The sequence below is a fragment of the Halichoerus grypus genome, chromosome 14, assembly GCF_964656455.1.
Source record: "Halichoerus grypus chromosome 14, mHalGry1.hap1.1, whole genome shotgun sequence".
NCBI lineage: Eukaryota > Metazoa > Chordata > Mammalia > Carnivora > Phocidae > Halichoerus > Halichoerus grypus.
Window position 1 is genome coordinate 82,181,898 of NC_135725.1, and position 64,872 is coordinate 82,246,769.

General features: G+C 44.2%; 6 protein-coding genes across 6 annotated transcripts in view; 5 read left to right on the plus strand and 1 right to left on the minus strand.

Annotated features, from left to right (window-relative positions):
* Positions 1–363, plus strand: part of LOC118545463 (olfactory receptor 1L6-like) — a 914-nt gene extending 551 nt beyond the window's left edge. The window contains 1 exon segment of the mRNA XM_036107739.1: positions 1–363. This exon segment is cut by the window's left edge and continues 185 nt beyond it. Coding sequence (XP_035963632.1) covers positions 1–363 — 363 coding nt within the window.
* Positions 364–5,932: 5,569 nt separating this feature from the next.
* On the plus strand, positions 5,933–6,874 carry LOC118545559 (olfactory receptor 1G1-like). Its single transcript, XM_036107911.2, has one exon. The coding sequence runs from the start codon at positions 5,933–5,935 to the stop codon at positions 6,872–6,874; it is 942 nt and encodes a 313-aa protein (XP_035963804.1).
* A 9,280-nt stretch (positions 6,875–16,154) lies between these two features.
* On the plus strand, positions 16,155–17,449 carry LOC118545560 (olfactory receptor 1G1-like). The gene is made up of 2 exons (XM_036107912.2): positions 16,155–16,250; positions 16,511–17,449. Exons 1-2 carry the CDS (start codon positions 16,155–16,157, stop codon positions 17,447–17,449), a joined length of 1,035 nt encoding a protein of 344 aa, XP_035963805.1.
* Positions 17,450–32,268: 14,819 nt separating this feature from the next.
* Positions 32,269–33,216, plus strand: OR5C1 (olfactory receptor family 5 subfamily C member 1). The gene is given in 3 exon segments (XM_036107853.2): positions 32,269–32,818; positions 32,821–32,977; positions 32,979–33,216. Coding segments are annotated over 3 exon segments (945 nt in total).
* A 5,904-nt stretch (positions 33,217–39,120) lies between these two features.
* LOC118545525 (olfactory receptor 1K1) lies at positions 39,121–40,029 on the plus strand. The gene has a single exon (XM_036107854.2). It carries the CDS (start codon positions 39,121–39,123, stop codon positions 40,027–40,029), a length of 909 nt encoding a protein of 302 aa, XP_035963747.2.
* Positions 40,030–50,311: 10,282 nt separating this feature from the next.
* PDCL (phosducin like) lies at positions 50,312–59,479 on the minus strand. Its single transcript, XM_036107855.2, has 4 exons — positions 59,277–59,479; positions 57,650–57,826; positions 54,051–54,232; positions 50,312–52,303 (listed from the first exon to the last, which is right to left on the minus strand). Exons 2-4 carry the CDS (start codon positions 57,819–57,821, stop codon positions 51,752–51,754), a joined length of 906 nt encoding a protein of 301 aa, XP_035963748.1. The 5' UTR covers positions 57,822–57,826; positions 59,277–59,479; the 3' UTR covers positions 50,312–51,751.
* Between the last annotated feature and the right edge of the window lie 5,393 nt (positions 59,480–64,872).

Sequence of the window (64,872 nt, forward strand, 5' to 3'; positions counted from 1 at the left end):
TCTGAGACTTCCGTCAATGAGCTTTTGGCCTTCACAGAGGGCTCCGTGGTGACCATGAGTCCCTTCATCTTGATCATTGTCTCTTATGTTTTTATCACCCGTGCCATTCTGAGGGTCCCTTCCGGGGGAGGGAGGTACAAGGTCTTCTCCACCTGTGGATCCCACCTCATGATTGTGGCGCTATTCTATGGAACCATAATATTTGTGTACATTCGCCCCCCATCCACCTACTCAGTGACAAAGGACCGTGTGGTCACTGTCATCTATACAGTAGTTATCCCCATGCTGAACCCTTTTATCTACAGTCTTAGGAATAAGGACATGAAACAGGCCTTGAAAAAGCTGATCAGAAGGGTAGAATAGCAAAACCCATTCATTCATTCAACAAGAACCCATGAAACACCTGCTATGTGCCAGGAACTGTACAGAATTATGAAAATATTGCAAAGATACATCAATCATAGCTCCGTCTTCAAAATTAATTACAGTCCAATAAGTGGAGATGAGACAATTGCAATAGGTTATTATACTTTTTGGTAAAAATAAATAAAATGAGACACAGATATTGATGTCTTACTGTATCAGACACACGGTTTCCTTTTTTTTCATTTGCAATCTCTGGCTCATGTCACAGACATAACCAGTATTGTGTAAAAAGTATGATGAAAAGCCAGAAAAACTTCTGTAGTGATTTTTTTTTAACCTGTTGGGATATGGGTCAGCTCATACGAAGCCTCAGTTAAGTCAATGTTCTCATCATATGAGTTATTCATCTTATGCGCAAACTCCTGGGGTCTGGCTAGTGGATCTTCTTACTACCTTTAGATCAGCTCATAACATCTCCAAAGCTGTTCACATATTTGTCAGAGAAGGCAGCTTCACTGGCATAGTAATAAGATCCTAAGATTCTGAGTGAAAACTTAAGTTACAACTTGATCTCACAAACTGTGTGACCATAATCAAGCCACTAAGTGTCCTGAACTCTCATTTTCCTCATCTACATAATGGATACAATAAATAATCCCACTACATGGTTGTGGGTGTCAAAGGAAAAATTCTGAATTTGATGACTTTGAATCATTTACTTAACCCCTCTGAGCTTCTGTTTCCTAGTTCTGAAATTATACGACTTGGCCTGGAAGCCCAATCCACCATTACCAACCCCATGATCTTGGGCAAGTACATTAACCTCTCTGTGCCTCAATTTTCATATGAAAAGTGGATTGTTGTGGGGATTAAATGATGTAACAAGTGTCCTAAGACATATATTATTTATGTTTTAAGTATTTGGAACAGTGTCTTGCATATAACAAGCCCCAGAAAATTTCAGCCACTACATCAAAATTATATGAAAGTGTGTCTATGGACCCTTCCCAAATAACATTTGAAGATTTGTAATGAGGTGGGAAATAGTCATAATGTCATACATCCTCTAAGTGAGTTCAGTCCAAGTGTCTCCTGAAATTATTTCAGTGTTTCCAAGTGTTTCACTATAAATGATCTGGTCTTTAGGACCTTACCACTACGTTGTCAACTTTCTTAGGAATTCCAGTGAGTACAGAGAAGGTCTCCCCAATATCCATAATAACAAAATGCCCCCCAGCCTCTTTTCTCCATCCATCCTCCCTCCATCCCAGAATTTCACTATCAAAGAGAATCTTCATGAGGAATGCTGTTCAGGGGCTCCTGGGTGGCTCATTCATTAAGCGTCTGCCTTTGGCTCAGGTCATGATCTCAGGGTCCTGGGATGGAGCCCCGCATCGGGCTCCCTGCTCGGTGGGGGGCCTGCTTCTCCCTCTCCCACTCCCCCTGCTTGTGTTCACTCTCTCGCTGTGTCTCTCTCTGTCAAATAAATAAATAAAATCTTTAAAAAAAAAAAAAAGGAATGCTGTTCAGCACTTCAAACTTCTGAAATACAATCTAAAGCTGTGGGATGTGAAGGAACAAGTGAAGAAAAGTTGAGGGAAAAAATAAAACTTTACCCAGGAGGAACTAAGGGGACTGGATATAAAAGAGGGAGGGAAAAAATGTAGTCACCTTCCTGGAGAGGAAAAGAAAAGGTATGGCGGATGATTAAATGGACCTTCAAAGAGTACAAGCTTTCATCTATAAGATGAATAAGTTCTGGGATCTAATGTACAGCATGGTGACGATAGTTAACAATACTGTATTATACACTTGCAATTTGCCAGGAGAGTAAATAATCTTGAGCATTCTCACCACAAAACAAAAATGGTAACTCTGTGAAGTCATCATTCCACAAAATATATGCATATCAAATCATCATAAATATGTACACTCTTATATATCTAAAATTAGAAAGATTCTGAATTCCAAAATGAAAAGCCCTAAAGATATTAGGTAGGACAATGTGAACCTTTCTTATGCATCGGTGAAAAAGAATGACCTGTAGATGGGTATTAAAGAGGGCACATTCTGCATGGAGCACTGGGTGTTATACGCAAACAATGAATCATGGAACACTACATCAAAAACTAATGATGTAATGTATGGTGATTAACATAATAAAAAAAATGACCTGTAGATACAAGTATCAATATGAATGAATGTCAAAAACATAAACTTGAACATGGATGGAGCTAGAGGGTATCACACTAAGTGAAATAAGTCAGACAAAGACAAATACCATATAATTTCACTTACATGTGGAATCTAAAAAAACAAAACAAATGAATAAACAAACAAAAAGCAGAATCAGGCTATAAATACAGAACAAACTAAAGGTTGCCAGAGGGGAGAGAGGTGGGGAGCAGACAAAATGGGCGAAGGGGAGTGGGAGGTACAGGCTTCCAGTTATGAAATGAAGAAGTCACAGGAACAAAAGGTACAGCACAGGGAACGCAGTCAATGCTACTGTAACAGTGTTGTTGGTGAGAGAAGGCAGCTTACCTGTGGTGAGCACAGCATGACCTACAGAGTTGTTGAACCGCTATGTTGTACACCTGAAACTAATGTAACATTGTGTGTCAACTATACTCAAATTTTTAAATTTTTTATTTAAATTCAACTTAATTAACATATAGCGCATTATTAGTTTCAGAGGCAGAATTTAGTGATTCACCAGTTGTGTGTGACACCCAGTGTTCACTGCATCACGTGCCCTCCTTAATGCCCATCACCCAGTTACCCCATCCCCCACACACCTCCCCTCCAGCAACCCTCAGTTTGTTCCCTAGAGTTAAGGGTCTCTCATGGGTTGTCTCCCTCTCTGATTTCGTCTTATTTTATTTTTCCTTCCCTTCCCCTACATTCATCTGTTTTGTTTCTTAAATTCCACATATGAGTGAAATCATACGATATTTGTCTTTCTCTGACTGACTTATTTCACTTAGCATAATACCCTCTAGTTCCATCCACACCACTGCAAATGGCAAGAATCCATCCTTTTTGATGGCTGAGTAATATTCCATTGTGTGTGTGGGTATGTGTGTGGGTGGGTGTGTGTGTGTGTGTGTATACACACCACCTCTTCTTTATCCATTCATCTGTTGATGGACATCTTGGTTCTTTCCACAGTTTGGCTATTGTGGACATTGCTGCTATGAACACTGGGGTGCAGGTGTCCCTTCAGATGACTATTTTTATACTCTCAGGAGTCACAGACTTGGTCACTCTGAGACAAAGGTGCTCCTGACACTGCTGGGACTCACAAATCCAGGGCCCAAAGGGCCAACTGGGAGGTTGGACATTTGCCCCATCTTGTCTCTAACTAGGAGATTGGGGATTAGGTCCCAGGAGATACTCCATGTGAAAAGAGGAGCCAGGAGATCCTCCTCCTGGCTCCTACTCCTGAGGATGGGTTGCTCCAGCTCCAACTCTTCAGTCCATGCTGCTGCTACAGGGGAGGAAGAACACTGAGGTTGTAGCAAGACCTCTTTTTATTTTTAAGATTTATTTATTTGTTTTAGAGGTTGGGGGAGGGGCAGAGGGAGAGAGAGAGAGAGAGAGTCCCAGGCAGACTCCACCTCGAGCACAGAGCCCGATGTGGGGCTCAATCCCACGACCCTGAGATCCCGACCTGAGCCGAGTCAGATACTTAACCAACCGCATCACCCAGGTGCCCCATAGCAAGTCCTCTTGAGGAGAAGAAGGGAAAGCAAACCAAATAGGCAAGACAGACCCAACACCTAGTGATGGTGGCAAAATGTGAGGATGGTCAGAATTTCCAGGTAAGATCTGAGGTGGGTAGAGATGGGAGGCACTAGTCACACACACACACACACACACACCCTTCCTTCTCCTCCTCCCCTATTCCTTCCTCCTTTCCCGTCCCTTCCTTGGTCTCAGGCAAATACAACTTGGCTCGCTTAACCACCACAAGGAGAGCCTTGACTTGATATCCATGAATTCCCTGAGAGTCCAGCCTGGTCAGTCCAGATCAGGGGTCCCCAAGTCCCTGGCAGTGGCCAAGACATTGGAGCTGTGCGATAACAGTGCTCAAGACCCCTGGACTATGCATGGACCACTCCCTCTCAGCCCACTGGATGACGGGAGTGGCTTCCAGAATCAGTCTATACCACCACCCAAGGAGCGAAACAGTCTCCACAACAATGAATAGGTCAGCACGCCCTAGCTCATTTTTTTTTTTAAGTATCAGAAGTATTTGCAATAGATTTATTTAGGCTCATTTTCCAATCAAGGTTCTGAGAAGGCAAATGATGTGGCCATGATGGTACACCTGGGACTCACCCCTGGGCCCGCACATGTCACATGTCTGAGTGCAAGCTTTCCACGGTACTACTAGGTCAGAGCCAATGCCACCCAAGAGCATGATGGTGACATTGGTGACAATGGCACTTACAACTCTATATATGAAACTTTACAGTTTTCAAAACTCAGCTTCCCACAGACAGGGACCAAGAAAAAGTCCAATTTGCTCAGGACTGAGGGTGTTTCCCGGAAGTGAGATGTTTAGTTTTGAAAGCAGAAAAGTCCTGGGCAAACATGAAGGACTAGCTGGTCACTCCAGAAGGCAGCCTCCTTTTGTTACCTCTGTCAAGAGAAAACAATCATATCAGGGAAAGCTACTATTTGACGAGCACTAGATATAAGCCAGTCACTGTTCTAGTTCTGTACAATCCTCATCTAGTTTAATCCTCAACCACCTTCTGATTTTGGCATTATTATCCTCTTTAAGCAGATGCAGAAACTCAGGCCAGACACACTGAGCAGACTTGTTCAACATCACAGCCCACAAGGAGGCTGGGGCCCAAGGAAGCCTTGTCACACCCAGAGAGAATGTATCTTATCGCCACATCAGAGAGCATGGCTGCCACTGCGTGTTTGTGACTTCATCCTTCCATACATCCAAATGCATGAGATAAAATCTCTCAATTTGGATTTTACATCACAGGTCCTGAAAAAACCTTTAAGTGATTCTGGTATTTTGATGCATTCAACAGTCCCATATGGTAGGTTTATGTCTACATCTTACAGGTAAAGAAAATGAGGCTCAAAGGATGTAAATAATTTACCCAAAATATAAATAGTAATGGTTTAGACAGAGAGGACTCCCCCTAATAGTTGTCTAGTAAATGCCCCTCCCCGAGATATCTTATTCAGACCTCTAAGCCTATGAAATTGAGATTTTCGTTTTTAAAAAAGTGGAGAGTGGACTAAGACCTGGGAAGTTTCTTCCTAGCTAAGCTCCAGTTCAGCCTCATCCAGGAGGTCTATAGAACAATTTATGAGACACCTAAAATGCAAACTTCACCCCCAATAAGATCTCCTGTTGCTACTGTCCATAGTTCTCAGCTCTGTACACGCTTATGTGCTCACCAATGAGAGACAGGAGTGCATTTTAGTGACATTTAAAAAGAACATAGAAAACAGAGGAAAAGCGTTGAACGGTATAACCTGTTGGAGTCTATGTACATTTAAGCAAGATTTTCCTGCAATTTGGCTACTATAAATGGCAATCAGAAACCACACCAGCATCACTGACTTCCTGCTCCTGGGCTTCTCTGAACACCCAGAGCAGCTGCCTCTCCTGTCTGGGCTCTTCCTAGGCATGTACCTGGTGACCGTGTTGGGGAACCTGCTCATCATCCTGGCCATAGTTGCTGACCAGCACCTCCACACCCCCATGTACTTCTTCCTGGCCAACCTGTCCCTCATCGATACCTGCCTCTCCTGCACCATTGTCCCCAAGGTGCTGGTGAACATCCTCACACAACACCACACCATCTCCCACACTGGGTGCCTCGTGCAGATGTACTTCTTCATGGCACTGGCCCTGCTGGACGACTTCCTGCTGGCCGTGATGGCATATGACCGCTACGTGGCCATCTGTCTTCCTCTCCACTACACCACGATCATGTGTCCCCAACGCTGCCTGCTGCTGGTCGCCGCATCCTGGCTCTGCGCCCACCTCCTGGCCTTCTCCCTCACCCTCCTCATGTCTCAGTTCTCCTTCTGTGCCTCCCATTCCATCCCACACTTTTTCTGTGACCTTCTCCCTCTCCTCAAACTTGCCTGCTCAGACACCCAGATCTTTCAGGTCATGATGTTTGCTGAAGCAGCCCTCTCGGGCGTGGTCCCTCTCACCTGTGTCCTGGTCTCTTATGCCCACATCATGCACACCATCCTCAGGGTCCCCTCGGCTGGGGGGAAGCACAAAGTCTTCTCGACCTGTGGCTCTCACCTGACAGTGGTCACTCTCTTCTATGGAACTGTCTTTCTGGTGTATTTCCAGCCCTCATCCTCCTACTCAGCAGACACTGGAATGGTGGCATCTGTGGTATATACGATGGTCACCCCCATGCTGAACCCCTTCATCTATAGCCTGAGGAACAGGGACATAAAGGGGGCTCTGTGGAGGCTCTCAGGCTGGAGAAGATGCTCTATTCTGTAAAGGGTCCTACCCCAGACTGGAAGCTCAGGCTCTCTGAAATGCCTTCTCCCTGCACTTCTCCACTGCAATTTTGAAAACTCAAGCTCAAGGTAGGATGGATGCTCGGCATAACGAGCAGGTTCAATAAACAGAGAATGCCTGACTGCACAGAAGTAGAATAAGATCAACTGGCCAAGGATACAGCTCAACATGGAAGAAGGAATGGCCAGCAATGGCCAGCAATCCCTACAGGGTGACTTGATTAGTGGGTATAAGCATCCAAGCAGATTCAAACCACAAAGTGGGAATCTCCAAAAGAACATCAGACAGAACTCGGGTTCTGGGATGAAGCCAGGTATCAGCTCGGTCTATGACTAACAGGTCCCCCTCACCTATAAGCAATGCTCACAAGAGATGGAAGGGTCAAGTGCTCCGAGTTTCAGGGACCATTTCCAAGCCCAGCTTTGGAAGCAACTCACTGAGAGGGGCTAACCTACACACAGAGAAGGCTGAACCAAGAAGACACAGTCTTTGCTGGGACTGAGAGAACAAGAAGAATTCTAGGGGAAAAACTAGGCACAGAGAGTTCAGAAGACCAGCCCCAAAACACACTACAGGGATCAGATCTTAGATTGTGACAAAGAGTGATTATTAGTTATGGACAAGTCCTTGATTCTTTGGTTTTTAAACTCTGGGTTATTTCATTTGTCTCAACTGCAGAATAATACATGCTCATTATAGTAAATTTGTAAAACATAGACAAATAGGAAAAAAGAAAACATGCACTATCCCTCCTTATAAAGAAAATTATTGATAAGACTTTACAGTATTTCCCACTTATCTTTTTCTAATGACTTTTTGTCTTACTATGTCGAGAAAACACTGCTGGTACAATTATATATACTTTTTTTGCTTAATCTTATAACATGAGTTGTCTCCATATTATTATCTCTTCCTGAACATTTGGCTCTCTGAGATTACATCACAAAAAACGTCCATGATATATATGGCGTTTCACCATGGCTGGATGATTAGGGGGTTCCGAAGCTTTCACTATTACAAATAATGATGCAGTCAGAAAGGATGAATACCCAACTTTTACATGAACATGGATGGGACTGGAGGAGATTATGCTAAGTGAAATAAGTCAAGCAGAGAAAGTCAATTACCATATGGTTTCACTTATTTGTGGAACATAAGGACTAGCATGGAGGACATTAGGAGAAGGAAGGGAAAAATGAAGGTGGGGGAATCGGAGGGAGAGATGAACCATGAGAGACTATGGACTCTGAGAAACAAACTGAGGGTTTTAGAGGGGAGGGGGGTGGGAAGATGGGTTAGCCTGGTGATGGGTATTAAGGAGGGCACGTGACGTACTGCATGGCGCACTGGGTGTTTTACGAAAACAATGAATCGTGGATCACTACATCAAAAACCAATGATGTATTATATGGTGACTAATATAATAAAGTAAAATTAAAAAAAACAAATAATGATGCAAATAAATTTGCAAATGCAAAAAAAGAAATGATTTTCATATATTCATAGTCTGTTACATTTAATATTTTCAAAAGTAGAATATTGAAGTAGTACCTTTTTAGGGCCCTTTATCCATTCTGCCAAGATGCTCAAATGAGAGTGCCCATTAGACTACATCCTCTCCATATTTTGATGTTCACATTTTCCCCTTAATTATAACTGATATGATAGCCAAAATAGTATCTCTTGACTTAGTTTTAATTTCTTTGATTCTTGGTGAAGGAACTGTTTTCCTGAGTCTGTTAACTATTTTTTTTTCATTTCATTCTTTTTTAAGTTTTTTCTTTTTTTATTATTATAATTCCAGTGTAATTAACATACAGTGCTATATCATTTTTAAATTGAACTGTGGTTGGCAAATAGTATGTAGTATAATAATATTAGTTTCAGATGTATGGCATAGTAATTGGACAACCATATACACCACAAAATGCTCCCCACAATAAATTTATATTTGGGAGTTGGGAAACTCAGCTAGAAATAATCTTAGGAGGAAAAGAAATCATAATGGCTATTAGAAAATATTGTTATCTGAATGAAAACCAATTATGAAAAATTATTTACAAGAAATTCTTCACAGGACAATTAGTTATATGCAAATGTTAGAAAAGCAAAGAAAAAGCTATAAAATACTAAGCCTAGAATCCATCTGAAAAAGAATATCAATCCAAGCAAGAAAACAGATGAGAACAAAATATGATAAAATAGAATAAAACATACAATAGAGAAGACCTACAAAGCTAAAAGATATTTTGAAAAGATAACTTATATTCCTCTAATGAAAATGGTTATATGGGGAAAATACCAATCATCAATAAGAAGAAAGAAAAGAGTGACATTACCTCTGATATTAAAATAAAGAGGATATTATGAACAATGTTATATACATTTTAAAATTTAGATTAAATAGACAAACTTCTAGGAAAACATAATTCATCAAAACTAATATAGTAAGAAAAAGAAAACCTAAATAAATCTATAACCATTGGGAAAGCTTCATTAGCAGCCCTTCCTTAAAGAAATATTCAGGCCCAAATGGCTGCAAGAGTGAGTTTCTATACACAATTCAAGAAAGAAAACTTTTCAGGCTTGCAAACCCTTTCAAAAAAATAGAGAATGAAGGAACACTCACCCAATTCCCTTTATGAGATTAACACAAACTTCATACCAAAAGCTGACAAGAACATTGCAAACAACTACAATAAGAAGTTGATCTCCATGAAGATTAATGCATCAAAGAAATTTATAAAATACATGCACCAATTCAAAGTAAAATATTAGCAATACAATCACACCAATGCAGAAGAAAATAAGATGCATCATTACCAAGTTGAGTTTTCCCAGGAAAGAAAGGTGGATTTCAAATTCAAAACTCAACCAAAGTAAGTCACCATATTTATACAGCAAAGGACAAAAATCATCTGATGCAAGAAAAACATCTCAACAGATGGAAGAAAAAACATGTCATAAACTTCAACATCCACTCACTGAAAAGTCCTCTTGGCAAAATGGGGATGGAAGAAAACTTTCTTAATCTGAAAAAGTTGCCTTTTTTTTAAACATATGGCATATATAATACATAGGGTTATACATTTAAATCTCTGCTATCTAAACAGGGAACAAGACAGAATACCAGCTCTCATCACAGCTCTCCCACACTCTCCGTGAGGTCTCTTCAGGGCAGTCAGAGGAGAGAAAAGAAAGGAAGGATGTAAATTCTGTACAGGAAGAAACAAGGCTGCATTTTGTTTACAGATAACATTTCCATACAACTGCAATTCAAAAGAGTCCATGTAGGAACCACTGGAATAATTAGTTATCATCCTGCAAAAACAAATACAACATAGACACACACCCCCACTTCCCTACATAAAAGAAAAATAATTCCAGGTGCACTAAAGAACTGATTGGGAAAAGCAAAATTATAAAGTTTTTAAAGGTGAATGTTGGAAAATATCTTCCTGAACTCACGAAAGAAAGGACCTCTTCAACCAGACACAAATAAAGCACTCGGGAAAAAAAAAAAAAAACTGATGTATTCAATCAGTTAAAATAAAAATACTGATGTCGCAAACAGCTCTATAAACAGTGAAATGACAAACCGGAGATAGAGGAAATGTTTATCATGTATATAAATCAACAAAGGACTAGGATCTAGAATAAATAGTTCTACAGAGCTCTATAAATAAATCAGAATATTTAACTGATACAGATAACTAAATGGAAAAATGAAAAAAAATTGAAACAAGCAGTTTCAAAATAAGGAAATAAAAATACTAATGAGTGGCACCTGGGTGGCTCACTCCAGCCTCCCACTCTTGATTTCCCCTCAAGTCAGGATCTCTGGCCGGTGAGAGCAAGCCCTGTGTCAGGGTCCATCCACAACCCCGAGTCAGCTTCTCTCCTCCCTCTCCCTCTAGTCCTCCCTCTGCTCCCTTCTCTCTTGCTCTTTCACTCTCTCTCTCTTTCTCTCTCTCTCTAAGATAAATAAATAAATCTTTTTTTTTTTTAATGCTAAGGAGTATTTATAAGGAACTCAATCTCATAATTAATCACTGAAATATAAAAATCAAACCATCAGGAGATGAGCCCCAAACCACACACAAAGCAACATGACCACAATAGAAAAGGCTGAAACCACCAAGAGTCACCCAGGATGTGGTCCAACGAGCACTCTCACACATTGCTGGTACAAGTGCAATTTGGGACAATCTCCTTGGAGGTCAGTTTCACAATGTGTACCAAACTGAAGGACATGGACATCTTGGAACCCAGCGTATGGGTATGTGCACAACAGAAAGGAATGCATGTGCGCACCAAGACTCAGGTGCCAGAATGATCACCCCAGTATTATTCCTAATAGCCAAAGAGCCAGCTATGCCTTCCACAGCAGACTGCACGAGTAATCTGTGGTGTTGTCCTACAATGAAGCAACTCACAGCAATGGTAATGGACACATTGCCACTATGCACACCTATCTAGATTAATCTCACATAAGTAAAAATAGCAAACAAAAGGAGCCAGAGAAAAGAATACACAGTGGATGAGTGCATTTACTTAAAGTTCAGAAACAGGCAAAGCTAAAAGAAACTGTTAAAAGAAGATAGGGATTATTTCACTTCCAGAAGGAGAGAAAAGTCATGATTAGCAGGACACACAAAACGAGCTTCAGACGTGCTGGCCATGTTTGACTTCTAAATCTGGGAAGTCATGCAGAGGTGATTGGTTTCTAATATTTCCTTGAGGGGTAGTATTGTGTTTTGCACAGTTTTCTGTATGTCTTACCCTGCAAGGATTAATTTTTTAAAATACACACCTTGATTACTACTACATAGGCACCAGGATATCTATCTACATTTCTAACATACAAAAATCTCTCATGAGAGAAGGATTTGCTGTACGTTACCAGTGAACTCATTGAACAGCGAACCATGATCTGAATTTACACAAGGGTATTGAGCAATGTGCCTTTGTATGTACTCAGTGTGAACACACATTCCTTCTGTTGTGGAAATAGTATGTGTTTGTGTCCCCAGGACCCTCCGAGAGAATCACAGATAACATACATACACAGTAATACCAAACCCACAATGTCTGAAATCAGAACTTTGGGAGGCTATAGGGGTACATAAGGAGGGGTTGTGACCTGTATAAGACAATACTAAACATGAACACCCTTCGGTTACATGCATCCACCCACATGACTAAGTGTGAAAGAAAAATGCTGAACAATACAAGCAATTCACAGAAGAACATAAAAAGCATAATTCCGTTCACATAAAGAAAACAGGCACATTTAGAGTAAACTATACAGTGTATCATCTATGCATGGGGGTTATCAAACTGAACACTGATACAGAGGGCAGGGAGCCAGCAAGGAAAGAGACAGGCCACTCCCATTGGTAGGCAGCAGTGTTAATAAGCAAGGGAACTCACCCACAGGGCATGTCTTGTCTTGGGCACCCCAGGACAAGAAGATAGGCACACCTGCCCAGCAGAATCATAGAAGTTTAGCTACAGAGAGGCCTCATAGGGGTTCAGTCACTTTGTCTTCCAGAGGGTCTCGAAGGCACATCGCTCAATCAGGGCTGCGTGCTTGAAAATGGCGCCCACTGTGGGAACAGTGGGCAGAGCTACATTCTGAAGACAGGGGAGGGGGTGGGGAGTCTCCCATTGCCTGGGGCCAATTCATGGATCAACTGGTGGTCACATCTTCTCCAGGACCTCCCCCACCGTGCATATGTGGCAAAACTACAAAGAACAGCAAGAAATGATACACAATGTTCACAACGGTGATTTCCTCAAAAAGGGGGAGGAAAGGATATGAGTGAAAATAGGTCCACACAGGGCTTCTACAGGATTCAACTATTTAAGCTGAGTGCTGGGAGAATGGGCATTCATTATATTATCATTCCTTCAATAGCAAATGTATGTTTTATAAACTTTTTTGTATGTAAGACACAATTACAACAAAAAATAAATAAATTCAGAGATTGGGGCACCTGTGGCACCTGCAGTTGGGGGTCCAACTGTTGGATTTGGTTCTGGTCCTGATCTCAGGGTTATGAGATTCAGCCCAGCATGGGACTCAGTGCGTAACATAGAGTCAGCTTGGGATTCTTTCTCCCTCTCCCTCTGTTCCTCCCACCCATGCTCTCTCCCACTAAAAATGAATAAATAAATCTTTAAAAAGAAATTCAGAGATTGCACCCCGAGCGTTATACAGAGTCTACATTGGTTCGTATCTCTGGTCACTGGGGTCATAGAAAATAGGAATATTCCCTCTATTACATGATATTTGAACTGTTGGTCATATTCTCGATCTATAATTTTTTGAAGATTTTATTTATTTATTTGAGAGAGACCACGAGTGGGTGGATGAGCAGAGGAAGAGGGTCAAGCAAACTCTGTGCCAAGCTCAGACCCCAATAATGGGCCGATACCAGGACCCCAAGGTCATGACCTGGGCCAAAATCAAGAGTCAGACACTCAACCACCTGAGCCACCCAGGCACCCCTGCTCCTGATCTGTTTTATCTTCAATTTTTTTCCTTTATTCTAGGATTGACTGTATTTCATCCATGGGGATTGGGCTCTAATTAGAAAGGGTGACTCTATGATAGAGACAGGCCCTGTTCAGGAGCAGGCCAGGAGGATGCATCCAAGCAGCACCTCACCCAGGGGAAAACCGGGAGTCCCCGCAGGGATCCCAGTCATGGTCATGGTATTATCACTGACACTTCTGGGACCCAGGGGGCCCTGAGGCAGAGGGGCGAGCTGGGAGGTTGGACAATTGCCCCATCTGGGCTCTCACTAGGAGATTTGGGAACGGGTCCCAGGAGACACTGCCTGTGAAAAGTCAGCAGCGCCTGTGCCTGAGATACCACCAAAGACCCGAGTCTTTAGTCTGTGCTGCTCCTACAGACAGGGAAGGGCTCTGGGACTCTAGCCATGTCTTCTCTAGCAAACCCGATCTCCTTCCTGGAAGTGTCAGAGACTGAGGCTGGCCAACTTGTCCAGGTAAGAACTGAGGCGTACGGATGGGGAGAGAGCAGTCTACCTTAACCCCTTATAAGAACGCTTGCGCGCATGCACATGCACACACACACACACACACACACACACACAGCAACTGACCTTCTCCTTTTGCTTTTTCCCTTTCTATCCTACATCCCCATCTGCCAATCAATTTCTGGCTCTTCAGATCACTAGGAGGGCCACCTACCGCTGGGGTTCTTCATGTGCCTGACAGTCCAGGCTGAAGGCACTGAAGAGAATGGGCTTCAGACTACCCTTCCCACAGCCCCATCTGTGTCCTGGACTAAGCACACCTCCCTCTCAGTTCACTTGGGCAGGTGTGGTTCCAGAATCTCTCTCAGCCACCACACCAAGTCAGTACCAGTAACTGAGTCCTCTACATCCAGTTAGAGTTTACCAAACTTGTCCATACCCTCTCTTCTTCTAAAAACTTGAGCCAGCAAATAACTATTCCAGATAGACTCACGGGTTCCCATTCTTCCATTAATAACCGGGGACTGGGGGGGCCCTGATGATTCTGTGATTTGACCAAGTTTATGCCAAAACACCAAAGGCTCTGCCATTGACAGTTCTGAGCAGAGACAGAACCCTGCAGAGGCGGTGCTGCTGACGGTGAAGATGGTGGTGGCGGCTTCTGTGGTTCACACCTCACAACTGACAAGCCCAAGCTGCAGGCACAGCCCAGAACACCACAACCACCAAGCACCGCCACTTGATCAAAAACAGCAATAACATGGGGGCGCCTGGGTGGCTCAGTCGTTAAGCGTCTGCCTTCGGCTCAGGTCATGATCCCAGAGTCCTGGGATCGAGCCCTGCATCAGGCTCCCTGCTCCGTGGGAAGCCTTCTTCTCCCTCTCCCACTCCCCCTGCTTGTGTTCCTCCTCTCGCTGTGTCTCTCTCTGTCAAATAAATAAAATCTTAAAAAAAAAAACAAACAGTAATAACAATACTAGACCCTATTTATTGAGCACTTACTGGGTGCCAGCCTTGGTCTAAATATTATACAGTCATTTTTTAACCCAGTGTAATCTTCATAACCACTGGATTTGGTAAACTCGGGTAGTATTCCATTTGAAAAGATGTTGACGCTAAAGCCAAAAAGCGTTCAGCAACTTTCCAAAATCACATCAAGATTAAGAGGGGGAATGCTTGGAGGCTCAGTCTGTTGGGCATCCGACTCTTGATTTTGCTTCGGGTCTGATCTCCGGTCCTCAGAGAGAGCCCTGCATTGGGCTCCTCCTCTGCGGGGAGTCTGCTGGAGATTCGCCTTCTCCCTCTGTCTCCCTCACTCCCCACTCGCTCACTCATTCTCTCTCTCGCTCTCTAAAATAAATAAATCTTAAAAAAAAAAAAAACAAGTAAAGAGTGGGGAGATTCTGTCTGACTCCCAAAGGTATATTATGTTTTTATAACAACCCTAAACAAACATGACATGAAGCCACTGACCATTCATCATAATCACCTTTGCTTCTCCACACCATCAAACGGGATCATGGGAACTTCTCATCTTGATTGCACATCATGGTTGATAAAGAAACTTCAAGAGTTTCCAGCCTTTGGTCCCCTCAATACACCTATCAGATAAGGCTAATATCTGTATCTTACAGAGAAGAAAAGATACAGGGAGAAAGGGAGAAAACCTGTCCCCGAGTTTAAAAGGCATGTGAGGAACAGAGCTGTAAAGCAGGGCATCTGATGTTTTTCCACTGTATCGTGTGTCCCTGCTTCACACTTCAGCAACTGTGACCAACAATGACAGGAGCGTCACCACCCTTGAGAGTAGCCGGCCCTCCATACGTGTTATATCAGTCATAACGCCCATGACTCCATGAAGGTGCTGCTCATGGTCCAAATGAGGAAACACACATTCAGAGTTAAGTAGCTGACCAAGGTCAGACCGAGAAAAGAAGCAGAGAGAAGCTTCCCATCATGTCTCCAGGACGCCAAAGCCCAGAAAATAAAAAGATGTTGGTGGTGAGTTTGATGATGACAACGAAAATGATGTGCCCTTAATGATAGAGCACATCTCAGTTTCCAACGTTCTCATGTCCACACTGACTCAGTGGAGTGGTCCTCTAAGGCAAAGGGCACCAGAAACCCCACTACACCTAGAGACCCCTGGTCTGCACTGGCTCCTCTCTGGAAAAACTTCTCCTCCTCCATCTCCCTCAGGATGCACTCACACACTCACACACATACACACGGTGCCCACGAAATCCTAGTAGATGTATGACCCCAAAATGACCTCCAAAAGAGAGGAGACTAAACCTGCTGTTCTAAGTCTTTTAGAAAGGGAACTAAATTTGAAGAAGTCCTTTCAGGTGAATCCCAGTTCAGTGTCACTCAGACAACCCATGCCAAAACCTTGCTACATGACAGGAATCTAGAACCCAAACTACAGCTCACCCTGATGTCTCATTATCACAGTCCACATGTTTACAAACCCACAGTTTCAACTGCTAGTGAATCTCAGTGACTTTTTCAAGGAATAGAGAAAAACAGACCAAAGCCCTCGCAGTCTCTACTATTCAGAGCCTACCTTTACTTAAGCAAAATTCTCCTCCAATTTCTCTACTTTAAGGCAATCAGAAACCACACCAGCATCGCTGATTTCCTGCTCCTGGGCTTCTCTGAACACCCAGAGCAGCTGCCTCTCCTGTCTGGGCTCTTCCTGGGCATGTACCTGGTGACCGTGTTGGGGAACCTGCTCATCATCCTGGCCATAGTTGCTGACCAGCACCTCCACACCCCCATGTACTTCTTCCTGGCCAACCTGTCCCTCATCGATACCTGCCTCTCCTGCACCATTGTCCCCAAGGTGCTGGTGAACATCCTCACACAACACCACACCATCTCCCACACTGGGTGCCTCGTGCAGATGTACTTCTTCACGGCACTGGCCCTGCTAGACGACCTCCTGCTGGTCGTGATGGCATATGACCGCTACGTGGCCATCTGTCTTCCTCTCCACTACACCACGATCATGTGTCCCCAACGCTGCCTGCTGCTGGTCGCCGCATCCTGGCTCTGCGCCCACCTCCTGGCCTTCTCCCTCACCCTCCTCATGTCTCAGTTCTCCTTCTGTGCCTCCCATTCCATCCCACACTTTTTCTGTGACCTTCTCCCTCTCCTCAAACTTGCCTGCTCAGACACCCAGATCTTTCAGGTCATGATGTTTGCTGAAGCAGCCCTCTCGGGCGTGGTCCCACTCGCCTGTGTCCTGGTCTCTTATGCCCACATCATGCACACCATCCTCAGGGTCCCCTCGGCTGGGGGGAAGCACAAAGTCTTCTCGACCTGTGGCTCTCACCTGACAGTGATCACTCTCTTCTATGGGACGCTTTTTCTGGTGTATTTTCAGCCCTCATCCTCCTACTCAGCAGACACTGGAATGGTGGCATCTGTGGTATATACGATGGTCACCCCCATGCTGAACCCCTTCATCTACAGCCTGAGGAACAGGGACATGAAAGGGGCTCCGTGGAGGCTCTCAGGCTGGGGAAGATGTTCCCCCCCATGAAGAGTCCTTCCCCAGAGTAGAAGACGAGGCTTTTTGAAATACCTTCCTCATTGGAATTCCCTATTACAATTTTGAAAAGCTCAAGCTAATGCTTAGCATCACAAGCAGGTTTAAGAAATAAAGGTTGCCTGACCTGGCAGGCCTGGAATAAAACCGACTGGCCAAGGACAGCACTGCAGCGTGGAAAGAAGGAGTGGCCAAAAATCCCTACAGGATTTCACAGCAAAAATGGCACCAAAGTTAAACAGGCAAAGAAGACTTTATTCAAGACTCTTGAAATAGGAGGAGTGAGCAGAGCTCAATCTGAGCTCAAGCCTGTTGAGATAAATGCTAAGAGGACTCTTTTTTTTTGTTTTGTTTTGTTTATTTGAGAGAGAGCATGTGCAAACAAGTGAAGGAAGGGCAGAGGGACAGAGAATCTCAAGCAGACTCCCCACTGAGCATGAAGCCAAAGCACAGGGCTAGATCTCAGAACCCTGAGATCATGACCTGAGCTAAAACCAAGAGTCAGACACTTAAACAACTGAGCCATTTAGGTGCCCCCGGTAAGAGGATTCTTAAGTGCTGGGGTGGGTGGTGAGTGAAAAAACACAGGCCATCTGTGTTCCTTAATTGTATTTACCCAAAGGAAAAATAAACTTCTCACCTCTCTATGATAGGAGGTAGTTTTGTAACTTGAAACAAGCATTGTCCATAGGAGTGAGACTTCCACAGTCACACAAAGAAAGGGAGATGGGGGCTTCCTTCCTTGTTCATTGCATTTCATAGGCAATACCCCCATCTGTTGAGTTGGGACGTTCCTGCGTTGTGAAACCGGCAAGAGGCTTTTTAAAAGATTTACATCTCAGGGGCGCCTGGGTGGCTCAGTCGTTAAGCGTCTGCCTTCAGCTCAGGTCATGGTCCCAGGGTCCTGGGATCGAGCCCCGCATCGGGCTTCCTGCTCAGCGGGAAGCCTGCTTCTCCCTCTCCCGCTCCCCCTGCTTGTGTTCCCTCTCTCTCTCTCTAATAAATAAATAAAATCTTTAAAAAAAAAAAAGATTTACATCTCAAAGAAGCAGAGAAAGAATTTATAATTAAAAGTTTTCTAAAGTGAATATTCTAAGAAAATGAGGTCAAAAGCCTAAAGTCAGGAAGAAGCTTGTCAAAAATTTCATCAACCTGAAGAAAAGGTAAAGGCCATCTTGGTTGTGACTTAATTAGTAGGTATAGGTGTGCAAGCCGATTCAAACCAGAGAGTGGGAATCAACAAAAGAATGACATCAAATAGAATTCAGGTTCTAGGAGGAAGCCCAGTTAGTAGCTCTATGACAAACACGCCCCCACTCAACTATAAAAAATGCTCACAAGAGTTGGAAGGGTCAAATGCTCCGAGTTTCAGGGACCATTTCCAAGCCCAGCTTTGCAGCAATTCATTGATAGGGACTAACGTACCCACAGAGAAAGCTGAACCAAGAAGACATACTATTTGCTGGAACTAAGAGAACAAGAATATTTCTGGAAGAAGCTATGCACATACAGATCACAGGACTGGCCCGAAATCACACAACAGGGATTGGATCTAAGTCTCTGCCAGTGAGTGGTTATTAGTTAATGGGACAAGTCCTTGATTCTTCGGGTTTTAATCTCGAGTTTATTTTGTTTGCCTCCAAGCAAAATAATATTTTTTGCAGTAATCATTATAATAAGAATATAAAACGTAAAGAAGTAGGAAAAAGGATGACATCACCCACCATCCCTCCATTTAAAGACAATCAATGTTGGGGCTCAGTCAGTTGAGCAACTGACTCTTGGCTTTGGCTCAGGTCATGATCTCTGGGTCGTGGGATTAGGTCCCGCACTCAGCAGGGAGTCTACTTGAAGATTCTCTCCCTTTGCCCTCCCCCCGCCCCGCACTCTCTCTCTCAAATGAATAAATAAATCTTTAAAAAAAATAAAGACAATCAATGTTAATATTGTACATCGTTACTTTCTGTCTTTTGCAAAATGTTCTTGCTTGTGCTTTCATGAGGAAATGCTGTACACACAATTATATATTCTTTTTACTTAATCTGTAACAGGAGTTGTCTCCCTTTGACTTCTGTATATCTTTCTTTTTGTGTAGTAATATTGAGGGCACACTGTGCAACATGATTGCTCTTTTCCTGAGAAAAACTCTGAGGACGGGAATCTTATTTTGGCAGGAAAGTAAAGCATCATAAAAAAGACGTGGTATAAGTGGGAGAGAAATTGAGAAGAAAGCCGGGCGGAGCAGAACAGGATCTGGTCTTCCTCCATGAGAGTCCTGGCAGCCCGAGAAGAAGGGAGCACAGGTAGATGTGTTTCCCTGGGAGAAAATGTGCTGCTCACGGGACGATGGTACTTGTGACAGCTGGAGCAGGGGACACGCAGCAACAAGTGCCCCTTATGAGAATCAAGCAGTATCCATAGAGCATCTTCTTGTACATTAAAAATTGTATATCTTTTTGGGGCGCCTGGGTGGCTCAGTCGTTAAGCGTCTGCCTTCGGCTCAGGTCATGATCCCAGGGTCCTGGGATCGAGTCCCACATCGGGCTCCCTGCTCCGCGGGGAGCCTGCTTCTCCCTCTCCCACTCCCCCTGCTTGTGTTCCCTCTCTCGCTGTGTCTCTCTCTCTCAAACAAATAAATAAAATCTTAAAAAAAAAAAAAATGTATATCTTTGTCTACTCTGATGTTCTGATATTCCCAGTTAATTCTTCATCTTTCAGAAGTTCATGATCTTTTTTATGTAAAGAAGTTTTGAATCTGTATATTATGTCAGACAGTTTTCCCTTTGTGGCTCTTCTGCTGGTCACAGAATAGAAAAATCTTCTCTGTGGGCGCCTGGGTGGCTCAGTTGGTTAAGCGACTGCCTTCAGCTCAGGTCATGATCCTGGAGTCCCGGGATCGAGTCCCGCATCGGGCTCCCTGCTTGGCAGGGAGTCTGCTTCTCCCTCTGATCCTCCCCCCTCTCATGCTCTCTGTCTCTCATTCTCTCTCTCTCTCAAATAAATAAATAAAATCTTTAAAAAAAAAAAAAAAAAGAAAAATCTTCTCTGTGCAGAGTTCATATGGATAGGCAAACTTCTCATTTTCCCGTGGTGCATGATTTTTTACAAATTATTTTAGAAGGAAATCAAATGGTTCAAGTCTTCCTTCTGAACATGTTCCCTTCGCTTCCTGCAAGAGTTTTCTCTCCTTTTTTTGTTTTGTTTTTTGTTCCATGCACTTATTAACACATAGAAGAAATGCTAAGTGTCTCTCAGCTTGGTTCTGTCACATACACCTGGTACATTCCTCTGCCTGGTTTTTCCTCTCCGTGGTGCCTGCTCTTTCTCCAGCCCAACTAAGACCCCTCCTCTCCAACCTGTATCTGGTCCTGCTGCCACAGGGATCAGGAGGGAGAGATCAGTCCGGTAATTTGCATCTTCTTATTAACGTGTGTTAAAGCTGCTGAGACATTCAAAAGGAGTTTAACTAGGTAGGCAGGAACATTTTGAAATTCTCTTTAGTAGATTAACCAATGCTCAGTCCTTCCTGAATAGAATGATAGAGTTTGAAACAAACGGATATCTCAGATACTGTGGCAAAGCTAGGTCGGCGGTGAGTATTTTGTTCCTGGTCACCAAAGACAGCAACTATGAAAGCAAGGAAGGAAATGCAGAATCCAACACGGAATATATTCAGAGCCCCGCCTTGAGTAGTCCTCTAATTTCAACTGGGACCACCAGAACACTGCAATGACTCCTTGGATGGTGCCTACACAGCCAACCAAGGCTCGGTGCCAACTTCACAGACAACTCCAAGCATGAGAGACTTTAGCTGAACACAGAGTGTTGCAAGTAGGTCTTTCTAACTCAAAGCTCACCCTCCTTTTGCTATCTTGTGCTGCCTCCCAGCTCCCCAAAACTACATACACAAAAAGGCGGCTCATAATGAGATGGACAAGAGGCTAGACTAGATGTGCCATCAAAAAGATGTATAGATGAAGGGTCAATAAACATAAAAAAGCTCTCAATATGATCAATCATCAGGGAAATGCCCATTAAAGCCACAGCACAATACCAGCAAACACCTACCAGAATGATTACTATTGAAAAGAGAGACAACATGACAAGTAATGGCAGGATATGAAGCAGTAGTATCTTTCAGACATTGCTAGTGAAAGTGTAAATTTGTACAAGAGTAGAATTATTTCACAGTATCTACTAAAGCTGACATATGCCTTATCCTATGAGCCGGATTCATTCAATCAATATATCCAAGAGGAATCCAAAAGGCGGGTATAAAAATGTCCTTAGCAGTGCTATCTGTCATACCAAGAAGCTGGAAACAACTCAAAGATCCATCAACAGTAACATCGACAAATAAATTCCAGGACATTCATCAGTGCAATCCTACATGGCAATGAAAATCAATCAACTACAGTTTTGGTTTTTTTAGAGGGGGGAAAGGGCAGAGAGAGAGAGGGAGAGAGTCTTAAGCAGGCTCTACGCCCAGCACACAGCCTGACATGTGAGGCTCAATCTCTTGACCCTGAGATCATGACCTGAGCCGAAATCAAGAGTTGGTCACGTAACTGACTGAGCCACAGAGGCAGCCCAAAACAACTACTGTTAAATGTAAATATATGGATGCATCTCATATTATTGGGTAAAATGAATCTTAGATTAAAAAGTACGTACTGGAAGTTTCCATATGTGTAAAGTTCAAAAACAGGTAAAACTAATCAATGTAGTTAAAAGTTGGGTTGTTTTTGGAGGAACGAGAGGACTGGTAATTTAAAGGACACCCAAAGAGGTTTCTGGACTACCCTTCCGGTTCTCTTACATGACCTAAGTACTGGCTCAGTCGGTGTGTGGGTTTTGGAAAAATTAATCAATGCATACATTTTTTTTTACAGATTTTATTTATTTATTTGACAGAGAAAGAGACAGCGAGAGAGGGAACACAAGCAGAGGGAGTGGGAGAGGGAGAAGCAGGCTCCCCGTGGAGCAGGGAGCCCGATGTAGGGCTCGATCCCAGGACCCCGGGATCATGACCCGAGCCGAAGGCAGACGCTTAACGACAGAGCCACCCAGGCGCCCCATCAATGCATACATTTAAAATGTTTATACTTTTCTGTATACATCAATAATCCTTCAGTGAAATATGTACTTGAAAAGTTAAAAATGCATAAAGATTGAAAATAGAAAGTTGAGGGGTGCCTGGCTGGCTCAGCTGATAGAGCATGCAACTCTTGATCTTGGCATGGTGAGTTCAAGCCCTATGAACTCAAGCCCCATGTGTGGCATAGAGTTTACTTTAAATTAAAATAACAATAATAATAGCAATAAAAAGAAAATACAAAGTTGAAAAAACATAGACTATAAAAATATATGTAGCTATATCATTATTGAACAACTAGAGTTTAAGACAAAGCATTATTACAGATACAAAGGTTCATGTTATAAGCATGAGATCTTTCATTCGCCAGAAAGATATAACTGTTCTAAATTTTTTTAGTAAAACAATTGCTGTAAATAGACATTTTAAATTGATAGAACAACAAAGAGAACTAGATAAAACCCACTTAGTAGAAGATTTTAATATACTTCTCCCAGTAACTGATAGAACAAGTAGGCAAAAAGAGATCAGTAGATATACGAAAGATTTGGAAACACAATTAACAATATTAACCTAATGCACATTATGTAAAACACTACATCCAATACTTGTGGAGAACACATTCTTTTCTTTTTTTTTTTTTTAAGATTTTATTTATTTATTTGAGAGAGAGAGAATGAGAGAGAGCGAGTACATGAGAGGGGGGAGGGTCAGAGGGAGAAGCAGACTCCCCGCCGAGCAGGGAGCCCGATGCGGGACTCGATCCAGGGACTCCAGGATCATGACCTGAGCCGAAGGCAGTCGCTTAACCAACCGAGCCACCCAGGCGCCCGGAGAACACATTCTTTTCAAGCATACAAGGAATATCTTAAAAACTCGACCATATACTGAACCATAAAGCAAATCTCAACAAATTTTCAAGGACTGAAATCGTACAGACCACAAATGCAACTCAACTAAACACCAGTATCAAAAAGATAACTTGAAAACTCCCCATATAATTAGGAATTGAGGACCACATTTAGAAATAATCCAGTAGCAAAGTATAAAAAGTGGTGGATATTAAAAAATATTTAGTGTGAACAAAAACCACTATGTCGCTTTTGGGAGCACGTGGGAAGCAACTGAAATATTTAGGGAAAATTCACAGCATACATGCAGATGTTAAGAAGCAGAAAAAGCTGCAAAATATTAGCTAAGCACCCATTATGAAAAGTTAGAAAAACAACAGCAAAATCAATGCAAGAAGAGTAAAAGAAAGAGCAAAAAATACTGAAATAGAAAGAAAATATAATAAAGAGTTCAAAAAAGCTAAAAGAGTGACCTCGTGGCGCAATGGTAGCGCATCTGACTCCAAAAAAGCTAAAAGATTATTCTTTGAAAATATCAATAAAACTCATATCCCTCTAATGAAACTGAGAGATTCGGGGGGAAAGATGGTGGAGGAGTAGGGGACCCTATTTCAACTGGTCCCCGGAATTGAGCTGGATATCTACCAGACCACTCGGAGCACCCACGAAACCAGCCTGAGATGTAAGAAGATCTCGATCTCTACAAACAGAATATCGCAGGTGGTTGGTTTTGAGGTATGAAGCGGGGAGCCGTGATTCCGCAGGCAGATATCGGAGGATAAACGGCAGCGGGAGGGTGCCTGGCCGTGGGGATCCTACACCGCCGGTGAGCGACAGTCTCGTGTGTTGGGGACGGGCACAGACTCGCAGACCGGTAGCGGCGGGGAAAGGACTCTAGGGCAGCCCCCGGGGCGCAAACCTGGAGTGGCGGGGTCGCGCCTGCGAACTGCAGCCCCTGGGACGGAAACCCAGAGTGGCAGGGTCGGGCGCGTGCGAACTGGGGGAAGCTGGTGGTTTTAGAAGCACAAAGGGCAGAGACATGCTCCGACCTGGAGGCAGGACTGGGGGCGCCGCGGAGGGGCGCACAACCAAGGCCGCTGCAATTTATAGCAGCACGGACAGAAACAGAGACAGTGTGGCCTGGAGAGCTCACTGAAGAACAGACTGAGGTCTCTCTGCTCTGAGACAGAGGGTTGGAAACTTCTGCTCTGACTCGCGGAAGAGATGCGGAAAGCCGGCAGGGAAAGCCACCAGAGAACAAAAGCCCCAAAGACTGATTCCCGCTGAGCCCATCCCCCGCCACAGGGGGGCAGGGCAACTCCGCCCAAACAGGGCTGCCTGAGTAACATCGAGGCAGGCCCCTCCCGCAGAAGACAGGCTGGGAAAACAAGAGGCCAGCAACCCTAAGGTCCCAAGAAAACAGGTGCATCTTGCTTGGGTTCTGGTCAATAATTTGGACTCTATACATTCCCTCAAACACCCATCAACAGAATGACTAGGAGGAGGAGCCCCCAAAATAGAAAAGACTCAGAGATTATGACTTATGCTGCAGATTTACAAATGGATGCAGATATAACCAAGATGTCGGAGATGGCATTCAGGCTAGCAATTGGGAAGACAATGGCTAGAATGGAGAAATCAATTAATGGCAACACAGAGTCTCTAAAGGCAGAAATGAAAGGTGAATTGGCAGAACTTAAAAATGCTATCAATGAGATCCAATCCAATCTAGATAATCTAACAGGTAGGGTAACCGAGGCAGAAGAGTGAATAAGCGACCTGGAAAACAATATAATAGATAAAAAGGGAAAAGAGGAGGCCAGGGAAAAACAACTCAGAATCCATGAAAATAGAATCAGAGAAATAAGTGACACCATGAGGCGTTCCAATGTCAGAATAATTGGAATCCCGGAGGGAGTGGAGAGAGAGAGAGGACTAGAAGTTGTATTTGAGCAAATCGTAGTTGAGAACTTCCCTAATCTGGGGAATGAAACAAACATTCGAGTCCTAGAGGCAGAGAGGACCCCTCCCAAGATCAAGGAAAACAGGCCAACACCCTGGCATGTAATAGTAAAACTTGCAAATCTTAGAACCAAGGAAACCATCTTAAGGGCACTTAGGGGGAAGACATTCCTTACGTACAGAGGGAGGAACATCAGAATAACGTCAGACCTATCCACAGAGACCTGGCAAGCCAGAAAGGCCTGGCAAGACATATTCAGGGTACTAAACGAGAAGAACATGCAGCCAAGAATACTTTATCCAGCAAGGCTTTCATTTAGAACGGATGGAGAGATGCAAAGCTTCCACGACTGGCAGAAATTGAAAGAATATGTGACCACTAAGCCGGCCCTGCAAGAAATATTAAGGGGGGTTCTATAAAAGGAGAAAGACCCCAAGAGTGATATACAACAGAAATTTACAGGGACAATCTATAAAAACAACATCTTCACAGGCAACATGATGACAATAAATTCGTATCTTTCAATAATCACTGTCAACGTGAATGGCCTAAACGCTCCCATAAAACGGCACAGGATTGCAGACTGGATAAAAAGACAGGACCCATCCATATGCTGTCTACAAGAGACTCATTTTGAACCTAAAGATACATCCAGACTGAAAGTGAAGGGATGGAGATCCATCTTCCATGCCAGCGGACCTCAAAAGAAAGCTGGGGTAGCAATTCTTATATCAGACAAATTAGATTTTAAACTAAAGTCTGTAATAAGAGACACAGAAGGAAACTATATCATTCTTAAAGGGTCTATCCAACAAGAAGATCTAACAATTGTAAATATCTATGCCCCCAACATGGGAGCAGCCATCTACATAAGCCAACTGTTAACCAAAATAAAGAGTCATATTGATAACAATACGTTAATTGTAGGAGACCTCAATACTCCACTCTCAGCAATGGACAGATCATCTAAGCAGAAAATCAACAAGGAAACAAGAGCTTTGAATGATACATTGGACCAGATGGACCTCATAGATATTTACAGAACATTCCACCCTAAAACAACAGAATACTCATTCTTCTCGAGCACACATGGAACTTTCTCCAGAATAGACCACATACTGGGTCACAAATCAGGTCTCAACCGATACCAAAAGATTGAGATTATTCCCTGCATATTCTCAGACCACAATGCTGTAAAACTGGAACTCAATCACAAGAAAAAATTTGGCAGAAATTCAAACACTTGGAAGCTAAAGACCACTCTGCTCAAGAATGTTTGGGTCAACCAGGAAATCAAAGAAGAACTTAAACAATTCATGGAAATCAATGAGAACGAAAACACATCGGTCCAAAATCTATGGGATACTGCAAAGGCAGTCCTAAGGGGGAAATACATAGCCATCCAAGCCATCCAAGCCTCACCCAAATTCACCAACTAACTCTACACCTTGAAGAACTAGAGAAAAAGCAACAAATGATGCCTAAGTCATGCATTAGAAGAGAAATAATTAAAATTAGAGCAGAAATCAATGAATTAGAAACCAGAAACACAGTAGATCAGATCAACAAAACTAGAAGTTGGTTCTTTGCAAGAATTAATAAGATCGATAAACCACTGGCCAGACTTATCCAAAAGGAAAGAGAAAGGACCCAAATTAATAAAATTATGAATGAAAGGGGAGACATCATGACTAACACCAAGGAAACAGAAACAATTATTAGAAATTATTATCAATAACTATATGCCAATAAACTGAGCAATCTGGATGAAATGGAGGCCTTCCTGGAAACCTATAAGCTGCCAAGACTGAAACAGGAAGAAATTGACAACCTGAATAGGCCAATAACCAGTAACGAGATTGAAGCAGTGATCAAAAACCTCCCAAAAAACAAGAGTCCAGGGCCTGATGGATTCCCTGGGGAATTCTACCAAACATTCAAAGAAGAAATAATACCTATTCTACTGAAGCTCTTTCAAAAAATAGAAACAGAAGGAAAACTTCCAAACTCATTCTATGAGGCCAGCATTACCTTAATCCCCAAACCAGGCAAAGACCCCAACAAAAAGGAGAATTTCAGACCGATATCCCTGATGAATATGGATTCCAAAATCCTCAACAAAATCCTAGCTAATAGGATCCAACAATACATTAAAAGGATCATCCAGCACGACCAAGTGGGATTTATCCCCGGGATGCAAGGGTGGTTCAACATTCGCAAATCAATCAGTGTGATAGAACACATTAATAAGAGGAGGGAGAAGAACCATATGGTCCTCTCAATTGATGCAGAAAAAGCATTTGACAAAATACAACATCCTTTCCTGATTAAAACTCTTCAGAGTACAGGGATAGAGGGAACATTCCTCAAGTTCATAAAATCCACCTATGAAAAACCCACAGCGAATATCATCCTCAATGGGGAAAAGCTGAGAGCCTTTCCCTTAAGATCAGGAACACGTCAAGGGTGCCCACTCTCACCACTACTGTTCAACATAGTACTAGAAGTCCTAGCAACAGCAATCAGACAACAAAAAGAAATAAAAGGTATTCAAATTGGCAAAGAAGAAGTCAAACTCTCTCTTTTCGCAGATGACATGATACTTTATTTGGAAAACCCAAAAGACTCCACCCCCAAATTACTAGAACTCATCCAGCAATTCAGTCATGTGGCAGGATACAAAATCAATGCACAGAAATCAGTTGCTTTCTTATACACTAACAACACAACTGTAGAAAGAGAAATTAGAGAAACGATTCCATTTACAATAGCACCAAAAACCATAAGATACCTTGGAATAAACCTAACTGAAGAGGTAAAGGATCTATACTCTAGGAACTACAAAACACTCATGAAAGAAATTGAAGAAGACACAAAAAGATGGAAAAATATTCCATGCTCATGGATCGGAAGAATAAACATTGTTAAAATATCTATGCTACCCAGAGCAATCTATACCTTCAATGCCATCCCAATCAAAACTCCAATGACATTTTTCAAAGTGCTAGAACAAACAATCCTAAAATTTGTATGGAATCAGAAAAGACCCCGAATCGCCAAGGAGATGTCGAAAAAGAAAAACAAAGCTGGGGGCGTCACGTTGTCCGATTTCAAGCTATATTACAAAGCAGTGATCACCAAGACAGCATGGTACTGGCACAAAAACAGACATATAGACCAATGGAACAGAATAGAGAACCCAGATATGGACCCTCAACTCTATGGTCAAATAGTCTTTGACAAAGCAGGAAAAAACATGCAATGGAAAAAAGACAGTCTCTTCAATAAATGGTGCTGGGAGAATTGGACAGCCACAGGCAGAAGAATGAAACTCGACCATTCTCTTACACCATTCACAAAGATAAACTCAAAGTGGATGAAAGACCTCAATGTGACACAGGAATCCATCAAAATCCTAGAGGAGAACATAGGCAGTAACCTCTTTGACATCACCCACAGCAACTTCTTTCAAGATACATCTCCAAAAGCTAGTGAAACAAAAGCAAAAATGAACTTTTGGGACTTCATCAAGATAAAAAGCTTCTGCACACCAAAGGAAACAGTCAACAAAACAAAGAGGCAACCCATAGAATGGGAGAAGATATTTGCAAATGACACTACAGATAAAGGGCTGGTATCCAAGATCTATAAAGAACTTCTCAAACTCAACACCCAAAAAACAAACAATCAAGTCAAAAAATGGGCAGAAGATATGAACAGACACTTCTCTGAAGAAGACATACAAATAGCTAACAGACACATGAAAAAATGTTCATCATCATTAGCTATCAGGGAAATCCAAATCAAAACCACATTGAGATACCACCTTACACCAGTTAGAATGGCAAAAATGGACAGGGAAAGAAACAACAAATGTTGGAGAGGTTGTGGAGAAAGGGGAACCCTCTTACATTGTTGGTGGGAATGTAAGTTGGTACAGCCACTTTGGAAAACAGTGTGGAGGTGCCTCAAAAATTTAAAAATAGAGCTACCCTATGACCCAGCAATTGCACTACTTGGTATTTACCCCAAAGACACAGATGTAGTGAAAAGAAGGGCCATATGCACCCCAATGTTCATAGAAGCAATGTCTGCAATAGCCAAACTGTGGAAAGAGCCGAGATGCCCTTCAACAGATGAATGGATAAAGAAGATGTGGTCCATATATACAATGGAATATCACTCAGCCATCAGAAAGGATGAATACCCAACTTTTACATCAACATGATGGGACTGGAGGAGATTATGCTAAGTGAAATAAGTCAAGCAGAGAAAGTCAATTATCATATAGTTTCACTTATTTGTGGAACATAAGGAATAGCATGGAGGACATTAGGAGAAGGAAGGGGAAAATGTGGGGGGGGGGGAATTGGAGGGAGAGATGAACCATGAGAGACTATGGACTCTGAGAAACAAACAGGGTTTTAGAGAGGAGTGGGGAGGGGGGATTGGTTAGCCCTGTGATGGGTATTAAGGAGGGCACGTACTGCATGGAGCACTGGGTGTTATATGAAAACAATGAATCGTGGATCACCACATCAAAAACCAATGATGTATTGTATGGTGACTAACATAACATAATAAAATAAAATAAAATAAAATAAAATAAAATAAAATAAAATAAAAAAGAAACAGAAAATATCCCACCAATTACCAATAACAGGAAAAATATAGTCACATCTCTTCAGATATTACAATAAAATAAGAGGATGTTATAAATAACATTATGCTAATACATTTGAAATTTTAGATTAAATAGACAAACTCCTATAAAAATATAACTTACTAAAACCTGAGGTGAAAAGAAATTTAAAATCTGAATAAATCTGTAACCATTAAAACCTCTCCTCAAAGAAAATTCCCGGCCCAGATGGCAAAAACAAGAGAGTTGGTGTGCAAAAATGTTTCCAAGAAAGAATTAATTTCTGCCTTACAAAAACTCTTCCAGATAGTAAAAAATAAGAGACATTCACAAGACCCCTTTACAGGGTGAGCAAACCTTAATAATCAAAAGCTGACAGTCTTCATACAAAAGGACAATTGCAGTCAGGTCTCATTAACACATACAGACTCACATTCCAAACAAAATATTAACCAAACAAATCAAGCAATGCACAAGAAAAGATCATTTTTCATGACCACATTGGATTTTCTCCGTAACTCAAGGTTGGTTTCACTTCAAAACTTAATCAATGACTTTTCCTCTTCCAGAGATTATGTCTAGAGGCATTCAGAATGGTTTCTGCATTTGAGGTACTGTCCTAGCTTATCCTACAGTAGAGCCTCTAACAAAGCTAGATTGTCCCCAACCCCTTGTAACAAACTTGCCTTTGTATCAAGGTTGAGAAAGCACCAAAATCCACATGTGGCAAGGCCAACTTTAGAGGTTCATTCTATGAGACTGAAAGTTTTTAAAAGGCCGTATAAACACGCATACATCCATACATACACACGTCAACAGCACCTATGGTGCTCCATTGTCTGGGGATCAAACGTGCTTTCCTTATTGCCTTAGCCAGCTCAGGCTGCCATAACAAAATACCTTCGGGGTATTTTTGCTAAATTTGTTTTCTCACAATTCTGCAGGCTGGACATCTGAAATCAGGGTGCCAGCGAGGTCAGTTTCCAGTGAGAGCCCTTTCCCGGCCTGCGGACAGCCACCTTCTGCGTCTTCACATGGCAGAGAGAGAACATAGATTTTGTTCCTATAGGATTAGAGCCCCGCTCTTAAAACCTCATATAACCTTAATTACCTCCTAAAGACCCTATCTCCAGATACAGTCACATTGGAGGTTAGGGCTTCAATACATGAATCTGGGTGGGTGGGGGTACACAATTCAGTTCACAGTACTTACCGAGGAGCAAAAATACAATTGCAAAGTGCTGACGGCACAAGTAGAATAGAAAGCAAAAAATTTTTAAATAATGTTTTATTGTCTAATGAAAAGTCTATTTTAATTTTACTTTTACTTTTAAAAATCAAAGTAAGGGGCATCAGAGATCAGTTCTGCCAAACATAAAGAGGAAATGGATTCTAGGAAGAAGGAGCAAGTGCAAAGGCACAGGAATGTGAAGCGATGTTAGACTTTCTGGAAATTACATACTTTTGATTGCCTGAAAGTTGCTTCCTTCCAGTAGTGAGGCAAGGCATTAGCTCAGTTCACTTCACTGATCCTTCATGAAAATGCCTGCTGTGCACCAGGCCCTGTGTGAGAGAGATCCTTTACATGCATGATCTCATTTTGTCCTTGCACCCTTGTTTCCCATTACACAGATGAGAAAGTTGAGGCTTGAAGCGGTGGAGAGTCTGGCCCTGGAATACATTCAAACCTTCTGTTCTGTCCACTCCTTGTTGTCTCCCCAAGATACTAGACCACTTCTGCACTCTCTTCACCCAGGTCCTACTCCAATGGAAAGATGTCCTCCTAGAACCTCAAGACCCATCACTAGTTACCCTTTGGGTCAGGAGACTCTTTCTCTCCATTTCATTGTCTCTTTTCCTCCTTGGGAAACTGGAGAGCAGAATCCATCTGGAGTCATGGAGTGTTCCATCCTTGGCCAGATGCTAACTATCCCCCCACCGATCATTCATTCATTTAACAAACATTTGTTGAGCACCTACTATGTGCCAAACAATGTTCTCAGTACTGTGGATACAAAACTGAGTAAGACAGACAAGATTTCTGCCCTCAGGAAGGTTAAATTGCAGTGACTCCTTAGAGTTAGGAAGGTTTGGAGAAGTTATGTGGTTTGTCCGAGGACACACAGCAATCTTATTACATGGGTAGAATGGAAGCCTGAGTCTGCCTGCCTCCCAGTGCTTTCTCCTCCCTCCTCCATGATGGACATAACCTATCTCTTATATCCCTCTTGCTTTGCCTCTCCTTAGTCTCTGTCCAGCAGGATGACTACAGAGAACTTCACCTGGACCAGAGTTACCCCTGCTGAATTCATCCTCCTGGGCATCACGGATCGCTGGGACCTACACGTGACCCTCTTCCTGATTTTCCTGCCAGTCTACCTGGTGAGCCTGCTGGGAAATGTGGGCATGGTGCTGCTGATCCGTGTGGATGCCCGGCTTCAAACGCCTATGTACTTCTTCCTGGCCAACCTCTCCCTGCTGGATGCCTGCTATTCCTCAGCCATCGGCCCCAAGATGCTAGTGGACTTGCTGCTGCCCCGCGCCACCATCCCTTACCCAGCCTGTGCCCTCCAGATGTTTGTGTTTGCAGGGCTGGCTGATGCTGAGTGTTGCCTGTTGGCAGCCATGGCCTATGACCGCTCCGTGGCCATCAGAAACCCTCTTCTCTACACAATAGCCATGTCGCAGCCCGTGTGCCTGGCCTTGCTGGGAGCATCAGGCCTGGGCGGGGCCGTGAGTGCCTTTGTCCACACGACCTTCACCTTCCGCCTGAACTTCTGCTGCTCCTGGGAGGTCAACAGCTTCTTCTGTGACATCCCCCCCTGCTGGCCATCTCCTGCAATGACACCAGTCTCAATGAGCTCCTCCTCTTCGCTGTCTGTGGCTTCATCCAGACAGCAACTGTGTTGGTCATTACCGTGTCATATGGTTTCATTGCTGGGGCTGTGATTCGCATGCGCTCGGCGGAGGGCCTCTACCTGTGGCTCTCACCTCACGGCTGTAGCCATGCTGTATGGGACACTCATTTTCATGTACCTGCGTCCCAGCTCCAGCTATGCCCTGGACACTGACAAGATGGCATCTGTGTTCTATACTCTTGTCATCCCAGCTCTCAACCCGCTCATCTACAGCCTCCGCAACAAGGAGGTCAAGGAGGCAGTCAGAAGGACTTGGAGCCGATTCTGCTGCCCTGGTCCAGGGCACCAATAAGAGGTCCAAGGAGCTTGGTTAGAACTATGACAAGATAAGAGGTCGCTTTCTGGCCCCTGTCACTGTGGGTAAAGATAGATGAACCTCTGGCTTGGGTGTCTCTTGCAATTGTTGAAGGGACTGGAAAGGAGGAGCTTACAGAAGGGAGACAAGAATCTCCCAAGGGGGTTAATCTAGGGCTAGACCTAGAGCCAGAACCAAGATCAGGTTAATGTGGTGGTTGAGCTGCCTTAGGTTCCTCAGTGTTCAAAACTGAGTCCCTAGATGTTACCAGGTGAACTTACTGGATGTATTTGCCACTTGTACCTCTAGAAGGCTGATTCCCAGAAACACCAGGTAAAAATTGGGTTGGCTCCAAGTGTTCCTAGATTCTTGCCCTTTTAAGGTTCTCCATGACCAATGAGGCTGCTCCTATTCTCTCTGACCCCAAGAGAGCATCTTCAGAACCCACTCATGCCAAAGAATGGGACTGAATCTGATAAAGCAAATACCCCTCCCTATTAGCCTATATATTCCATCTCTTGGGGAAATGGCTGAACAGCACGGGAACATACACAGGCTCATTCCTAAAATGCCAATTGTTAGGTTAGAATCTGGCCCCTGCTCCATTAGGTCAGGCATATGATGAGGTTAGGAAAGGGTCAGAATTATGGATGTGGTCAGAATAGGGTTAGGATTAGGGTTCTGGTTATGCCTAAGACTACAGTTAGAGTAAGGATAGAGCCAGGGCTGGGTTTGGAATTTAAAAGCAATCAGATAAATTTAGGATTGAATTGAAATTATATGCATTATAGGATTTGGGTTGATTTTAATTAGTAGTAGGTTTGGGACAAATTTAGGAGTCAGAGTTTGGATAAACTTGAACTCTTATTAGAAATAATTGAGGGTTAGTTTTAGAGTACAGGACAAATTAAGGCTAGAGTTCAGGTTTCACTTTTATTGCTAGAGTACATTCGGGTTAGAGTGTAGTCCATATCAGAGATCCGTTAGGTAAGTTAAATTGATGTGTGGATAAGGTTTGTGATTAAGTTTAGGTCACAGTCTAAAGTTATTATTGCAGTTAATCTAGGTTCAGAACTAGATGAGAGACATAAGAAGAGTATTTTAAGTATCAAATTGACATGTCTTGGGTCTTAATTTAAGATTTATTTGGGGTTATAGATAATGATTCATGTGTCCTAAAGCTTAGGGGTACAAGATGGTTATTGGTACATTTGTATTTCATTCGCAGTTATGAACATACTCAGATTAGCACTTGGTCCAGTACAATAGACTGCTTTGTGTTTAGATTACAACATCCAGAGGCAGAATCAGGGTTAGGAGAGGGAATGCCAGAGCCCTGACCTCTTGGGTAACCACAGTGCTCTCAGCCTGGCGTCGCTCTGGACCCTTCTGACCCAATGCTCTTGGGATTTTCATCTACCCAGAGTTCATAATTTTGACAGATTTTTCTTTGTCTCCCTGACTCAGTTACACATGGGCAAGGCCAAGGCCCTGAATTCTGCCTGGAAAGCCCCTCCACGCAGAGGAGCAGGACAAGAATGGGCCCCAGGAGTTAAAGCAGGAACTAAGGAGAGATGGAGCATGGCCAGAGCCAATGTCAGCTCCCACCTGATCCCCCCTCCAGTTCCCCTGATTTGGCTGTGATGAGGCCAGGGGTGGAGAGGAATGGGGTTCAAACTCCGATAGGCTCCCCACAGAGTCTCTTCCTTTCTCTTCACCTCACCCCTCCACTTCCCTTTAAAGGGAAATCAGCCACCAGGCACCAGGGCTGCAGGAAGACTGAAGGTTCAGCCTGGCTCCCTGGGAAGGTGATGCTCCTTGTTACCAGGACCAGGACCCTCCCTCTCGGTAACTGTGGTCTTCTGGGGGGTCCCAGTGTCATGGAGGGAGGGATATGCACAAAACTATCTCTTTATATCTTAGAGGAGTTTATAGGTTTCCTGAAAGGGTCACCAACTTGTCCTGGTTTGCCCAGAGCTGTCCTAGTTTTAAAACACCAAGTCCCATGTCCTAAGAACCTGTGCAGTGCTGGGAAAACCAGAATGGTTGGTCACCTTGTCCCCTGATGAGCCCGCATCTCGACGGTAGAGGGTAGAGTATCCTAGATCAGCACATTATGACAAAGGTTCACCTAAATTAAAACCCCTTCTCCCATCACAGACTTTTATAATCCTTTCCCAGTCCTTGCCTCCTTATCACTGTAACAACTCACATGCCATCACAATGGCTGGAGGCATTTTATCAGAAAAGTTGGCAACCTCCAGACCGAGAATATGAAGTTTGCCCCCAATTCAATAATATTTATACTTAAAGCTCTCCTCTGTGGTCTTTTCTTCTTTGTCCATGTTCTTGGGCTCTCATGACATGTACAGGTCCCACCACGATCAGGGAAGTTTCTAGAGGCATCTGGCCCCTTCCACTGTCTTGGCCCTACAGGACATCCATGGGTCCTCCCACATGCTTAGCATCAGTGGGGCAGCAATTATTACAATAATAATTACAAAGATAATAATAATAATGCAATAATTACAGAAACCCTACACATTAACATGAGGTTGCAGGCCACTATGCTGGGCCTATTCGAGAGATAGAACAAACAAAAGAGAACGGGAAGGATTGGAAGGCAGTAACAGCTCAATCTGGAGGATAAGGGAAGAGAAACAGATCCTCGACCCCAAAGTGAAATGTCCAGTAAATTCAATCTCCCCAATTCCAGTCAAATATTTCCCTTTTAAACCTCCTTCAACACCGTTTACCAAGATAAGCAGTCAGGACAAGAGCAGGCTTGAGATGGGGAAATTGGCGGTCTGATTTAGGGCACTTATTGCACAAAGTGAGGTGGGCCTTACAGCATGGGTGGGAACTGGGAAAGGAACATTCCATGGGGGAAGGACAAACGGACACAAAGACATGGCCATGAAATGAGCCCAGCACATGCAGGAGACTTTAAGGACACCGATTTAATTGGCTTGAGAGGAACATATTAGAAAAGAAGTAGAGAGAAGTATGAAGATTGAGGGTCTGAGAATATCGTGGGTGAGGTCTCAGGTAGGGGAATGTGGACTTTCTTCAGTAGGCAATGGGGAATCCCTGAAAGTTCTCACGTTCCCTGACGCCGAGTCTTGCAAAGCCAGGCCCGCCTGGAATGCTATGCGCAGCACCGTTCCCTTCCGTGACAATACGCACCCAGCAACACAGACCCCTCCCCGACACAGACCCAGCCGCCGTCCAGAAACGTCCTTGCACGAAGAAACACGCTCACAGGCATGGCCTCCCGCTCAGACGCAGATGCAGCTGCACACTCACACACGCACCCAAGCTGTGACACACTGGGTTGCGCAGAGAGACACAGTGACTGTCTCCACACCCAGGCATACAATCCTACGCACTCACACACACAGTCACCCAGCCGTACCTATCGTCCATCACCAATCCCTCCCACACCCCTCCACTTCCTACAAGAAGCCGCCGGCAACAGCTGAGGGGACAGGAGGATTGACCCCCCGGGAGCTACGGCAGTGAACCCTGGGCTCCCCTGCCCCCGACCCCAGCACTCTGCTTGGGGCTCAGGAGTCTTCTTTCTGGCCTTCGCAAGACAGGGACTGAGGGGCAGCACCCTCACGATGCATGAGCTCCTGAATGTCCCTCGAGTGGGGGGCGGCCCCAAGCACCCCTTCTCCCATCAAATTGGGCCCTAGAGAGGAAGAATAACAAGCCCCAGAAGTGAGCTGCCCCCTTCCCCAGGGTTGAGGGCCTGGGGAAGGCGCAGGGTTGCCTCTGGGGGGCTGTAAGTTGTGGCCAATAACTCCCTCCTCAGACGCTCCAGTGACAGAGCACACAGGGTCCCCACGGCTGTTCCCTCCTGCGATGCGGAGAGGCCAGAGGGTACATTGGCGCAAAGTACGCGGATCTGTCTTCCCACGTGCGACTGTGAGCATGAGACACGTGTGAGTGTGAGAGTGATGCTGTTTGTGGGAGGCTCTGATTGTGCGTCACCGTCACTGTGCACCCATGTCACGGGGGTGGGGGGCAGTGTGCGTACCGATGTGCCCCTCCGGGGTGGCGCATCTCTGCGGTGACCCATCACGAGCCTGTGTGAGTGTCGCCATGTGCATGCAAGTGTGAGGCTGTGAGCCCCCGCGGCTGTGCGCGATGAGCATGTGATCAGCAAGGGGGTCAGGTGTGACGAGCACGGGCAGGAGCGCTTACACAGAGTAGGTACAGACGTGCACGGCGGGGCCAGGAGCTGTACGTGGTGCTGTGAGTTTCCAGGCATGATCGTCACTCTCTGGCTTCAGGGCTATTTCGTGATTGTATTTGACCATCTATTTGTGTGTATGATGATCTGAGTCCATGGGTCTTGTGGTTTGACTTGTCGGCTTACATGTGACGCGTGTGCTGGGTCCACATCTCCGTATGTGACGGATGGTGCCCGTGTATTTGCAGAGACCAGCCTGTGTCTGCGCGTGTCTGTAAGCCTGCACGGGTGTGTCTGTGATTATAAATGGATGTTCTACAAACATTTCAGTGCATTTTAATGTTCATTGGGACCAATGTAGACACAGGTCAGAACAGGTCTAGTTTTTAAAAGCCACTTTATAAAGAGCTTGACCCCCACCCCCCATCCTACTGTCCATCCACTCATCCTCCTGGAAGGTGGCACATGATTGGGACTTCGAGAAAATGCTCTACAGGGAGCCAAAGCTAGAACATTCTTCTTACCCAATGGAGGAAAAAAAGGAAGACACTAGGGTAGGGAGGGCCTTTATTTTATTTATTTTTTTATTTATTTTTAATAGAGAAGGACACAGGAAGAAATTAGGAGATCATTCCCCTGCACGGATGGTCTCAGCAAGGCCTCCACTAAACCTGTGTCCTAAAACCCCTCTCCTGTTAAGACTCTCCCTTAAAGAACTGTTCAAGATTTCTGCAATGAGATTCAGATGGGGGGAAAATGGGAGACGTCAAAACAAGTTGCCATCTGGCAGGTGCATCTGTCTGTCTGTGCAAGTTTCTCACAAAGGGTTGGGCATTAGCTTGATTCTCAAAAAGTGCTTGATTTCAGGGGGAAAGTTCTCCAGGTATGTGGGGAATCATCCAGATTCTTTTGTTCTTTTTTTTTGTTTTTTTGGCAAGTCTGAAAATATCTTTATTCTTCTCTCACACTTGATTATTATTTTGGTTTAATATTGAATTCAAAGTTCAAAATATTTTTTTTCCTTCAGAATCTGAAGATAGTGCTCGACTGTGTTCTATCATCTGCTGCCAATGAAACACTTGAAGGCAGTCTGGTTATCGGAATATCATTAGATCCCTGTGCTCTATGCCCTCCTGAGGTATGGGGTTTTTCTCTTTATCCTCGGGGTTCTGGGTCTAGGCGTTGGGAGTTATATTTCTATATGAATATGTGGCATTCAGATTTGGGATTTTTATTTTTCATGTGTTCCTCCCTCCCATCTTGTTTTGTTCTGTTTCCCCCCATTCTTACTTTGCTGAAATAAGTGCCTGGGGTCAGAGCTCTTGCCTGCTGTATTGATCCTCTCTCGGTCTTTTCCTCCTGCTCCACTCTCTATCCTGGACAACATCTTTTGTTCTGTCCTTGTTTAAAGTCACAAAGTATCCAAGCTGGAAGTGGCCTAGAAGATCACCTAGTTCAGCTCCCTCCTCTTACAGATGGGAAACCTAAAGCCAGAAAGGAAGAAGGTTCGGGGCGGTAACATGACTTGCCCACAGTCACACCTGTGTGTAAAACAGGGCTGTCTGACTCCAAACCCATGATTTTCCCCATTGCTAGGAAGCCTTGAGAAATGTAGTCGCCCTTCACCCTTCTCCTTAGACACTGGGGAAACGACCCAGGAGTAGAAAGAACCCCTGCGGTTCTAGGGGAAAACCAGCCCAGCCATGGATGCTGCCAATGAGTCTTCAGAGGGAGGCCCATTCATCCTTTTGGGACTGACAACAAGTCCTGGACAGCGGCGGCCTCTCTTCATGCTATTCTTGGGCCTGTATGTGGCAGGCATCCTGGGTAATGGACTCATTGTGGCCGCCATCCGGGCCAGTCCAGCCCTGCACATACCCATGTACTTCCTGCTGGCCCATCTGTCTTTTGCTGACCTCTGCTTTACCTCCGTCACTGTCCCCAAGATGTTGGCCAACTTGCTGGCCCACAACCGCTCCATCTCCCTAGCTGGCTGCCTGACCCAGATGTACTTCTTCTTTGCCCTAGGTGTAACTGATAGCTGTCTCCTGGCCGCCATGGCCTATGACCGCTACGTGGCCATCCGACACCCTCTCCACTATGCCACAAGGATGTCCCAGGCCGTGTGCACAGCCCTGGTGGGGACCGCATGGCTGGTGTCCCACCTCCACTCCCTCCTGCATATCCTGCTTATGGCCCACCTGTCCTTCTGTGCCTCCCACCAAGTGCCCCACTTCTTCTGTGACCACCAGCCTCTCTTAAAGCTCTCCTGCTCTGACACCCGCCACATCCAGCTGCTCATCTTCACTGAGGGCGCTGCAGTGGTGGTCACTCCCTTCCTGCTCATTCTGGCCTCCTATGGGGCCATCGCAGCTGCGGTGCTCGGGCTGCCCTCAGCATCTGGGAGGCTCCAGGCTGTATCCACCTGTGGCTCCCACCTGGCAGTGGTCGGCCTCTTCTACGGGACAGTCATCGCAGTCTACTTCCAGCCCACATCCCGGTATGAGGCAGCGTGGGGCCGTGTGGCCACTGTCATGTACACCGTAGTCACCCCCATGCTAAACCCTGTCATCTACAGCCTCCGGAACCGCGATGTGCAGGGCGCACTCTGAGCCCTTTTCACTGGACGAAGGATCTCCATTGCTGACTCCTAAGCCCTAGACCCCAACGAGGACAGTCTGCATCACCCACAGGGACAATTCATGAATGTGATCATCTGTTCTGTGCTTTTTCCAAAATCATAATAGCTATCGATCACTTTCCAAGCACCCACTATGAAGCAGAGCCTTGCCTGATCTTACGTTATTCCCACAAAAACCAGGGGAGCAGATATTATGATCCAGTTTCATAGACGAGGAAACTGGGTTCAAAAACGAGAACTGACTTGTCCAAGTTTACATAATTTTTAGGTGGCAAACCCTGGGCCCTTTCTGCCTCATCATTCCTTCTTCCAACACTCACTCCCAGGCATTTAGGGAGCATGCTACCATTTATTTACCACCTAAAACTGTAAGGGAGGGGGCAAATCCCCAAGCCTTGCTTTGGGGGGACTGGCACCTTATTTTCTATCACATCCCATGTATTCCCAAATAGTTGACTTCTCAACTGTCTGGGACACGGATAAAAGTTCACATACCCATGCGTCAAGGGGTTGACCTTTCCCAGTGCACCCAGTTTGACAGGCAGGAGGCACTCTGGACATCTGAGATGAATAAATGATTGTATTTTTATGCTAATAAGCATTTAGAAGCTGTCCATATTTTAAACTGTTTGTTCTTGTACTTGTTTACTAGGACACCACCTGTTTGGCTACACCAGGAATTCTGTAGAAGGTGCATGCACTGGGCATGCACCATAAGTTCATGAAATGAAGCAAAGCAGGAAAGAAGGGATGGGCTACAGGCATTAGGGACAGGTGGAAGAGGTAGTTTTTAAGTCTTTATCATGTGCCAGCACTTCATTTGCTTTTACCCGCACAAAGCTAGGGTATTCTTATGGCCAGTTTACGAATGTGGACTCTGAGTCTCCAAGATGGCAGGCTAGTTGCTCGCAGAACCAGAACAAGCCCTTCTGCTGCTGGAGTTGCTCAGGTGCATTTTAACAGGGCCCCACAGAATCTAGACCCCAGGTTTGGGGGTCTCAGTGGAAGAACTTGCAAGAAGAAATCCCAGACCGGGGCAGGTGCACTGGCTCAGGTGAGGACACATTTGGGGTCTGAAAGTCTTCATGATATGCCCAATTTTTAAATAGATTTATTTTTTTTAATGTCCACATCTCTCCAAGAAATCCACACCCACCCCACCCCCCCTCCACTTCTCCCTTCAGGCTCTTTCCCTTCCAGGGAGGGGGAAGGCTGTAGCAATCCTGGCTTATCCACGGGCTTTTCCAGCTCCCACTCACAAGCCTGCCACCACCTGGTCCTGGAACTGCTACACTTTGCTGTTTAGATCTAAATAAATAAAAATAAATAAAATAAAATAAAAGGGAGCTTAAAGATCTTTAGCAGTTTTAGCAAAACAAAACAAAAACAAAATTTTTAAGAACACTTTTTTTCTAATAAACGTACACAGAAACATCTATAAAACTGAAGGGGGTTAAAAGCAGCACAGTCTAGGTGAGGTGAGAGTCAAAGACACCTTCTCTACCTCCTTGATGCTTCTCCTCCACCTCCCCGAGGGGCCCTCGATCTAATCCAATCCCTTCATTTGATAAACTGGGGAAATGAGGCCCAGAGTGGTTAAGGGACCTGCCCAAGTTCACACACTTCAGGCTTCCTTGCTCAGCCCATCAGACCCCATAGCTCGGCCCTATGATGACACTGAGGCCACTCTTTCCTGGTCCCTCTTCCTCCCACCCGCTCCCCAGATCATCTGCTCGTGCTGTGATGCCCGATCTTCGCTACTCTACCAATAGCCTGTCCCTTGCTTCACGACCCACTTCCTCCCTCTGCCTTCTCTGAAGTTTCACAAAGGTATTGGTCATGATGCTCATCAACCATTCCACACCTGCACCATCAGCCCTAACCTAGGGAATAGGGTGTGTCCTGAGGGACCTTGACTCACCCTATGAGCTGACATGAGGGACCTTGTCTGAGTTCTCTCGGTGTCTCTAGAACCTGGCACAGAGAATATGTATGTGATATGTTTTGCTTTGTCTGTCTTCTGATCTTCTTCCAGGTGATGTTGCTGCATAAGGGGAGAGGGACGCAGTGGGGTTTGGGAGATTACCAATACTTCCTTCTTCTGGGCCACCAGCCCTGCCCTGGTCATCCCAAAGAGCTGGTCACACCCTAGAAGGGTCTTCCACTTCCAGACCCCCAGTAGGACAGGCAAGAGAAGGGAATGGTGGGCATGTAAATAGCCTCAGTCACCAGGCATGTGGGACCCTGGGCCCCATCCCCAACCCACTCCTACCCTTGCTTTACTTTGGGTAGACCTAGCAGCTAACATTGACCTGAAGACAAGAGGATCAATCTTTCCCCCATCTCCAGAAAGACTGCAGAGGAGTTCTTAAATCCACTAAAGAATATTCCCCTGGATCTTTTTCACATGAAATATAAAGAGACCAATTTTGAATACCTGAAGCAAAATAAGCATATGCAAATGCTTATATTTTCTGCTCCCAGGCTGTTCCCCAGGAAGAGCTTATGCTTATCTCAGTGAGGCTGCTGTAGCTCACAGGGGTTTGCAGTCCCCCTTCAGGAAGTCTTTACGCTGCACACGAAAACCTGCTGCTTACCCACCATGTTCTTGAGTTTGTCCTGAAACGACTTCCGGCCGTTTCACAATCAATCTAGCCCACCCTCCCAGCATCAATATTTTCAACTTTTCAGTTTATTCAAAATAACATGGAGCGCTATGACCCACCTTATCCAGAAAAAAACAAACAATTGCATTTCAAGAAAAGAATTTGAGTCTGCCCTACACCCTTGCTTCTAATGTAACCTTCACGCATTAAGCAAGGCAGCCTTCATTTCAAATGTGCAGCAATTGGAGAGATCTCAGTGGTGAAAGAGCCTCCAATCATAAATGGGAAATTGATTACTCCTTCTATGGGTACAAAGGAAATTTCTATAAGCCTATATAATCTTTCGTGAAAGGGCTGCCGCCGGGAAAATGCAACTACACACGAAAAATAAGAACACAAGGCTCTTTCTTAATGCGGATATGGCTGCTTTAAAATACTTGGGATAGATCAATATTCCAAGAAACTGAGAGAGCCAGCAGCTTAGTTTGTTGGGGAAAAATAATCCGACCGGCCAGAGACCAAGTGACACTTGGGAGAAGTAGGAGAACTCAGATTTATTTTACGCCGGCGGACCCAGATGAGCCCATGCTTGAAGTTCCGGACCCCAGGCAACGGGGTTATAGGGCTTTTATAGGGGACTGCAGGCAGTCAGGTTCCAAGGGCTGTGCTGACTGCTGGCAGGTGGGTTTAAACTGGGGGGCGGGGCTGCTTTAGGCGAGGACCGTAGTGCGGGGAGCCTGTGGTGGGAAGCCCGTTTACAGAAGCAGAAACGGCTGCTTATCTCTTGCTCCCAGGGTTCTGGTTATCTCTAGCTTATTGTGAGTAACTTTCCGTCTTCTGGGGCCTCCTGGCCTGGGCCTGCTCTGGGTAATTTTCCTTTTCAAGTTCAGAGGATCCCTTAACTCACCCTATTCACATCTCTTCCAGTTTCTTTCTTCCACTCCCTTTACTTTTATGTGCTTCTCCTGTTTTCTCGTTCCTGTCGCTGGTTCCTATTTTCTGCCCTTGTTTGCTGTCTTCTCTCTCTCTTACTATTACTTACCAGGCACCAGGACTACGCACACAGTTCACAGGTCCCACATGCCTGGTGACTGAGGCTATAGCAGTAGCACGGATTATGATCCAAGCCAGAAGACAGGTACAAGTGCCTTAGCAGCATCCAAGAGGAAGCAAGGACTTGAGATCGGAGTAAGGGAGAGTTGAGGAAATTCACGGAGGAATCTGGTCAATGATACCAATGGCCCCAGTTCACCCATCCCTGAACCCATGCCCTTGGCCACATAACTTTGCCCTCCATGACTCCGGGTTCAAGCACGCAACTTGCTTTGTCAATAGAATATTAGGAGGCAAGACACAGGCATGAAAAGAAGCTACGATATTGGGCTTGTTCTCTTGTGTTTCTTTCATTGCCATGAGAAGAACATGTCCAGTTAGCCCAGTGGCCACAAGAGGAGGATGAAGGACACATGGGGCAGAGTCATCTAACTCGAATCCCTATCCAACCTATAGATGCAAGAGCAGCCCAGCCACGATCAGCAGGACCCAGCTGTCCCAAAGACACAGGAGTGAAAATCAATGACGCATGATTTAAGCAACTGAGTTTTTGGACGATGTGTTACATAGTAATAGCAAGCTGATGAAGCTCCCAGAGTTATTTCTGATATTTGCCTTTTTCTCCAACACAGCATGTCCCAGCCCCTAAAATGTCCCAAGGATTGATCTACCAAAGCATACTTGCTTTCTCTGTTTGCTCTTGTCCTGAGCATGAATCTACTGAGGATTCTTTGAGAGTATGAGTTAACGCTTTTCCACTGCACTAGGAGCACCTGGAAGTAGGAGTCAGGGCTCCCCCTTTCAGATCTCACAACCAAATCCACTTTCTCTTTGTACAGAGTCAGGTTCATCTCTTGGTTGCTTTCTTTGGAGACTTTATGCTCATTCCCACACTCAAATTCAAACCACACTGGAACACGGTCAGCTCCTCTCTTATGGGAAGGGAAACTGAAATTGACAAAGGCTGGAAAAATAAGATGAGCAAAACTAATCAAATAACCCCTTGTTGGGCAAGTAGCCAGACACCCCCCCACCCCCTGCCCCCACCCCCCCCCACACACACACAGAAACACCATTTCCACCCCTTCCTCTCCAAGGACCACAGAACAACTGACATTTGGTGAAACCATGACCAAGACCATCACCACACACATTACAAAATCTGGTAACCACAGACCTCAGAAACCACAATGATAAGGTAGGAAGCTACTTAATGATAGGCCAGACTGGGTGCTGGTAGCTTTGCATTCATCAGACCATTTAATCCTCATAAAAATACTGTGCAGCACATATTATTATCCCCATTTTACAGATGAGGAAATTGCAGCCCAGGGAGGTAACTTGCCCAAGGCTCCAAGCTACAAAGCAGTAGAATCAGTATTTGAATGGAGATCTGGCTCTGAGCTGACTTGAGGAATAGTAAAAGCCCATCCCTCACCCCATTCTTACTCCAAATCTATTTGCCATGCATCAGAATCACCTGGCCTGTTTATGTAAAATGCATATTCTACCCTCCACCCCCAGACATCCTGCATCAGTGGGTCAGGAGTGAGGGCTGGGACCGCATTTTAAATAAGCCCCTTAGGTGATTTGGTGCAGGTGGTCTCCAAGGCACACTCACAGAATCCTGGCCCTAAATCCTATAAAGCTTGAGACTGCTAAAAGGGAGAGAGCATCCTTGCCTTTAGAAAGGCTGTGCTTAGTGGGAAGTGTTCAGAGGTAACACAAAGGCTGTAGGAAATACACAATTCTGGAAAAGATGGACAGCAAGGTCTACCATGAACCTCAGAGGGCAGAGGATTCTGTGATTCTCTCCAACTCTCCTTCCAGATAAGTTTGAGGTATCCCATTTCTCTCTCCTCTCTTGAATTTATAGAAATTACTGGGAATCAGTGTCTTAGTTAGCTCAGTCCGTAACACCAACCACGGGGCAGGCACCCCTCATCTCTTCCCAGTAGCCTTTTTGGGTGGACATCATCATAGCCTGTGCAGAGGCAAGCCTGCCAAACAGTACTAAGATCCTGACTTCTGAGCTCTGAGTTCCTGGGCATTAAGTCCTGACATTATTCTTCACTGGCTGGTTGACCTCAGGCAAATTACTTAACTATAAATGAGGATAATAATATCTCTCTGGGGTTGTTATGAGAATTATCCAAGAAAATACATATAAAGTGCTCAGAATAGGGGTGCCTAGCTGGCTCATTTGGTGGAGCACGTGACTCTTGATCTTGGGGTCATGAGTTCGAGCCCCACGTTGGCAGTAGAGTTTACTTTGAAAAAATTAAATTAAATTAAAACTAAAAAATGAATAAGTAAATAATTAAGTGCTTAGAATAATGACCTGGCATCTAGTAAATCTCAATATATGTTGGTCACTTGCACCATCACAGGTAGGGGACAAGAAGTCATTGGGGATAAGCGGCAGGATTGGGATTTGAACACAAAGCTTGTGCTCTGAACTAGGGAGCTTGGGACTCTTCACTAGCGTGGGTGCCCCCTGCCTTCCTCTTTTCATCCTTAACTGACCATAATATGAAAGTTAAGTGCATGCATGTTGTATTCATCAGATAATATTTTGTTTGCTCTGTTACTCATTAATAAAGGGTGTGCATGTAATACTTTCTGGTTCTCTTTTCTAAAAACAAATTCTCTAAAATGACTAGTACATGGTGGTAGACATCACCTCCAGCCCCTAAATCTGAAGTCTGCGGCTGGGTTACCAACAGCAACAAAACTATTCTTTCCCTCTCCTCTGCTGCCACCATGTGGCCAAAACCAAGTTAGACCTGGCATTTCCTCTTGGCTTTGGCCCGGCTGAGGGTTTCATCTGAATTTGTAATCTGGTTCTCAGAGAGCATAGGTAGTAGTACACCTCTGACCAAAAATATGTAACATTTCTGGAAAAGCAATATAACAGAGAACCTTCTACCTTAATGTGAATTCCAGCCTACTTCAGCCTTGGCGATTTTCCCCACTTAAGCAGCCAACATGCGCTTCCATCAACGCAGATCAGAAACCTGAAATGACAAGATACAGACCCTGTCCCCAAATACTTCATAGTATTCTGTGTAAACAAATACTTACAATTCAACTGGGGCAACCACACATGCTGAAGATGGGGTTATCCTACAGGAAAAGGAGACAAGTTCATTCAAGCCACCAGGATTTCCACAACTCACACTTAGGGAAAACCTTACGTTTCTCATTAAACTAAATACAAAATGATAGCATGAAAACAACAGTAGATAACTTACGGAGATGTTCCTATGTATTAAACAAAGTGCTAAGTACTTTACTGGTATTAATTCATGGGCCTGTCACGCAAACTACTGTTATCCCACTAGGTAGGTGGGAAAGCAAAGCCACGGCATTGAGCCCTCAAAACTTTTTTTTTTTAAGATTTATTTATTTATTTTAGAAAGAGAAAAAGTGTGTGAGCTGGGGGAGGGGTAGAGGGAGAGGGAGAGAATCTCAAGCCGACTCCCTGCTGAGCACGGAGCCCTACATGGGGCTCGATCTCACAACCCTGAGATCATGACCTGAGCCAAAATCACGAGTCGGATGCTTAACCTACTAGGCCACCCAGGCGCCCCCCTCAAAACTTTTCTTAACCAATGTTGTCATAACCCATAGAAGCACCGGGAATGGTGTGACTGCTTCTTCCTGAAGAGACAGGAAAGACTTATCAAGGTTCCACAAAAAAACAGAGATAGAGCAAGTTAGCAGTAAAATGTTATCGGTAAAACTAAGTGAAGGGTATACAGGTATTAACTGTAATATTCTTTTAATTTTCCTGTAGTTTTCAAAATAAAAGGTGATTTTTAAAAATGCATGAATTCATCAAAGTTGAGAGCCAGACGGGTCTTAAAAGAGCATATAATTTACCTCTTATTTTACAAATGGGGAAACTAAGGCCTAGGGAGAGGAAGAGGTTTGTCTGAGGGAACACAGCTGGCTGCCGGGAAAGCTAGAGTTCACGTTCACTGTTCTCTGGATCATTGCCACCTGCAGTGGACATGGGTGGGCAGTATGGTTCTGGGGGGACAGACCAGACAGGCTTTGCGGGGAAGGACTTTGTGGAGTCCTGGCAGGGAGGGGAGGACCCCTCAGCGGGTCACAGCCACAGCCCGGATGGGTGGAGGTTCTGATGTGAAACGCAGGCAGGACCAGGGGACCCGGGCTCCACCCAGCTTAACTCCTTTTTCTCTTTAAATTCGCTCCCTAATTTTCTTTCTCCAATCTATTCTCTCCACTTTTTCTTTTTTATCTTTTTTAAGATTTATGTATTTACTTTGAGAGAGAGAGCTCATGTGGGGGCACAGGGGGAGGGGCAGAGGGAGAGAGAGAGAGAGAATCGTCAAGCACACTCCCCACTGAGCAGGGAGCCGAATGCTAGGCTGGACCCCAGGACCCCAAAATCATGACCTGAGCCAAAATCAAGAGTCAGACGCTTAACCGACTGAGCCACCCAGGTGCCCCCACTTTTTGTTTTTTAAATTGATCTGTTTTACTGTCACTTGATCATTTGCTTTCTCCACGCAGAACTAACACGACATTGGAAATGGTATAAATTTTGGAAATATCCAGACCAGATTTTATACCCTGCCCTGTCCATAAGCTGGAGTAGTCACTTAACCCTGCTAAGTCTTGGTTTCTTCATGTCTGAAAAGTTACTATTTATTTCCTACCTTGAAAGGCTCCTGGTATTCAGTGGTTTATTTTATTTTAATTTATTATGTTCAGTTAGCAAACAATGTTCATTATTAAATGTTTATTGATCCTTAGCAAGAGTCAAGCACAGTAGTGGGCACTGGGGTTGATAAAAACTTATTTGAAGGCAGTGTTCTGAATATTTTATATGAAAGGACTCATGTTACTCATCCCCATTTCACAGACGAGGACACTGAGGCACAGAGGGGTTCACAAAGCTAGTAAATGTTAGCCTACTATTCCTGGAGTGAACAATGATCGTGCCAGGCACTGGGAAGAAAACCGAGCCTGTGCGTGGGACTCTCGTGCTGGAGGAAAGTGAAATCTGGAATACTACAGGCACATAGTTTGTGATAGACAAGTATCAGTTTCTTTCCTTTCCTCAATGCCATGGCTAAAAAGGAGAATCACATAAAGAGGAAGAGAAGAGCTCTGAGCGTTTGGTTTCAACTCCTTCTCTCCCTAACTCAAATAAGCTGGTTTGTGATCATGGCTGTCATTATCTTAATCCATACATCAGTGATTCTCACACCTGCACAGGCCTCAGAGTCACCTGGAGGACTTGGAAAGAGTGTGCTGGGCCACTCCCGGAATTTCTGATGCGGTGGGTCCGGGGTGGAGCCTGAGAATCTGCATTTCGAACAAGTTTCCCAGTGAGGCTGATGCCTGTGCTGTGGGACCACATGCTGAGAACCGCTATGACCGAAGAGATGAAGCATACTGTTCCCATTGCAGAGGTGAGGAAACTGAGCTTCAAGAAGCCTAGGTACCTCACTAGGAGCTACACCAGTGACAGGATTCGAACGCGGATCTTTCTTGACTCCCAAGCCTGTGCTATTTCTGCTATACCTGAGTAAGAGATTTAATACTCAAGGATTTCCCCATTCCATTTCTGTTCATTTTATTCTAGAATCTCTGTTCTTGAAAGGCAAAGTGAAGGTTCTGCAGGTGGCTATTTTCATTTCCAATAGGAACAGAAGATGTTTTCTAAAAACTATTTTGTGGAGCGCCTAGGTAGCTCAGTCGGTTGGCTCTTGGTTTGGGCTTGGGTTGTGATCTCAGGGTCTTGAGATCAGGCCCTGCGTTCTGTGCGGAGTCAGCTTGGGATTCTCTCTTTCCCTCGACCCCTCCCCCTGCTATGGCAGTCTCTCTCTCAAATAAATAAGTAAACCTTAAAAAAAAAAAATCTATTCTGTAAATGTTCTTGCCCATCCACCCAACAATTCCTCTTCTAGAAATCTATACTAAGAGAACAATCCAAAATACAGCCCCAAATGCAAAGATGCTAAGTGTTTTAATGAAAAACTGGAATCTAAATACCCAATATTGGGGCGCCTGGGTAGCTCAGTCAGTTAAGCGTTCAACTCTTGGTTTCAGCTCAGATCATGATCTCAGGGTCATGAGATCGGGCCCACATCAGGCTCTGTGCTGGGCGTGGAGCCTGCTTAAGGTTCTCTTTCTCCCTTTCCCCGTCCCCCACCACTCATGCATGTGTGCTCTCTCAAAAAAAAAACAAAAAACCCAATATTAAGGAACTGGTCAAATAAATCATGGTATATCCATATGATGGAGTATTATGAAGCCATTAAAAATTATTTATTTAGAATTTTTATAACACGTCAAAGTATTTATGATATAATATTAAATAAAATAGAACACAAAACTAAATCCAGTAAGCTCTCAATGTTATTAAAAATACTGAAAAAAAGACTGAGGGAAATAAACAGGAACATTGACAACAGTTGTCTCTGCTGCTTCTACACTTTCTACAGTGAGCTTTTTAAAGCAGATAAACCATGCACTTTCTTCCTGACAAACCACAACAGATATTTTCAAGACCCTTCTACAGTTAGTCCACTCCTGAATAACCAGAAAAAGCAAAAATGATTTTTAAAGTTAATCTTTTAATTCCAGATTACATTTTCCCTGACCTTAGAATTATACTGTTTTAAGTAAAAAAACAAGTGAAATACATTCAAATGACAATCATTATTATAAATAAGAATACAAATAGAAAAGACTAGAAGGATACCTATAAAAATGATAATGCGGATAATTTTTGGTTGGCGGAATTATAGGACTTTTAAAATCTCTTTTTTAGCTTAATAATTTTAATTACATTTTCTACAACAGACACCTATTACTTCTGTAGTAAAAAGTCTTTGCTCTTTTTCCTTTTAAGAGACAACCACCAAGCAAATTACAGCACCAACTACACAGTGAAATATTAATGACCATTTTTAAAAATGTTGTAGATTACTTAATAACATGAAAAAAGTTTGATCTATATTAGCTGACCATACTATAAAACAGTATGTTCAAAATGATCCCATTGTTTTGTTTAAACACAAGCAAATGTCTACATATACAAAGGAAATACAATGGAAGGATATATGCCAAAATATTAATAGTGTTTTACCCTAGACAATAGGATTAGATATTATTCTAACTTTCTTATTTTCACTTCTGTATTTTGGCAAATGTTCCTCTGTTAGATATTACTCTTCCAGTATGCAAAAAAAAAAAAAAGGAAAGCTTTTTAAAAAGCTACATTAAAACAAAAAGTTACATTGTTAAGTAAGAGAAAGACAAAGAAATGAGCAGGAGTATCTTATTGAAAGACCCTCCTTTAAAAAGGCTTCCTAGCTCCAAACCAGCTCTGACTTCTAAATCAAGCTGGCCTTCCGGCATCAGGAGGGAGTCAGCATCAGTCTTCCCTCCTACTCAAGACTGAATAAGGCTTGAGCGGGACACGGGCTCCAGCAGCAGAGGTCACCCCTCTTGATGGGCAAACGTACACTGTCTGGAACCTTTAGACAAGACCCTGGTAGAGAACAGGGTCTAGGGTAAAAACGTAACTGCCTTCCAAGACTATGGATCTGATTACAAGTAAGTATAATTTATGATCACTGATGAAGGAGACACACAATTTATGTTGCAAAGAACACATTAACTATAGAATTATACTCCCAGGCCTGGCAGAGACCTCTGAGATCATCTGAAGACAATTTCCAGGACACTGTCTTTAGGATGTTATGTAAATATTGACTAGAAACAATAACAGAGATGTTATGCTGGAGAATCTTAAGTAAACAGTTCAAAAGCCTGGCTTCCTGTTTATACAATTTTAAGTCACTTTACTGCTAGCCACAAGGTGATTCAGCATTCCAACTGAATCTAAGAATTTCTTGACTTTACATATACTAAAAGGGACTACAAAGAACAGCTGAAAAGCCACACAACACAGGAAGGAACAAAAATAAATACACAGACATGTGTCTTCCAGCCCAAACAATGAGAAATCTATGCAATTAGACTAGCAGTTCAATCTATTTCCAAATCGCTATCCTCACTGTGACAGGTGCCAGAGTTACGCACAGACGTCAGCACTAAGACTTCCTTTTCGGGGAGCAATCCAAATTCCTGTAGAAAAGCTTCAAGGTCCACAGCAAAGAAATCTTCCCCCAGCTGGTCAGTGACACGAACAAAATTGCCAATCAATTCACCTCCCTTGTAGATCAGCAGGGCAGGGAGGGCATTCCTGGTGAAGCGACTGCTGGCCCCGATAACCGAGCTCTTCACCCGGCAGAATTTGACAGCTGGGTACTCGGCAGCAAGGCAAATCATGCACCCATTCATGGCTTCGGTCCCCGGAATGCCGTCCTCATAAATATGGACCATGATGAGGGTGCTTTTCTGCTCTTTATCAATCATGTCTAAAAACCCTTCTCCACTGGGGATCTCAAAAACCTGCTTGAACTGGGGCCCTTTGTGAAGCTGCTGCCGCATCTCTTCCATTCTCTGCTTCCGGTACCGCTGGAGGAACTCTTCGTCATCTTGGTCCTCATGCATCATGGCAAACTCCTTCAGAGTCATCTGCAGGACGACCGCAAAGTGAGCAGACGCAACATGAACCCGACTCTGCGGTTATAGTTAGTATGCACCCCACGCGTCTGGGATGCGAGGAACCCTGCTAAGTGCTCTGTACGCATTAAAGCCCACAGAAATCTTACGATAACCCCACCGGGAGGGAACTTTTATTGCCCTCATCTTACAAACGAGATCCGAGGACTTGAGATTACTGGCGCCAGTTCACGTCGGTACGAGCCCAGGATTCAAACTAGATTTTTTAAAAAAACCCAATCTTTTAACTACTGCATTATGATGCCTCTCCATCCAAAAAGGCGGTTAATATCACTTCATGAGCGTGTTTCTTTTGGTCAGTCTTGACAGTGGATTAATTATTTTATCCACTATGTCAATTTTGGTAAAAAGACAACAGAATATTAAGGAATTTAAAAAGAACACTCGCAATTCTTGCTCTGCACGCTCCCCACACACACAGTCACATACACTCTCTAAAACTGGATGTTGCTTTTTATTACAGTCGCAAGCTGAAATCATTTTTGCTTTTTTAACAGCAGCTGTTGGGTGTACCAATTAAGCCATAACCTGCTTTTGCCACTTGGCATCATTACATCATAAATATTTCCTCGCATTTCTAAATATTTTTTTTTTAGAATTACACATAATGTGCCATATTTTGCTTAACTTCCCAGTTTCTGGCATTGAGCCATTTTCCAGCTCTGTTCCACAGCACACAACCCAGCAGGACACGGACAGCTTCTCTCAACTGCCCCATGTGGTCATGTGATATGTTGCTTCATCTGCTCTAATCTCAGTATAAGGAAGCCTCCTCAGCAGTGGGCACCTTGCCCTGCAGCCAGCTTATGTTACAAAAGTAACATACTTCCTTCTCCTGGCCTGGAACGGAGCCTAGCTCTGCCCAGTACAGCACCGATTAGAGGGTGGGCCAGGGAACAACAGTAGATCAGAATGGACATTTCTGCATCACGGCCAGCACCATCCTTCCCCCCAGCTCCCAACTCTCCTGTCTATCTTGGTCTGCCAGAGTGGCTCTTTCTGAGCCATTATGGTCAGAAAGTCTCCTGCCCCGAAATCCTCCTCCTGCTCCAGGCAAATGACTCCTCACTCAATCCTCTTATGTGCTCCCTGATCCTGGCTGGTATTGCCAGCCAAGAGCTGCTTTGGGCCATGGCCAAATGATCTCAGGCACTCCTAGACATTCATCCATGTGCAGAGGGCAGGTGGGGGGATTAGATGGTCCTTTTGATATGGGGGAAATAAGAGAGTCAGGGACCTAGTCCCAAATATCTTCCAGAAGCAAATATCTGCCCATTTGCTTCTACTGTGTTGCCTTGTTCTGCTAAATTCTCATGAACAGGCTTCAGGTGAAACAGCAGAATCATGGAAAGAGCAAAAAAGTCTGGCTGAGACTCCTACTTCCTATTAGCATTTACTGGTTGCATGCCCTGAGCCAAGGCCCCTCTCCTCTCGAAGCATCTGTTTCATTGTCGGTAAAACAGGGATAATGCCACCAACCTCAGAGGGTTATTCCTGGCCCAAGGCCTCAATAAAGGACAGAAAACTCCCGTTTACTGAGCACTGTCAATGGGCCAGGCACTGCACTGGGCTTTGCACCCAGAGAGCACTGTGAGGTAGAGATGCCAACCTCACCTAACCCGTGACAAACCGGACTCTGAACGGAAGACACATCCCCACGGGAAGCTGCGCTGAGAAAAGCCCGGGGGCTGCTAATTACCTTCCCACTGAGCTTCTCCTGGAGGTCCTTCTGCTTGTGTTGCTCCTCCTCTTCATCCAGATGGGACCTGCAGGTCATCGACAGCTTCTTGACTAGCCTTTCCATCTCCCGGCACTGCTCTTCTCTCTGCTCTGTCTCCAGCTGTTTGAAGCGGCGCCAGTCATTTATCACCCCTTTTGGACCTGAGTGGGGGGTGAATGTGGAGGTGACCAAGAAGAGCGGGCAGAGGATTACGGGCCAGCTCACATCCGGCTAGAGCCTGCTCCATCGGCTGCACGGGGACATGCACACAGGCTCGTGTGGCCCCCACACAGTGACATCCGCTGCGGCGTGGCTCGCCGTAATTAAATGGAGGAGCTAAGGCCCGACATCAGGAGGGGCACTACATAAATCGGGATTCATCTACTCAAAGGAAAATAAGGTAACTCGTACAAAGAATGAGGTAGCTATATGTTTCTTGCCATGAAAGATGTTCAAATATATTAGGTCAAAAAAAAAAAAAAAGAGCAAAATGCAGAACAATATCATGGGACGGTCATCCATTCTTTAGAAAAGAAATTGTATGTGTATGTATATATATGTACGGATATCTGCTTATGCACATGTACCTTTGTATGTTCATAGAAAAAGGACTAGAAGGAAATGTCAACAGTTAACAGAGGCTGTCTCTAGGTAGGGGGATCCAAGGGGACTAGTGAGACAGAACCGCTACTTTTTTCTTTCTACATTCATACATTCTGTATTATCTGGATTTTTTTTTTAATATTTTATTTATTTATTTGACAGAGAGAGACACAGTAAGAGAGGGAACACAAGCAGGGGGAGTGGGAGAGGGAGAAGCAGACTCCCCGTGGAGCAGGGAGCCTGATGTGGGGCTCCATCCCAGGACCCTGGGATCATGACCTGAGCCGAAGGCAGACGCTTAACGACTGAGCCACCCAGGTGCCCCTATACCGTATGGATTTTTATAAGATTGTGGCAGGTTGTTCTGTTATTCAAGTTACCCCCAAGCCTCGCTGCTCCCATGCTATATATCCCTGCCATGTGATTTGTAGGACCTTTTATGGGATGAGTATATGCATCCCTGGCTCACTGATGTTGGGCTTGGCCATGTGACTTGCTTTGGCCAATGGATTCTGAGCAAAAGATTTTTTTAATTTTTTAAATTATTTTTTATTGTTATGTTAATCACCATACATTACATCATTAGTTTTTGATGTAGTGTTCCATGATTCATCGTTTGTGCATAACACCCAGTGCCCCATGCAGAACGTGCCCTCTTTAATACCCATCACTAGGCTAACCCATCCTTCCACCCCCCTCCCCTCTAGAACCCTCAGTTTGTTTTTCAGAGTCCATCATCTCTCATGGTTCGTCTCCCCCTCCGATTTCCCCCCTTCATTCTTCCCCTCCTGCTATCTTTTTTTTTTCTTAACATATATTGCATTATTTGTTTCAGAGGTACAGATCTGTGATTCAACAGTCTTGCACAATCCACAGCGCTCACCATAGCACATACCCTCCCCAGTGTCTATCACCCAGCCACCCCATCCCTCCCGCCCCACCCCCCACCCCAGCAACCCTCAGTTTGTTTCCTGAGATTAAGAATTCCTCATATCAGTGAGGTCATATGATACATGTCTTTCTCTGATTGACTTATTTCGCTGAGCAAAAGATTTATGAGCCATTAATGTTTCTAACAGTCCTCTCTTGCTCACTAGACTTGGTCATGAAAAGGCATGTCCCAATCAGGGGTTGCTCCCTCAACCCTGTCGCTAGAATGACACGATATATGAAGAAGAGGCAGGCTGCTGCTCACCCACACAAGCAGCTTTGAGGAATACACCTTCACTATCATAAGCCACTGAGGTTTGGAGGTCATCTGTTACCACAGGAAAAAAATATAAAAATCTACATGAAGATGGGGCACCTGGGTGGCTCAGTCATTAGGCATCTGCCTTTGGCTCAGGTCATGATCCTGGGGTCCTGGGATCAAGCCCCGCATCGGGCTCCCTGCTCAGCGGGAGGCCTGCTTCTCCCTCTCCCACTCCGCCTGCTGGTGTTCCCTCTCTCGCTGTGTCTCTGTCAAATAAATAAAAATCTTAAAAAAAAAAAACAACTTTAAAATTCTACCAAGAAACACAAAGAAGGATCTGATTAAATGGAAAAGCAATACCATATTCCTGACCAGGAAGGCCCAATATCACAAGGGTGCCAATTAACCCTAAATTAATCTATATATTTAATGCATTCCCCTGTATGCATGCTCCTAAATTTGTTTTGGAAAAACAAGAAAGCAAAAGTTAAGGGGCACCTGGCTGGCTCAGTCAGTAGAGCATGTGACTCTTGACCTTGGGGTTTTGAGTTCAAGCCCCACACTGGGCACAGAGCCTACTTTAAAAAAAAAATTGGGAAAATGGTGACACAGAAGAGTACTGAGGGAAAACCAGCCCCACCAGATACTGAAACCTGTAATACAGTAATTAAAAACAGTGTGATATAGCACAATAAAAGACAAATCAATGCAAGAGACTACAAAGTGCAGCTAAAGACACAAATAGAGACAGGAATTCAGTACATGATAAAACTGACATTTCAAAGCAATAGAAAAAAAGATCGTTTATTCACTAAATGGTGTTGAAACCAGTGGGCAGCAATATGAAGACAAAAAGGGAGCCCTACCACATACCTTGCACCAAAATGAATTCCAGATGAATCAATATTTAAGTGTAAAAAAAAGAAAGGAAGAAAGAACGAAATCATGAACATACCAAGAAAAAGTATGGGAGAAGCTTTTTATAATCCTGAATGAAGACCCTTTCAGTAAGAAAAAAAAGTAAGAAAGTATTAAATAATGCTTTCAGACACATAAAAATAAAAGTTTTATGCCAGGAAAAGAACATAAAGTCAAAAGACAAACAACAAATTGGTAGAAATAGTTACAGCTCATAACACAGATGAGTTTCCTTACTATATAGCTGCCTAAAAAGAAAAAGACCAACCACCAATTTTTAAAAATGAGTAAAGGCTATGAAAATATCTCTTTAAGTTCAAGAGGCTCAACATCCCTCTCGAAAAAGATAGAAAATAAAACTACAATGAGTTACCATTTGTCATCCACCAGGAGGCAGAGATCCCAGAGATCTCTGATAACACAGCAGGAGGGCAAGTGTATGGGGAAAACCATACTGCTGGTTACGTATAAAACAGCGCCACCTCAATTGCCACAATTTGGAAATATGAAAATGTAAAAGTATTAATATGCTATTTCTAGGAGTTTATACTACCACATAGGATACTACCATGTACTATATGCATACCTATGACTTATGTGATATCAAACCACTATTAATTTGAGAAGCCAGATGCAAAAGCAAGGCCGTCTGTGTTAACTGCGTGTGTGTTCACAGTCTACGTACGCTGTGCACACCTGTCGGCTTTGTGCACTGAGATGGCTAGAAGCACGCAGAGGGACATGATGACTCGAGGCTCTCTCTGGAAGTGAGACTGGAATTAGAAGTGATCAGGAGACTTCTAACTGATACATATTTAATGGACATTTGTTAAACCCGATCCCAGAGCTCAGGGGTTCCCAGTACCTGTGTTAACTGAGATGCCTTCACCTGCCAACTCAGCATCTGCAGGTGTCGAACTCCCGGCCGGTGCCGCCCTGCCTCCGTCCTTGTCCTCGTGGTCGCTGTCCTCACCCTCACTGCTGCTGTAATAGTACTGCAGCTTCTCCCCCAGCAACTTGTCATCCAGGGTCGTCATGGTGCCTAAGAGAGGCAACGGATCAGGCTCTTTGTTGGTGTGAACCAGACAGACACGGACTAGGGGCTCACTTATGCTGAGATCCTACAATTTACAAGACCCGAAAAGTGATTTTTTTCATAAGCAGGATCTCAACAAATCCATACCATCATCCCGGGTGACAGGGTCAATCACGCTCTTTTTGTCGAAGGTAAAACTGAAGCTCAGACAAGGGCAGTTTCTCTGCCAAGCTTTACAGTGAATGGTGGAGCTGGGATCAGACCCCAGGGTGCCTGACTCCAAGACGCGGAAGGTGTGCGTCACTGTCTTCCGTACACCATACCCTGTACTGGCCTGTGGGCTTGGAGGAATCTACTTACTGGCTGGAGGTTTTACCTACACATACTTTTAGGTTTTCCTATCAACTACGACTGCTGGGTAATTGAAAATTGGGTAAGAATCCTCAGGAAAAACTCCAAAAAGCAGCATCAAGAGTATTATGCTGAGTCACTCTTTGTTTAAATCAATCACTCATGTGTCCCTTGCCTCCAACTGCCCCTAACGCACACTTACGGTGAGGACCGATGGGCTCTGGAAGCCCTACCAACTTTGGTTAAAAGAAGGGCCCCTGACAAGATCTTTCTAATTCCCAAGAGTTTAAAGGGCAATGGTTAGAGCCAAGACTGCATCAGAAGAAACCAAGGGCACTTGGGGAGAAAGGTACAGCTTAGCTCCTCAGAGGCCAGCTTGCCCTTCCAGGAGGAAGGGTGCCAGCTCTAGTCCCTCCCCTAAGCATCGTAATACTATGCTTCCTCCATTGAACACTTATCACCGGGCCTGTGAAACTCCGTTACAAAGTGGCTCCCCCAAGGGGCAAGGGGTTCCCGAAAGCAGGGACCTCCAAGGTCCAGCACAAGGCCTGCGCGGCGTTCACTAAGCACATACGGAGACAGGCAGGGTCGGTGCGGGAATGCGAGACCCTAGTAGTCAGAGAAGGGGCACACAAGGCAGGGCTGATCGAAAGAAACGTGCAGATACGGGGGGCTGGGGGCCGCGGGGGACCAGAACCAAACTTAAGAGGCATGGAGCGGCCGGGCGGTGCAGGGTGGGCAGAGAGACTGGGCAGGGGTGTGCTCGGTGAGGGCGGGGCCTCTGAGGAGGATGCGGCTAGGGCGGGGCCAGTGGAGAGGACTGAAGGAGGCGGGGCCGGCGGGGAGGGCGGGGCCTCTGAGGGGAGGAGTTGGGGCGGGGAAAAGCGGAAGGGCTGGTGGAGGAGGCGGGGTCGCGGAGGGGCGCTGAGGGCGGGGCCAGCGGAAGGGTGGCGGAGGGGCGCGCGGAACCGTTGGGGGCTCCTGAGGGAGGTGGGACCAGAGGAGGAGGCGGGGCAGGGAAATCGCGGCGGCCGTGGGGGTCGAGGGGGCGCGCAGACATCACCTCCCACCCGTGCTCCGTGCCCGCCGCTTCTTCCCGACTGACCTCAGTGCAGTTACCCCGTCTAGCTCAGTCCGGATCCTTTCCGGCTGGCAGCTCCGGACACTTCGGAAGGAAGGGTGAGCTCGGTAGGAGGAAGAGAAGTGGGTCGGCGCCTTGAGCACTAAGAGAAAAGCCGCCGGAGTCCCGACTGCGCGGACCAATGAGGCGGCCTTCCCGCGGTCGGGCAGACGCACGCTGCCCAATTAGGGGAAGCCTCCTGCGGCGGCTGAGGGGAATGCTACGGGTCCTTCTTTGGGACAAAACACCTCGACGGCAGTAGTACTCTTCGGTTGGCTTTGTTTTGATTTAAACGAGAAGTCACCCTGTACGTGCCTAGTTTTTAATAATAAGAAAAGTTTGTTTGGTTATCTTTGAAGTTTCTGAAACCATTCCACCTGTGTTTCTTATTGGTTCTTAATCACATCGCGGCCCTTAAGACAGACTCAGAGACATTAAATATTTTGCCCAAAAACACACAGACTTGCATTAAAAAAAGCAGCAGCAGCCAGGTCCCCGACAACGCTGTGTGAATTTCTGAATTGGGTCCTGGAACAGAAAAAGGACATGAAAGGGACAACTGATGAAATAAGGTCCATTAACAATAATAGTGTATCAGCAGTTTTGATAATTGTACTATGGTTATGTAAGATGTTAACCTTTGACTATTCTGGGTGAAGAATATAGGAGAATTCCATGTTACTTTTGCAACTTTTTTTTAAGCCTAAAATGATTTCAAATTGAGTCCTTATTAAGCTGTCCAATACACACCCATGAAGTAATTAATAGAAAGCTTTGTGCAAATTGAATCATCCAAAATACCCTAAAACAATACACTCTAAAATAGGGCTCCTAATTTGAGGGAGATATCCTCAACTTGTGGTCCTACGACCACCTGAAATTGTCTGCAAATTGGTGTATGTGCCCATTTTCCCAAGAAGCTGTTGGTTCAGGCTATCAAGAGTGAGAACTCCCCTGGGGCGCCTGGGTGGCTCAGTCCTTAAGCGTCTGCCTTTGCTCAGGTCAGGTCCTGGGGTCAGGATCCCGCATCCGGCTCCCTGCTCTGCGGGAAGCCTGCTTCTCCCTCTCCCACTCCCCCTGCTTGTGTTCCCTCTCTCTGTCAAATAAATAAATAAAATAAAATATTTAAATATTTTTAAAAAATGAGAACTCCCCTCCGCAAATTTAAGAACAATTCATCCTATGGAGATCCTACGGTGACTTGTATTTTTGTTTGCAGAGTGAATAATCTTACCTTAATCAGATTTGTGTGTTGAACAGCCAGCCAACTGGAGGATGCTTGTGATCTGCCTTAAGGGACAAGCCAGCACCCAGCAACAAAGCCTCTGCAAGGCAGATTCCCCATAAATATCTGTTAAATGAATGCTAGGTGAATGCATTTGCTTTTAGTTCTGTTTTTCTGACATCTCCCTGAAGCAAGGATCTTCTTCATCCCTGGTGGTGCTTTGTCCTTCAAAATTCACTTTGGGGGCGCCTGGGTGGCTCCTTTGATTAAACATTTACCTTTGGCTCAGGTCATGATCCCGGCGTCCTGGGATCCAGCCCCTGCGTAGCAGGGAGCCTGCTTCTCCCTCTCCCTCTGTTTGCTTCTCCCTCTCCCTCTGCAGCTCCCCCTGCTTGTGCTCTCTCGCTCTCTCAAATAAATAAATAAAATATTTAATAAAAAAAATTTCACTTTAAATTTAAGGCTGTAATCCTCAGTGCTATCCAAAGATCCTTGTTTCCCTAGGCAGGTTACCCTCCCATTCACTAAGAGGAGCAATTCACATCTCTTTTCTCAAATACTCAACGCTCTCTCCCCTCTCCTGGCTCAGTTTATGACCTTGGTTCTTTTTTTCGCCTGAAAAACAGAAGCAGTCAGGAGCTGAGGACTGCTCAAAACAGACAGAACAAGCAGAAGCAATCAAAAGAGACTTACACTCGTGTCCACCTTCAAAACGTACCAACAACCTCCTGCATCTGTACCTATTAAATGGGTCACTGGTGCAGTGGGTCCCACTCCTCTAGCCTGGTAAAGGACTCTTCCTGCAATTACCTCCTGTCTCCCCTGCATATTCAAGCTTGCCTTCTACAGCCTGCTTTTATGCTTTCCTGGTTCTCATCGCCAAAAGAAAAAATCCTCTCAGATACCATTTTCCACCATTCAGATTGTTAAAAATCAGAAAGTTTGATCACAGCAAGACTGTGGGGAATGCATTGTTGGTGAGGTGTAAACTGATACAACTCTTATAGATGAGAAATACTGGTCAATAATGCAAAAATATATACCTTCACTCTTAATCATAGGAAACAAACTGAGGGTGGCTGGAGGGGAGGTGGGTGTGGGGATGAGGTCACTGGGTGATGGACATTAAGGAGGGCGCGTGATATAATGAGCACTGGGTATTACGTAAGACTGATGAACCACTGAACTCTCTACATCTGAAACTAATAATACACTATACGTTAATTTAAAAAAAAAAAGAACTTAGCGGGCACCTGGGTGGCTCAGTTGGTTAAGCGACTGCCTTCGGCTCAGGTCATGATCCTGGAGTCCCGCATCGGGCTCCCTGCTCAGCAGGGAGTCTGCTTCTCCCTCTGACCCTCCCCCCTCTCATGCTCTCTCTATCTCATTCTCTCTCTCAAATGAATAAATAAAAAAAATAAAAATAAATAAATAAATAAATAAAATAAAAAAAAAGAACTTAGGGAACAGCGAATGACCGGCTAAAGTTCTCAGAAAAATCTGACTCAATATATTCAGTAGTATAAAAAATATATAAACACCTTGTTAATTAGATATTTGCTGTTTGAACGGTAGAGAGTATCAATAAATTATAAAAAAATACTTTTAAAAATTTAATATTTTTTTAGCCCAGAAATTCCACTGCTGAAGTTCATCCTATCAATATACTTGCATGAACATAGTATTGAGTTTAAAAAAAAAAAAAAAGCAAGGTGGTGGAGAACATTATGTATTAGTTTCCTGCCTTTTGCATAAAAAAAAACCAAAAAGTGTTACTTGCTTATATTTGCATAAAGAAAAGCATTAAAAAATGTGTAAGAAATAGAATAGTTATCTTCAAGGGATAGAGGCGAGTCAGGCCTGGAAGAGAGACTTTTTATATATGACTTTATATGTGTATATTCTAGAGTTTAAGAATAATTTTGGGGGGGTACCTGGGTGGCTCAGGCAGTTAAGCATCCGACTCTTGATTATGGCTTGAGTCATAAGCTCAGTGTTGCGGGATCAGCCCCATGTCCGGCTCTGGGCTGGGCATAGAGCCTGCTTGGGAGTCTCTCTCCCTCTCCCTCTGCCCCTCCCCACCCTGCTTGTGCTTTCTCTCTCTCTCTCTCAAAAAAAAAATAATAATAATAATTTTTTTTTGTAGTTAATACTACCTGAAATTGTCCCTTCTGGTACAGTTTTAAGGCTGATTTTCATTGATGTCTCTTTTAATATATTCACTCTCCTGGTTGTATATGATGGAGAGATATATCTAGTGGTGTCCTTGTTGGGAATATAGTTTGCATCTGTTAGGAGTGACTGTCTATATGAGTTAGTTACCTAACAATATTCAACAGGACTGCTCAGCGTAGCAGAATTTGGGGATGGTGTGGATAATGACATTTCTGTCTAATGGTACTCCCATTAGTAGTTTATGGTTCTTTTTTTTTTTTTTTTGATTATTTATTTATTTTATTTGACAGAGAGAGGCACAGCGAGAGAAGGAACACAAGCAGGGGGAGTGGGAGAGGGAGAAGCAGGCCTCCCGCTGAGCAGGGAGCCTGATGCGGGGCTCCATCCCAGGACCCTGGGATCATGACCTGAGCCGAAGGCAGACGCTTAACGACTGAGCCACCCAGGCGCCCCCAGTAGTTTATAGTTCTTAAAGTATTTTACTTGTAAGGTTTTTGTTTGTTTATCCATAGAGCATACTGAAAGTATTTCTTAGCGGGAGGACGAAAATCCATAGCTGTTTTGTGACTATTAAAGCATTCGCCTTTTAATAAGGGAAAATCTTGATCCAACCAAAAGATTTACAAACTGTTATTAAACATATTTGAAGTTTTGAAGTAACTGAATGAAATTCATATAAAAATTCTTAAATGCCTTGAGGCATGGGTTTCAAGGCTTCCTCTACCCTTAGACTTTTTCCAGATGATGATAATTAGACATAAAACAGGATTTGGTCTTCCACTGTGTTTCCCACCAATATTTTTGTAAATTTAGAACAAATTTGTCCCTGTCGCTTGGGTTTTTTTGGTTTTTTGATTTTTTTTTTTTTAAGATTTATTTATTTACTTTAGAGGGAGGGAGGGAGAAAGAGAGCGCGGGAGCAAGCAAGCACAGGGGTGGGGAGGGGCAGAGGGAGAGGGAGAGAGAAACTTAAACAGATTCAGCACTAATTGCAGAATCCAACTCAGGGGCGGGGCTCAGTCTCATGACCTTGAGATCAAGAACAAGACCTCAGCGGAGATCAGGAGTTGGAGGCTTAATCAGCTCTGCCACCGAGGCATTTCACTTGGATTTTATTTATTTATTTATTTATTCATTCATTCATTCATTCATTCATTCATGAGAGCGCGAGCACGCAATGGGGGTGGGTAGAGGAAGAGGGAGGAGGGACAAGCAGACTCCCTGGTGAGTGCAGAGCCCCACAGCGGGGCGCTAGAGGTGGGGCTCCATCCCAGGACCCTGAGATCATGACCTGAGCCAAAGTCAGATGCTTAAACGACTGGGATTTTTCTTATAGAAGTATTAAAGGTCCAGAGACAGTTTGGGGTGACATTAAGCAGTATGAGCACTGTTTGGAATAACTAGTCTTTTTCTTTCCTTTCTCTTTCTTTTCTCTCTCCACTCTCCTCCCCCCCTTCCCTCCCTTCCCTCTTTTTTGGGGGTATGGAGCCAGTCTGTGGCAATTCAATGTCTTTCTTATTTAGAAATTAAACAGCCTTTTCTTCTTGTATTAATAAATATAGAATCAGTAATACTTCCTTATATAATATTTAGATACATTTCTCTTTAAGTTTTAGAAGTGTTATCTTTAGTGAGGGCTTTAATTTTGTTAACTGAAATTTTCTTTAGATGTTGGGTTGTCTTTAAGGAGCAATTACATTTCTTTTTAGAGTTTTGATTAAGGCATTTGAGAAAAATCAGAAAACCTCTTTGCTTTCGTAGCTTTAGTAACATTTTTTTCTTACACTTAAGTGTATGGAGCCAAATTTCCTCTTTTTTAGAAATATTTGAGTTTTTCTTATTTCATATATATTTTTAATCTCTATAAGCCAATCAGAATGGAGCTCCGCTAATTTTTGAGACCTTATAACAGATGTAACCTTTATTCTGTTAATATGGTGGATTACACTGATTGATTTTCATATGCTAAACTAACTTTACATTCCTGAGATAAACCCAATTTGGATATGATGTATTGTACTTTTTATACGTATGTAACCTTGGTTGGTCTAGCAATAATTTTCCCGTGGGCTTGTCAACGTGAAAATTGGTGCCCTCAAGACCTGCTGTCTACATTGTCACCCGAAGGTTTCCTGTCTGCACTGGTGCCCATTACCTCCATGGGTTCCTGTGTAGCTCACC

Coding starts and splice junctions, on each gene's coding strand:
- LOC118545559 (XM_036107911.2), top strand. CDS start 5,933: ATGGCAATCAGAAACCACACCAGCATCACTGACTTCCTGCTCCTGGGC.
- PDCL (XM_036107855.2), bottom strand. CDS start 57,821: ATGACGACCCTGGATGACAAGTTGCTGGGGGAGAAGCTGCAGTACTAT. Junction 54,233..57,649: donor AGGCATCTCAGTTAACACAG/GTACTGGGAACC, acceptor CCCCCCACTCAG/GTCCAAAAGGGGTGATAAAT. Junction 52,304..54,050: donor AGGAGAAGCTCAGTGGGAAG/GTAATTAGCAGC, acceptor GTCGTCCTGCAG/ATGACTCTGAAGGAGTTTGC.
- LOC118545560 (XM_036107912.2), top strand. CDS start 16,155: ATGTATGACCCCAAAATGACCTCCAAAAGAGAGGAGACTAAACCTGCT. Junction 16,251..16,510: donor ATTTGAAGAAGTCCTTTCAG/GTGAATCCCAGT, acceptor CTCTACTTTAAG/GCAATCAGAAACCACACCAG.
- LOC118545525 (XM_036107854.2), top strand. CDS start 39,121: ATGGATGCTGCCAATGAGTCTTCAGAGGGAGGCCCATTCATCCTTTTG.